This window comes from Lytechinus variegatus, chromosome 16 (assembly GCF_018143015.1).
Source record: "Lytechinus variegatus isolate NC3 chromosome 16, Lvar_3.0, whole genome shotgun sequence".
Taxonomy (NCBI): Eukaryota; Metazoa; Echinodermata; class Echinoidea; order Temnopleuroida; family Toxopneustidae; genus Lytechinus; species Lytechinus variegatus.
Genome location: NC_054755.1, coordinates 30,816,282 through 30,888,370, shown reverse-complemented (window position 1 = coordinate 30,888,370; position 72,089 = coordinate 30,816,282). Strand labels below are relative to the sequence as shown.

Here is a 72,089-nt window from a genome sequence, read left to right as displayed (position 1 = left end):
TAGAAGTCTGTTTTTATTATGCATATTCCACAGAGCGGTGGTGCATGGGGGAGGGGGGCGGGGGCAGGGGGATCAAACTGCCCATATGAGAGAGAGAAAAAAAAAACTAGCAAGAAGGAATGCATGGTACGTCTTTACCTCCCTTACACCTTTTTTACTCCATAAAAAAATTATTCTAGCACCGCCTTGTCCACACAATCCCTATACGAATTTTACAAAATGAATAAAAAAACAAATCTTTGGAATTAAAGAGAAATTCTAGTAGTTGCAGTAAACACTGATTTCATGAGAAAGTCTGTAAAACCAGGCTTAATTGTCAGTATATCATCGAGGATCTAGATCTGGTACCGTTACATAAACTGAACTTTGTGAAATCTTGAAATCTACGCTGAAAAATGTTCACGCTGAAGATCACCAACACAGATAGGCATACGTGGGACAGTGTATTATTATTGCTGGAATAAAGACCCGACGGAAGTGACCGAATCCGCGCTCATTTTGCTTATTTCTCAGCAATTACACAATTTCTTCCAGAATCCTTTGGCACATATTTTTTATTCATACAAACAGACACTTGGGTGGTCATTATATTAGATTCTGTAAAAATTCATTTTGAGATCATAACCAATACTGGAATTTATCCTTAAACCTAAAAATTCCGTTAAGTGAGTTTGTCAAATGCCCTACCGACGTTCCTTTTTGAAGAGCAATTATGAATTTGAGGAAACGTGAGAGCGAACATACGAATGTTGTTATGGAAGAGCAAATTATAGTTTATCACCCACACGTTAAGGCTCGGGGAACAATTTTGGAAGAGCGGATGCTGGTTAAAATTTTTTGGCAAGAAAAGTAAAAAAAAAAGGAAAAGGTTTGTCTCTATAAGGAAATTAAAAAACATTCCCGCTCCAAAATGATTTTGGTCAGAAAAAAATACAAGCAAATAAACAAACAAAAAGGTTCTCGCTCCTTCGAAATCGGTATATCATGTATATAGGGCCACTGTAAGTAGGATTATTGCTTTATTCTTAAGGTCACAGAAAATATAGTGAAATGAGTTCAAATGGTCACTCTTTTGACGGCTCATCCATGAAGTCTGTCTGTGCAAGTCATCAGTATGGTTCATAAGTGTGATGACGCACTCACACCGGCGCAATCGAGCCTTGACCGATCAAACATATTACGTTATTTTCAATGGCATAATATTGGTAGCTTTTGACGTCGGCTTCTTCGGTGTGACTGCGACAGTACTTAGCATGGTTAATGAAGATACGAAACTGATGATGCATGCATGATGTTGTCGCAAATAAGATGGAAACTGCAGTGAAAGTAGAGATGCAAAGAGATCAGTTAAATTCTGTAAGAATAGAAAAATAGAAGTAGTTGAACTTTAACCCACCTTTGAAGGGACAATGCGTTATATAGCCTACATTGTTTTGTTTTTCTTATTTTGAAATATAATTGGGGTGTATTTGTGTGTGTGAGGGTGTGTATGTGTGTGAGAGAAAGAAAGGGGGGGTGAGTATGTCGCAGTGGAGTATCCCCCCTCTCCCTTTCTTTCTCGTTATCTTTATTTGCATTTTTTTCTATGGGTGTGTACCCTCCCTCTTCCCCGTCCCGCCCCACCCTATCTCTCACCCCCTCTCTTTCTCTTACATAGTATAATTGTCTACGTCTTGATTAATGTTACTGCATCGTCATAAATATGCAGCCGAACAGGGCCCGATTTACCAACATTTATGATGTCTATATCACAAGACTACGATTCGCATAAGTTGGTATCCGATGTATAATTTAGTACAGTCTCATTCAGTACGATCGCTTATTCGTTGCATGGAGTTAGCAGATGCGACTAATCAAGCGGGAAAATCAAATCACGTGACTCGCCTAGCAATGCTGGTGTCGGCATGAATACCGATTTATTAGGATCATGATACTTAGCGCCTTTAAATCCAGGTTAAATACTTCTTTTGTTTTGAAAAGAAACACACAAACCCCCGAATTTCCACATGGACTAACGAATGGCAAACATCATACGTCATTAAAATGTATTCATGTTTTATTGATTTTCACCATTGATTTTTAAATCCAAACAGTTTTCTCCTATTTTACAAGCTGCAAAATAGTCTCCCCTCCGCCTCCTACCGTTCTAATTCTTTTCTCTCATTAATCGAGGCTGAGCTCGTTTCTTCAAGCAAACTAGGTCAACTTTTCCTTCTTGATCTTATTCAGCGGATTTTCAAGCTTTGATTCGATTTTGTGACTCAAACAACCATGCAGAGAAATCAATGAACCTTCGGGGAAAATGATTTAAAAAATAATATGGACATTGATATGTACACCCCCCCCCCCTCTCTCGCTCTTTCCCTCTCTCCACTCTACTCTATCTCTAATTCGCCATGAAAGTGACAATATGCCATTCGATTTCACAGGTCCCTCTAAACGTTGACGAATTGTCACTAATGTTCAATAAGGTGCTGACAATGGGAACTGTACTCGTAAAGGGGGGAACTGATTAATTTCTTTCTTTGTCCCGTATTTGGAACATTTTAAGGAAACATAAAGGGGTTCCAAATAGTCATTTAGCATGTTTAGCATGTCAATATCGCTGTTTGTTTGTGTACTCTTTAACTTTATCATTGCCAATCATCGACAGTGAGCTACATGTATGCAACCTTGTTTTTTATGTTTAATAATTGATATGAATGTATTGATCGGAGCAATAAACATTGACAAAATTAATAGCGTTAGTATTTATTCATAAGGCACATGTTGGGAATGTATGCTTTATAATTGACAAACTTATCTCTCTTTTTTTAGATTTTAGCAAATAAAGATGACAAGCACATCATCCATAGCATCTCAGTTGGTGGAGGTTGGTGTGCATTTGCCACAGGTTTCTTGTACACATACTGTCACATCAAACTTAGAGTAATTGGGGGAAGAAGTGTGAACTAGTAGAGTCAACTAATCTTCAAGCGAAGAGGTGAACATGATATGATGAAAGCCGAATCCAAGATAACAAAGCTACTGCTTATAATCTTATAGGCATGATAATTGTGTGAAATTGTTTTTCGTGTAGGTGTATGGGTGGGTGTGTGTGCGTGTGTGTGTTGCGTGTGGTAGCGCACCTGTGATATTAATTGTGAGAGTGATAAAGAAAGAGAGAGAGAGAGCCCTGGCATACGTGGGTATGAGGGTGTGTGTGTGTGTGTGAGGGTGAGTGGGTGTGAGTTATTTGTGCTTGAGCGTGAGTGAAAATAGATTAGTCAATTATGAGATCAAGTGTTAGTAGAGAGAAAGAGAGATGTGTGTGTGTCTAGGGATGTGTGTGTGGGAGAGAGAGGGTATTTCTGTGTGTATTTGAATAGACCCATTAGGATTATGGTGTGTATGGAGGGAGAAAAGAAGAGGGAGAGAGAGAGAGAAATCGCCAGCAAGATGGAGAAATATGACAGAAGAGACTGGTAAAAGTGTTTTTACGTCAGACCTTATATATCGTTCGTGGCGTCTTCTTTCCCGGTCATTAGGTGCCAGGTTGGTCGAGAGGATGAGAAAGCTTGGTTGGTTTTATCAATCTCTAAATCTTTTTAAGGTTGCCGGCGGGAATTTGTGTTCGCGCTAATGAATCGTAAACAAACAGGTGTCACCAATATCGGCCTACCGGAGACCCCCGGGACCGCAGCAAGGGGTCAAAGCGTGTAGACTGGTCAAGTTGAAGGTACTTTTGATAGGTACGTTTCAGATGGAGTAGAAACCCACGGAAACGTAAACACACATACACAAATTCACACTCCCACAATTGCACTGACTCCCACACCCTCACACCCACGCACTGTGACGCACACACACACACACAAACTAACCCACACAAATGTTGCAGCGAGGACGATTGAATCTGTATAAACATGCTGAACATGCGTATGGTGATGTGCGATAACATCACAAAGTTAAAAGAATACTTTGTTCATCTTGGTGTTTATTGACTTAGGAATGTAAGGTCGGGTGTGCGTGTGTGTGCGCGCAATGGTGGTGTGTGCTTTTAATATGTGTGTGCCCGGGTAGTAAACTAGCCAGGCTACCTGACAAGACACGTGGATGCCTGGGGATCGATTCCCGACCCCCTTGAACATTTTGTAAATTATTATCATTTAAAAATTTTAGGTCCATATTTTCAATCAATATCTGCATGAAAATTTGGGTTGGCATGAAACGTAATGGCCATGATGATGTGTAGAAGTAACGACTCATATCTTAAAGTTTGAAGAATTTGACTTTCAATTTAATCGTGCACGATGTAAATCCCTTTACATAGAATTCCCAGCACGGATTCGATCAATGCCCATCCCCATCAAGGCTAAGCGACGGATAGTGATACATAATTGATCGGTACAATCACGTATTCTCATTATGAATTCGTTACAAAAGAAATCAAATGGCGACGAAAGATAAGCATATAAGCCCTTAATCTATCCATCCCGTAGACTGGGCCATGTAATACCAAAGATTTGAAATTACCTGATCAAATATTCATAACCAGTGACGAGCGTTCTAATTTTGCAAGGATAAAAACACAAGGGATAGTTTATTGGAGACAATTTGGCTGAGTTGCGTTCAACTCGAAGCCGAAAGGCAACAGGTTCAAAACTTTTCCTCATCGATATGGCATTGATCATGGAACTGATTCAAATTTTTGTGTCCTTGCTCAATACAATTAACCTGGTATCTTGGCGACTAAATACACTGTTGGTCATAAAGGTGGAATATTTTTTTTCACCAAATTTTCACAGCGTAATTATTACAACATGATTTGAATATGGCATTTATGGTGCATGATAACCACTTTACTTTATTATTCTGCCTTTTACACACGTTTGACAGTGATATTTTACAAGTGTATGTCCTAAGCGATGGATGTCATGAGCATAGAACAACAATGACGACAATATACAGTAAATTAAAGGATCATGAATATTTATTTTCAATCTCTCTCAGTTTTCCAGATGACTTCTTTTTTGTGATTTCATGGACAAATTTGCATCAAACTTGAGTCATTGTTCTTACTCAGTCGCTAGTATCGGGTATGTCCACCCCTGGCACGAACAAGCGCATGCAGACGTCGTGGCATGCTGTCCACAAGCTTGTTGATGACGTCAACAGGCATAGCGTCCCATTCTTCCCTCAGAGCATCTGCCAACTCCTGCAGATTTTGAGGAATGACCTCTCTGTCATTGATGGCTCGGCCTAGGGCATCCCATGCATGCTCTATGGGGTTCATATCCGGCGAACAAGCTGGCCATGGCAACTGTACGACGCCCTCTGCCTCCAGGAATTCCCTTACTGCAGCGGCCCTGTGCGGTCTAGCGTTGTCATCCTGCAGTCGGAAATTGTGCCCATACGCTCGTCTTGCATATGGAAGACAGTGGAACTCCAAGATATCCCTGTAGGCGGCGGCGTTGACGTTTCCGTCCGGAACCACCAGTGGCGTTTTCCCTCCATAATGGATGCCGGCCCATATCATCACTGAGCCGCCTCTGCCTTGAGTCGTCTCGTGGATACATTCATCGCGAAGGTTTTCCCCGGCTAATCGACGAACTTGTTGTCTCCCATCCTTTCGGTCAAGGACGAACCGGCTCTCGTCCTTGAAGACCACATGTTGCCAATGTCTTGGATGAAGCCTTCTGTGCTCCCTAGCCCAAAGAAGACGAGCTACTCTGTGGCGAACAGACAGGCGTGGACATTTGGTCAACCGTCGTGCTCGGTAACCATGTTGGAGCAATCTGCGATTAACGGTTGACCGGGAAACGTTGATCCCATGATACCTCCTCCACAATCGACGAAGACGGCTCTTGGCCAATTTCCGGTGTCTGCGGCTGAAATTCAACAGTTGGCGATTATCTCTTCTTGTGGTCAATCTGGGACGTCCTGGAGATTTCCGTGGCCGCACATTTCCCTTCTCACGTTGACGTTTCAGGATCTTAGAGACTGCACTCTGTGATATCCCTAGGACTTCTGCGATATCAGTCTGCCTGTAGCCCTCCTGTCGCAGTGCTATCACTCTCTGGTGTGTTGCTGTTGCCGTTGGACCAGGCATAGTCCAGGGAACGTCTCTACCGACTTTTATTTCAAACGGTACAAGGAACTCGAAAAAAATGCAACCTTCTTTTACACAGTGCCAAATCAGGGAAAGGGATAGAATATCACATACATAGGCTTTTATAGTCTACAACAAAAGAATTTATTACGTAATCCAAATTTCTCATGTTATAATGTCACCTGGGTAATGGGGAAGCATTATGTAATCACTCAATTACCATTTTGTCTACGCGTAGCCTTTCAAATACCAACAAAACTGTCGACTTTTATTCAAAAATATTTTATTCCACCTTTATGACCAACAGTGTACATTATAGACAAGGGTGTTGAATAAAGTTTGGTCATATTTTTCACGACGGAAGTGGTGAACATCTTTATCTTGAATTTGTCGTCGATGCACTATTACTCAGTAATGTATTGAACGAACGTCTAAATCACACGAAACACTTAGGCCCGTATTCTGAAGTCGGGTTTAACTTAAACTCAGGTTTAAAGTTGTGGTTTAAGTATGGAAAGCCATAAGTATCAAAACTTGTATTAAGTTGTATGTTTCTTATGTTTACTGTGCTCTTTCCTGATTCATCAATGGTGAAGACAATCATCTATTGATACTTCTTACACAATTATGAATGATTTGAGAGCCGAATGAGCTGAAGTATAATATTTCTATACTGTTACTGATTATGTAACAATTGGCTGTCCATACTTAGACCACAACTTTAAACCTGAGTTTAAGTTAAACCCGACTTCAGAATACGGGCCTTACCGTCTTGGGAAGATGTGAAACAAGTGAAACAATCAAACAGAGCCGCCGTGTTTGAAATACGCCTGAAAATAATGGGTTTTTCTTAAAGGTATCTGTGAATCTTGTCCAAATATATAAATAAATCACAACAAAACAATAAATCTTAAAACATAATTACGAATATTGCACACATGATGATCAAAATGTGTAATATTTAGCAGGTGTTGTCAAGTATATAGCACTGAGGACTAGGGGCGTAATACCAATACCATAACCAAATACTTTGTCACCAGACATACCAGAAAAGGTTGCTTTTTGAATGATGGCGTCCATCAGTTCACTAAGTTTTGGTTTGAGAATGATGTATGCAATTGATATGCAGTCAATAATCGGATAAAGGAACACAGAAAAAAATGCGGTGTTAACCGGTGTACATAGAGGACCACACCAGTTATTTTACACCGGTGTTAAATTGGTGGTGTTATTTTTACACCTATAGGTGTTATTACAACACCTTTGGTTGTTACATTTACACTCTTTGGTGTTATGTTCAATCTTTAGGGTGTAATTCTAACACCTCAGGGTGTGGTCCTCTATTAACACCAATTGGTGTCAGTTTTAACACCACAGTTTTTACAGTGAATCTAACATGTCGCTAGATTTGCGTGATGGTTGGGTTAGTGTTAGAAGATGACGTCATGCTTACAGCTTGATGCCCGGCTTCAAACAGAAAACAAAATGACAGTCTATTCATGTCGAGCTTGAGAGACCATACCGTGATCTTGTTAACCGTGTTTAATGGCAGGAAGTAGAATAGATACACACTAAGATTTTTTGCACGCTAAAATGAAACGCTGACTAAGGTTGTAATAAAGACTAGCACCCTAAATATAGGGAAGGGTGCAAAATTGCACCCTTTAATTATTATTCGAACCAAAAATGCTTGTTTGTACCCCCAAACCTTCTAAGGTGCATAATACTTTAAGAGACATAAATTAAAGCAATATAATGTATTTTGCTATTGTCGTTGTTAAGGCTTTTTTTCTTTTTTTAATTTTTAGGAATATTACATGTATTCACTGAATACTACTCAGTCAATTACTTGACACAAAGGACACTCTAACCATGCAAGCGCTGCTTTTCGGAGGTTCTCCTTGTCCTCCGTTCAATACGTTCATTATTTGCTGTGCTTCCTTTTCTATCGTAACAATGGTCTATGATTATACTGATTTGTATTTGCAGAATGTGAAATCCCACTTGTAAAAGACGCATGTATGTGCAGAAAGGAAGAGGAATAAATATCTATTTTATTTACACCTTTATTTCATGTTTCATCTCTGCACCCTATTAGGGTGCACAATGTCGCTAACTGCACCCTTAAAGGTGCACAAATTGGCCTAATTACACTCATTACCACCCCTTTGAGAGTGCTGCTATGGTACCAAACCCTATAGGATTCAAGTTTGTACCCATTTTTCTTGGTGAGGTATTGTAACAGTTAAGAACAAAGTGGGTGGGAAGAATAGGCATTGCATGGGCTAGAGTTCAGAAGACAAAGGTCAGCTTACGAAAGAGAGGAGAATAGGGGAGATATCCCATGATAAGAACACTAAAGGACAAGTCCACCCAAACTTGAATTTTATTCCAATAAAAAGAGGAAAATCCAATACCATAACAACGAAAATTTCATCAAAATCGGATGTAAAATAAGAAAGTTATGACATTTAAAATTTCGCTCAATTTCACAAAACAGTTATATGCACATCCTGGTCGGTATGCAAATTAGAAGACTGATGACGGCATCTACTCACTATTTCTTGTATTTTATTATGTGAAATATTTATATGGCTCAGTCAAGTTGGTCCTTATTTTCAAATCTGTAAAAATGAAGTATTGTATAATTCAAACAATAAAAAACAAAAGAAATAGTGAGTGAGGACATCATCGACTAGAACATTTTGCATATCACTGTGCATAATATCACTATCATATGAACATTTAAAATGTCATTACTTTCTTATTTCACATCCGATTTTGATGGAATTTTCAGCGTTATGCCAACTTGATTTTCTCTATTTATTCAAATAAATCTTTTTTTCCTCGGGTGTACTTGACCTTTAAATTAAAAAGGGATATCAAATAAGAAAATGCAAGAAGTAGTTTACGGCAAACGTAATGCATTAAAATGGAAAATTAGTAAAGAAAAGCGAAGGGAGTCAGAAGACAACTTGGTACTGATGGAAGCGATAAGCAATATAATGAAGAGAAGAGAAATGGAGAAACACATTAAAGAGGGAATTTATCATTTATCTTCTGTCTCCCCTTGAAATCACATCTCGAAATGGGGCACATATCTTTCTCAACATCCTCGAACAATCGAATTAAAAGAGAAAATCATATTTTACGCCCACGTGGATAACAAAGATGTGGAGAAGATATCCGGAATATTATTCTCAAGCTCTTGCGGGTATCTGCATTCATCCATGGACACAACTATGTCGTTGCAAGAAGCTTAAAAGATAATGTTATAATCGTAGCTCGAGTAGGAATTAGCCATCTTTCTGATGCTGAGAAGGAAACAGAGGATACATTCTTGGTATGGCAGAATATATTTCTAGGATTAAAATTGAAATCTGAGTTTTTTTTTACTGGCACACAATTTTATCTTTATAATCTCGATTCTTCCCAAGGGAAATGGAAAGACGGGTAATTGTTCTATATTCATGTGTTCTATGTCGTATCAGTATTAAGCTAGGTAATCTAATCGAGTCTCATGCTCTTTCTTATATAGCTAAATCACATTATCCGTGTATGGACTTGCTTTAAGCTTTATCTTTATCATTCCAATGATTATCAAAAGCACAGCATCAAAGACATAGCTAATTACTTGATTAATTTCATTTTAATTATTTGGCTGTTTTACAGGTTTATATTTTTAGGGGACGATCATGAATTACATATATTTTGTTTTATTTGATTGTTTATTGAATTGCATTGAACTTATTCAAACCAGTCAAAAAGTATAGAAAAGTACAGTTGGCAAACAAAATAAATGGTTACATAATAAAGAACTGAAAAATGACAGGTTTGGGACCCCAAAGAACCACAGGGGCCCCTGCATTTGGTATTCTGTTCAAACATGGATAACTATGAGAAAATAATAATAATAATAAATAAATAAATAAAAATGAATAAATAAATGAAAATTACATTATATATCTACTTGTTAATTATTTCTAGGTTCATTCCAACTTCCAATAACCCAATTAAAATAAAAAACCAGTGGAGCATAAAGAACATTAACTTTAAAAAAGTGGAACTTGGGGGTTCTATGCTTGTCCCGTATTTGGAATATTTAGGCTTCCGTAAAAAGTTCTGAATTACCATGAACAGCCACATCGAAATATTGTATAGTTTCTTTACAAAACGATTAAAGGTTCTTGAGCACGTAAAGAACCTCTTTGCTTTGGGAAGCATATTTCTCGAGGGTTCCAAATACGGGACAAAAGGGTTCCCATTCGCTACCTTTTTTTAAAGATATATTATGAAATGAAATAAAAATATCTGTATTTTCCACTTATTTTAATCATCACAGAAGATGAACCATCAACCACGTATTCATCATGGTGTCTGATCCTACAGTCGAGAATTTGAACGATCTATGTTGATCAATGGCATGATGAAATCCATTTACTGTTCCGACGTGCATACACGTTCCGCCCATCGGCAACGTCTAACAAGATAAAGACGTCTTATTTAGGTTACTAGCCTCGGGTGTACCTGAAATTAAATTTCGATTCATGTGGATTATTGTTATTATTATTTGCCGATTGCCAATCTCGGGAATGAAGCCACTGATTGCTCTAGTTATGTTGGGCTGATAAATTTTCCCCACACCGTTTACAGTGCATTGCAGTATTAGCGACAGTGCTCGTAAGCATCTGGATTTACGTGGGCGTTTTTCAGAATAAAGGTACCCGTTTAACCTAATCTGTCGTACTTTGGCAAAAGGAAGCAAGTTACGAAAGTATCATTTGTTGTAAATGAGCAAAGTGTGTTCGTCATTTACACAGACGTCAATGCAATTTAAGAGCATTTTTTCTTCAATATCTTTCCATTGAACGATAATTTTTCCCTGAATATGCAACATACAAAGGATGTTTAAAAAACAACAATGACTCAAATTTGACTGATGTGTCACTTGCCTCGTTTTATCAAAGTTGGGCAGTAAAATTAATGTTGCTTTCAGACCTGTTAAAAATGCTAATTCTGTTCTAACAGAGCTGTCAATCAAAGGCCTTAACAAAAACATGTCACCAAATTCTGTCTTCTTATGGCTAATTGGTAATTAGGTACTCGTGGCAGTGCTGTCTTTGAGGTGAGATACACAATTCAGCTCAAAAACACATAATCTGAGTTATCAATTATAATTCATTCATCACGTAATCTATTATACTTACATTTGCCTCGGGGCATGTTTTTTTTTTTAGATTGCTGCTAATAAGCTGACTTAAAGTCGGCCCAACGGCAACTGTATCGACATCGCTTCAAAGTCAAACCCGATCGTCCAAATAGTGGTCCTACAACTCGACACATAATGAACTTCCAAACGAATTTTCGGTAAAGGTAATTTTGGTACAATGACAATGAAAGCTGTAGCTATAATTTAGAATTGTGAACTTTTACAGTAAAGCTGTCCATTTTACTGAAAGTTAATCATTCCTTTATTGGGATCCCTTTTTAGTCACCTATTTGATACTTTTGATTGATAATTTTATGACATCTTATCACGCTCTCATTTAGAAAGTTTAAGATAGGTATAAGTTCATTGTAACTATTATGATCACATTACTTTGTTCTTCTGTTGAAAATGAATATGATAAATTGAAATTGAAACTTAAAATATAGGTGCATATTTTATTTCAGTCATCGTAATGTAAAGAATGTTTCACTTCCTTCTCTCTCTCTCTCTCTCTCTCTTACATTTCTCCTTTTTACTGACCAACTATAATATGACTAAAAAATCCCATTCCAATTAAGTTCATTTTTATTTTTCTATATATTTTCTTCACAAATCTCACAATTTGAGACTCTGTGAAATTCGTAATTTATCCCACTCCTTTTGCAAATTTAGAAACATCTTTATCGTCATTGTATGCCAGTAGCATGGCTAGACTTCAACCTTTTAGCCCAACTTATCAAACAGCATTGGTCATAATGCCCTTTGAAATCGAATTCGCCTTTATTTATTCAAGGACGCGGCCACCACGTTTAATTGAGTTCCATACTATAGGAGAATAAAAAACGATAAAGCAAAAGGAAGAGAAGAAAAAGGAAAGAGAGAGGGATGAATAAAAAAGGGTACTGGTGGAGACAAAGAGGAGAGAGAGAAAAGGGAGATGAGAAGAAAAAGAGAGAAAAAAGGAGATAGAGAAAGAGAGAAGGGGAGTGACAGAAAAAATTTGACAGAGAGCACATTATGCAATGCGTGTAAAATGCCGTAAACAATATCCGATATCATCTCAAAAGCGAGATTTCGAGTTTTACCAGTTCATTAATATGCAAAAAAATACCTTGGCGGAGGAGAGGGAAAAAGATAGAGTAGTAGATTGAATGAGAGAGATAAATCGAGTGTGTACAGTATGAGAAAGGGGGAGAGTGGAATAAAAAAGAATAGAAAGAAGAGAAATAGAGGAGAGAATAGGGAAAGGGGAAGAGAGAGGGGAAGAGGGACTCAACATCCCGTGCACAAATTTGAGTTGACACATGAACTATTAATAGCAGAAAGTTCGTGCACTTCACCATACAGCCGCAGTATAGACAATCATGATGATGAGGTATGGTTACCACTGCTTTATTACCATCAAACCCTCCTCACCTTGTCAAAGATTCAAACTATGATTGACTACCTACAAAGTGCATTCTACAGTTCTGTATTTTGCGGATATTAAGCTGGCAGCGATTTCGTCAAATTTTTTCCATGTGGGGGGGGGGAGGCGGGCATGGGGGACGAAACCATCCTTTCGCATATGCTATGGTACAAAATGTGCCCCCCCCCCGATCGCGGCCGAAGGTGGATATGATGCTAAACCTGCAAGTTACCGCCTTCCCTATTGAGAGAAAACAATGCCCCACGATGTGTACCACAGGATGTTCACAGTGTGGACGACAATGCTTGAGCATTTCAACTGTGTGGAACCACACCGCCGACCATGTCACACTGTCGATGTGTCCACAGTGTGGAAATATGGTCACACTGTTGAATTTGAGTATTTTCACCGAGTGAATAACCTTTTCACATATAGTCCACCATCTGATCACACTGTATGTAAAGTATGCATGTATGTTTTATTTATTTAAATGCTGGATTAAAAACACCTGCTTTCAGCCGCAAAGCTGTTTTTCAGCAAGTCCGTACATAAAAGTTAAACAACAGTGATCACACTATGACACTGTTTTCTATAACAGCGGGGTATCTTCATACGTCAAGAAATTCATTTGTAGAACATGTAGACACCTTTTAGCGATTAAAAAGTTTAGATAATTCATCCCAAACTGTTGTGAAATCGGCATTATGTTGGGTAGATTGTAACATAATTCCTAATTTCGCTGGAGTTTGAAGCAGTCAAGTACAAAGGTAATATGCCTCGGTAATTTTGAACAACTTCATTTCTTGATTCGTTTGACACCTCTCAAAGTGTCCTCGAATCCCTACCCACAATGCATTATTTCAAATATTGAATCGCATAAGGAAATAGTATGTTCATATCTTCGATAGATCGGTGATATATATTAAATATCCAACAAAAAAATTGTTTTTCGTTTTTTTTTAAATCTTAGATCGTCTTTCACCATCGCAAATGTTTAAAAATCAATCAATTTTTCTACCATGATGTTGGTTCAATTTCCGCTTGATCAAAATGCCATTTGGTCTAATGCCCAGACGTCTAATGTCCACTTCATCTGATACATTAAGTGCACAATGTTACATGAATAGGCCCGTATTTCATAACATTACTCACGGGCATCGATATCGTGGCCCGGGATTCGAATTCTGGGCTTTCATGTGTCTTGTCACGAGCCTTAGACCACTCAACCACGGCACCTCCAAACATATTAGACGATGTAGGTAAAGTCTAACTGAAAAGTGGTAAATGGGCTGAGAAGCAATTGGACCCAATCGTTTTTTTTTTCTCTCACTCTCTCCCTCTCTTTTTCTCTATCCCTCCCTCTCTATACAGTGTGAAGATCTACCGTATAAAGACGAATAGAAGGATATCACATTACTATATATAATAAGCCCTACAAATTTTCATGAATACACAGATATATAGATTTCTTCATGTAACACGATATCTATTTTGTTTCTGTTTCAATTGTTGAAATTTATTGAAAACTCACTCTCTAAGTTCATGTGGGAAAATTTCTCTAACCAAACAATTGATCCCAGATACCTCCCTGATTTCAATGAAAAGACAAAGACACCATAGACGTATCGATAGCTTATTTGCATCCACGATGTTCACCGTTAGATCATTGTTACAATGATAGGCTTTATCGGTAACTGCAAAACAAGCAGGGTACTCGTTATCTAAGCTTATTTTTTTAATGATATATGAATATTGAATATAAAATATAACACGATTCAAGTATGTCCAACAGAAGATTTCCAAACAAGCAATTGCTTTTATTATTATCATTATTTTGTATTTCTCAACTTGAGTAGACTGTTTTCTTAACCTTATTTGTAATTTGTAATATGATAATACTTTACACTGTACATTCCTTTTTCGTTTGTTAAATGTTCAATTATATCAATGTATGCTACACTGTAAAAACGCTGTTCAAAATTTTAAGGACGTTGTTTAAGCCTGTCACTCTAATAACTACTATTCAAACTTTTTAAACAACTGTTTAAACTTTTTAAACAAGTTGTTTAAAAAGTTTAAGCAATTACAAAAAAATCTAAACAACCTGTTGTTAAAGTGACAGGCTTAAACAACTTGCTATTTTTTTTACTGTGTATACTTAATCGTTTTGTAAAGTGCTGTGAAACGCCATGTATTAAGTGCTATATGAATACAATGTATTATTATTAAGCAATGCCATGAATCCGTTGAACCTGCCGTGTCCTCTCAGCGTGCTTAACGAAAAGATAAACACTCCGAAGAAGAAAGCTCTACCATGCACCACTCATCAGCGAATGCAACATAAGACTAAAGATATGACCAATCTCTCACTTGCTTTTCATTAACCTTGGGAAAGATAATGTCATTCCCCTCCGGTCTCCAACATCATGACATCATTATATGTCTCTTGATGAAAGGGCGCTCATGTCTGGGTAATACGGGAAATGAATGCGGTCGCCATTTGATGTCCTATGATCAATGATGTATACATTATGTATTTCCTGACGTCTGCGAAACAAGACAGAAGTTACGCCGACTTTTTAATGCGTCCTACTTTCTCTCGGCAAATGTACCTTGCTCGATCTCTCTCGTCACAGTTCTCCAACTTCTCCTTCTCTTCGATTTCGTGATATACACTTTCTTTCCCTTGCTCTTTGTCCCCTTTTTATTCCCTTATAGTGTATAATAAAATATATCAAGCAAATATTCTACTCAACGAAAGCAAATATTTTTATGAATATGTCTTTGCGTTTTTTGTGCTGTCGCTTTAGATTTTGTTTCTTCAATCTCAATGGCCATTCTTTAGTGGCTACCAATGAGGAAACAATATTTAAAACATGTGTATTAGCAGATAACAGTTTGTTTAAGGTTGCTAATTATTCGTGTTGCCAAGCAAAATGACAAATAATGATTTCCCAATATATTATGCACATACGCGGTTTACCATTAGTTTTAACTACAATTTCCAACAATTTTCACAGGCTCTTCAGGTCGAGGACAATGGCTTATTTTCATATTTGTAACAACTGAAAAGGCGATACCTTACAGAAGTAAGGGGTTAAAAGGACTGAGTTTGGGATGAACGAAAGGCATTTCATCTTTAGTAACGACCCATGGATGCATGTTTAATTGCCAGTATATACGCGAAAGAAAGAAAGTTAAGAAATCATCTGTCCTTATCTTATTCCTCCCTCCCCTCATAATATTCCCCTTCGACCTTCAAGGTTCTATCAAGATTAATCGAATCAATTCGGTTTCATTGAAACATATCATCTTTGTCCTTCTCATGCCCGTGTCCTTGAGAGATAAAGCCTTCTCTCCAAACGTGATCAAGATGTTGATGCTATAGCCATACTATACCAAGATGATAATTATTGAAGTATAAAGAGATTATATACATAATTATTTACATCTCCCATTTTTCCTGCCTCAAACATAATCCCAACTACGATCGTTCCTCTCATTATCCCACTATTTCTTTTCTTTTCATGTTTTGTCATTTTCTTTTTTATTTATTTCTGTTTGTATTAGTCTTTTTTCTTCTTTTGTGTTCCTTTACTTTCTCCGTTATTCTGTTTCGTTCTTTCAATAATTAATTAATGAATTCATTCATTCATCATTTCGTTCTTTCTTCCTTTGTCTTTATTTATTTCTTTCTTTCCTTTCCTTTCCTTTTTCTTTCTTTCTTTCTTTCCTTTCCTTTTTTTCTTTCTTTGTTTCTTTTTATTTTCTTTCTATCTTTCTTTCTTTCCTTTCCTGTTTTTTTCTTTCTTTTTTTTCTTTCTTTCTTTCTTTCTTTCTTCTTTCTTTCTTTCTTTCTTTCTTATTTTCCCTTTTTTTCTTTCTTTCAATCTCACGTCCCTTCTTTCCTTCTTTCTTTCTTACTTGCTATTTCTCCTTGATCCCTTTTATCTCTATATTGTTTACTGTCTTCTCTATATAACACATATTGGCACCCGTTTTCTCCTTCTATATCATTTTGTTTAATTTATTTAGCTTTAGGGCTTGAATTTTTACACGGTTAGTGATGATAGTCTGCAGTCCGCGGTGCATATGTAATTCACGCAATGAAAAACCCAAAATGGTATCTTTCGTAGGTGTAATAATGAACTAGTTTTACTTTTACTGATAATGGCAGAGCCCTGATGGGAACGATTTTTAATAGGGGTGTTGGTTTATATAGTACAAACAAAAAAAGTTGCCAAACAAAATGAAGGTAATTTTGGTCCAGGAAAAATTTGACAACCTACCCAAGGCCACTGAATCCTAAACTTGCAAACTTATAGTCATGATGCCCCAAAATAGTCATTTTTTTACCAAATAGCATCACACATCTGAATACGACTTGAATTCCTCATCCCCAAAATGGGCTGAAATATTGAAATTCAAATTAGTTTTGAATGACTCTTACGTCCCATAATCTAAATTTGGGGTCAATTGGGGCTTTATATACATCTTACCCGTTAAAAGGAGTTCACTCGGGATGAACTGCAGATTAAGCTTTCATCCCATTGAAAGCTCATCTCGTTTTGGGTGATCATTTCCTAACCAATCAAATCGCCCTTTTCATAATCGTATCATTTTCTTTCGACCTCTTTGATTGATCAAGGTATAGTTATTGAAGAGGTGATGTATATAGGTCTGATGACCTTGATTGTAAGATGAACTCTGAGTCAACATGGCCATCGATAGTCAATACATTGAAACAATTTCTTTCTATCCACGCCGTCGTAATAAGAAAGCCTAAAATGCTTAAAGGGGCTGCCATACCAAAATGTGCCATGAGCCTAATTACAACAGGAAAGCAAAAAATATTCGTTCGACCCAACCGATTCGATTTTTTTTTTCAATTTGATATTTCTGATTGATAAAAGTGTATAAATATGATTGAAAATCTAACACTGATTCTAGAAACGGTAACTACTTAATATTCTTTGCCCAAATTGGGAAGATATATCAATGACTTTGGAACTATTTTTAACTGGCGGAAGAATTAGGGCTATTTTACTGTTTCGGTTGATGAATTTGATCCCGTCATACTTATCTTCATAATAATTATTGGCGGTTTGTTTTTAAAGTGAGCTGGCTACGATACCCTTTTCTGGTCAGATTTGGAGTGTCAGATATATATCCTATCCAATAGTAGTAATCATTCGACCCCCTAATTTCACATTTATTTTTTATGAATTTGCTAATAGTGCCATTTTAACACACAAGTCTTGGGGAATGTTTTACGCGCGTGACACCGCCAGTGTATGCAGTGGTAGGTATGGCAAGCCATCTTGTAACTTAATCATATTTTCATATATTATCAAGCATTTAATTCTTGGTCTCAATTAATTGCCATTTGTTAACAATAGTAATATGTTCATTTATATAGAACTCTTACAATATATCATCGTTTCACAGCGCTTTACATATTGATGGAAGATAACTTTATAAGATATATAAGATTATTGATTAAAAGCAAGGTTTTGAGATGTTTCTTAAATACTTCCAAAGAAGGAGAAAGTCGCATATATCTTGGAAGGTCATTCCAGATTCTTGGGGCCCCCATGTCTGATAAGCATTGTCACCATCTTTGGTATTTGTCCGTGGAACATAGAGTAGAGTAATGGCTGTACTGGAGCGAAGCCCGTGACGTTCTGACTGATGTAGGCGGATGAGAGACTGAGAGTCCATGTAGTGTGGAGCTTCATTATGGATAATCTTGAAAACAATGGTCATAATCCTGAAGACGATACGTTGCTTCACTGTAAGCCAATGCAACTCTAACAGAGGAGTAACATGCTCGGGCTTACGAGCTTTGAAAATCAGCTCAAAGGCCTATCCGTGACTGTGACATTCTGATAGTAATTTTGTCCTGTTTGCTTTTCCTTAAACTCAACACTGTAGTTAAATCAAGTGATTAAAAAAAAAGTTTTTCCTGATATTGTAATATGAAAGAAATGGAAAATTAAAAAGAAAAAAGAAGATGATTGAAGGCCTATCTGTCACTGTGACATTCTGATGACAATTTGTCTTCTCATTTTTCTTAAACTCTATAATTTTGTTAAAAGAAGTGATTAAAAAAAGATAAGCTGTATTATGAAAGAAATGGGGAAAAAAGATGATTGTCATTAAGTGGCTCACTGATTCCATTCCAATTAACAGACAGGCTGAAGAAGGAAATAGGCCTACAAGTGTTTATTATGAAGATTGATATTTCATCACTGGAAAATAATGTCAAAAAATACTTCTAGTAACCCATCCATTTATCTTAAAATTGACAAACCCATCGAGATGTTTTTCACAGTGTCCAAGCTGTTCCTGTAAATGATAAGACACAAAAGTTATATCATGATGACGGTCGCAAGTTGACTCGAGTGGATTTCTCTTGTAAAAGCAGACACAGAAGTAGCAGTTGACAAGTGTTAATTAAAATGCATTGTAATAAGTTTTCTTAATCTGTTCTTGTCTTTATAAGTGCGAAGGATGTCTGCCTGAGAACTCCTCAATCATAATCATGTACACGCCAAGGTCTACTCACAGACAATTGAATTGTGTTCCGAATGTAGGCTTTGAGGCCCCATTGGTTTTAATTTCATAAATTGGTTTTCCATATTATAAGACCGCCCATTCGATTTACCCAAGTACAGTCATCCAAGTCAACATGTACTCAAAAATGTATACAATAAGAGAATCAAAGTGGAGATTATTTAACAAATGTCATACGACCGTACTGTAATTATATACCCCCCCCCCCCTCTCTCTCCCCCCTTCTCCCCCTCTCCCTCATTCTCATTCCTTGTTATCACGATTATACAATTTCCAAGGTAACCATGTTAACTACCCAATTCTATAACTCCCCATCGCCCAAAATGAATGAGACTATTAGGCGTTTGGGTCATTATCATCAGAAAAAAAATTCGTTTCTAAATTTCAGTAAAAAAAAAACAACTAAACACAGTAAAAAGTAGTGCAGTTATATCACATAAACAAAACAAAACTTGTCAACAGCCAAAGAAATCTGATGAGCCAAAGTCCCAGATAACACCTAATTTATAAATACTGGTCGGTAAATAATCGCAATATCAGTGAAAGTTAGATTTGTTTGATCCCTCGAGAATCGAAGAAACACACTAATCTGGGAACTCTAGATATTTTAAACGGCCGTTGTTTATGATTGGTTTTATTCACCGACCCTCGAGTATATAACTTCATCAGTTCTCTCATGTTACAAGAAATCACCGATGAAACGATACACTTTGTGAAATACAGGTGAATAATTGAAAAAAAAAATCCAATTGGCTACTACTTCCACCCAACTAAGATAACGTTATCGCTTCTCCTTGTAATAAAAGTAAATGGATGAATATAACAAACTCATTTAAAAGGGCAAATGTTACAAGTTGGAATAGCCTATACAGCATAAGACATGAGACTGAAGGGAATTCGACTTGTTCTTTTACGACTACAACGAGATATACCCCGGCAGACCCAATAAAATCCGCTATCATTATGATGTATATACAAAAATAACGTTTCAATTATAAGTTAAATTGCATCACGTGTTACTGAAATTATAGAAAAATATTATTTATACAGTAATAACCTGATCCCTCTCACGATGAAATTAGCATTACTCTCTTAAAATGAAGGAAGAGAGAGAATATTATAATTCGTAAAAAAGCAAACTGTAAAATCAACGCAAAAGTAAAATATAAAAAGTATTATTTATATGACGTATAAAAAGGGTGTCACAAATAAAAATCCATGTGTTTTTCGTTTTGCAGTGCATAATGAAATGAAAATTCAGTACTTCAATCGCATAATGATAAATGAAAGTGGGCCAATTAAAATATGAAAAGGGTATTTATCAGAAGGAAAAAGAGAGTAAATGAATATAGAAGGGGCTTATGCCTATTATGATAGAAAACGTGGTTTTATTTGAAACGAAATACATGTATGGCACTCAACAAAAAGGAAAAGGGGGCGTATGAGAATTGAAACGCACTCAGGAGAACAGGACATTTCTGATCAGATTTACAAAAAGGACAACTATTATTGATTTTTTTTACCACATGCGTTGTTTTTGCAAAACATGGTTCTACAGAGGGATGGGTATTTATATCTTTTAAAACCTCGTGATTTTAAACAAGTTCCATTTCTCCAACCAATGCAGAGAAAGAAGTTCAACCGTCAACCTCAATTAACCCATATACGACTGCTGTACCGCAATCAGAGCTTAACAATAATTACGAAGTAGTGATGTAGGTCATCGACCAAAAAGCACTAATGCCCAGCCATTAGACTTAGAATAGTCATGTATGCATGTTTATTTATTCAAATAAAGTTTTGGAAAATTGTGGGGAAATCATATTTCTGCGGAGCTATGCTTATGATATTCATGATTGATTTTTTTAAAGTAGCAAAATGCATGCAGAAGGTATATAGCCGCCTCTGTGAGATCGTTTCGACGCGTCGGAACGAAGTTTTTAATATCGTATTGAACATAAGAATTTTCGAAAAGTCTGCGTTAAATCCTAAATGAGAGGTGGCAGCCCTCCTCCCCCCTCGCCTGCTTCCTCTGTCGCCCTCCTTGTCTCTCTCTCTCTTCTTTTCCATCATTCCTTCTGTGGTCTCTCTCTGTCTGCCCCCCCCCCCTCCCTCGGTTACACACACATACGACCACGCACCTCACTTTCTCTATCTCTCCCTCTCTCTTCTTTCCCCGACCATTTTTTTCTTTGTCCCCCTCCTTGCTCCCTCTCGGGTTTTCTTAAAAGCTTTACACCCCCAACACAAAGGACAAATTAGGAATATTATCTTCCCGGAAGTCAATTACACTCTCTCTTTTCTGCGCGTTTGTGCTTATACGGAAGAGAAATTGTGACAACTGATTTTTACTATGTTAGCTAGCTTTTAAGCTGACGCTTTGGGCGTTTGGTTTTGACAAGTTTCTAAGCCGGGAATAACCTTTTAGCTGGCATTCTCACAAGAATTTATTATTCCTCGTTTGCACTTTCATTAACAAAAATAGAAATCTGTCGAGACGTTCTGTTAATCTGTCGTGTATGTCGTCTATAATGGTACACATCACATGTCTGAAAACTGATGTCCATGATTTTTATGAAACAAAATAGTTCGTCTGAGGTTTTCAGAAATAAAAAACCTTAATATTTGCATCTTTTGACATGATAATGACGCTTGGCTTGTATTGCTATAATGGGGGACGTTACCACATCGTGAAATCACTAATTATATTTTCATGGGGCTTTTATCATCTCCACATATCTTATCAGAATAACGGTTTTCAAATTACAGTCAGTCCACTCCGTGTGAAACACCGTTATTGTATATGGTAGCGAGTCTAATAATTTGTAAAGGTATTTAGTCATAATCGCATAATATTCAGGAACAGATAAAAGATGAGATATAAAACGCACCTCTTTATGCTACAATCTTTGATTGATTTACTTATTTATCTATTTTTTATCTTATTGTTTATTTATTTATTCATGTATTTATTTGTTTATTTATTTATCAATTTATTTATTCAATTACATATTCATTTATTTATGAAATTACATATTAATGTATCTATTTATATATTCATTCACCCATTCATTTAATCATTTATTTATTCACTCGTTCATTTATTTATCTATTTAACATTTTATCTTTTTTATTTATTCATGTTCGCTTTAGACAGGGTGGCCTCTTCATTACATAACAACTATCTATCAGAGGACTTTGGGAACAAAACTAATACTCTCGCAAACCCCAAGAGTGCATATTGTTCTACTAACATCTGAGATGCTGAGTGGCGTATCACAAATTTGTGCGTAAGTTATGCACGATAATTATGAATGGAACATGATCAGTCTAGAGGTCTGCAGTCATGCCTAAAATCATGCCCAACTTACGAACACCCCCCCCCCCCCATCCACCATGGGGGCCGTTTCATAAAGCTGTTCGTAAGTTAGGAGCGACTTTAAGAATGACTGGTGATCCTTTCTTACGCGCTAAACCATCGCCTATGCATTTATATACCATTTACCAAAAGAATCACCAGTCGTTCTTATCTTACGAACAGCTTTATGAAACACCCACCAGGGCTCCGTAACACAAAGGTTTGCGATGAATAGCAAACATGAAAGAACACTTCTGATTGGTTCCTAGTCAGTATTTTGCTCTAAACGCGCGTGTTTCATTGATCTTGATTGGTCAGTTCATTTAGCGATTGATCGCTAATCTTTGTGTTACGGAGCCCTGGTGGGTGTTTCATAAAGCTGTTCATAAAGTTACGAAATACTTTACGCACGACTGGGACCTGTTCTTAGGTCATAACTCAATTACGTAGGAATGTTGCATAGCACAAGAAATGATCACCAGTCGTGCGTAAAGTCATTCGTATCTTGCGAACAGCTTTATGAAACACCCACCGGGTATCTCTGTGCTAAGGCTATGACAGAGTACAATTCTCTTCAATAATTCTATATCCTATCTCCCATTCCCCCATGGAATCATAATCAGGAATGTTTGAGATGAAAGGTTCGGGATTAACCTCTTGATTTGAACAAAATTGGCCAAGCCATTTTCTCATTTGCACAATCACGTTCCTATCAACCATGTTCAATTCGACATTTCAATATTTCCATATGAGCTGTCCTGTGGAAACTTTCGTACATACATGTATATATTTTTTCTTTGTACATGGCTAAAACACGACTGTGCATTGTGTATTGGCTGGCCTCGAAGCATTTATTTTGTATCAACTCATGAACTGAACTATTGTGGATTTAGAAAGCTCCTGATCGCCCCCCCCCAGAAAAATGTAAAATTTTGTGAAAAGGGCAACAGAAAAGTGTGGAAAGGGGTGGGTGATGACCACTTTGGGTTGAATTTGGGATTACAAAATTCTATCATTTTGTGGCAATAAAGTTTTTCCTATTTCTTTTACATTTTTCCCCTGTGAACCCCCCCCCCACACACACCCTATGAAATCCTATAACAATCCGGATTCGCACTTGGTCACCAGTATTGCAACAGTTTGAATTCATAACTTTTTGACCTTGCATTTTGTAACTTGATATTTCTCATTGGCAGATTTCTTCTTTATATTTGAAGCCCCTAGACCTTTATTGACGGTATTTAAATAGAATAATTCATTTCATTTTATACAGTTTAGAAGGGGAGGAGCATTCGCTGCTGCTGCTGCTGCATCAGTTTTAGGGGGAGAACGAAGCGTCCGTGTTTGCAAATATTTGAAGTGAGATGCGAACGCGTTGCCCTTTGTGGCTCGGTTTACGGTGTAATATAATCCACTTAATTCGAATCAAGGTTTGAATGTTTGCCAATGATAAGGTGGATACACTTTCCATCTTTTTTTTTCTTTTTTTTGCTACACCGATCCTTTTCCAACGTTGCTTCAATCACCAAAATGCTTATATCATTTTTATTAAGATGATAAAACTTATTACACAGTATATACCGTTGCAAAAACTTGCACTCGTAACAAAAACAAGACGTTCGCTCTCCTTCCCTCTCGATTCTACCCCAACCCCCCCCCCCCCTCTCTCTCTTCCTTTCTATCTAACTATCTGACCTTCTCTCATAATTCATCATCATCTGTCTCTTGTACAGTTGTGTTTTGGGTATTTTTTTTTTAAATCTATAATATGTCTGTCTGCTTTTTACTTGTTTGTTTGTTGTTCCGTTGTTTGGGGGATGGCACACAATTACAATTTTTGTTATATATTCAATACATCCTCAACATAATTATTTCCAATCATGGGGCTACCGCCGTCTTTCCCTCTTCATGACTTGTATACCTGAGAAGCGGATCATGTGCAACTCATTCGTCATGAGCAGATGTTTCATCTAACGAAATGACGTGTGACATTGGCAGTATCGTTGTCACTATTGTATTCTACAGCGGTAAATAGTATCAACTAGGTCCCCGGAATAAGGGCGCTAATTGTACATCGTTATACCTTAACTCCAAGGTTGGAGATGACATGCGCTTGCCCGTAGCGAATGAAACTAAGTCCTGTTAAAATAAACCGAAAGAAACTTGAGATGGACGTGAGCGAATGCTTATCACGCCGTACAGTTAGGTTTAGTCCACGTCCGTATACAATGACAACTATTGATCAATAAATATAGTTGTCTGCTGAATTCGAGCGTTTCTATCCTTGTTATCAGATTATAGCAAGTGTTTACAGGCCCGCCTTCATAAGCGTCGCGAATTATCAAGTTCTGGTAGCGTGTGTGTGTATTTGAGTTTTGTCAGACGTGTATCAATCAGGGGGGCGTTTCATGAAAGGACTTGTCGGACGTTTTATCCGACAGTTACCATAGGAACAGCCAATCAAAATCATAAAAAGATGTCAGATCTGACAACTTGTCGGATGAAAATATTGATGAAACGCTCCCCAGGTATGATTATTTAGGTCTGGAACCGACCTTTATCGTCACCATCCGAAAGACGTGACCAGGGCTCGAACCTCGAACTTCTCGAACATCAATTTGTAACTTCCCCACATAGCTTGGATTACAGGCGCACGCCACAACGCCCAGTTCTTGTAGCGAATTGGACTTAAAGCCCTTATACTCTCTCCCCTCACACCCAGCCCCCCCACACACACACCCTCTCCTGCGTGTGTGCAACAATAAGGGCAACAATGCAAAGGGTGTGAGATTCTTTCTCCCTCTTTTGGCTCTCTCTATATAGTTATGCTTGTCCATTTCATCATGTATAATACACCACTGTAAGCACGCGAGGCCACCAATTACCTTCGCAGCATATCCGCTTGACAATAATCTTGCTACCGACTTGATATAGGTGTTAGTTTCTTACCATAACTAGACTTTGGCTTTCAAATTAGACAATATACCTAATACCAACAAATATTATCTTGGTACATTTAAACAATGTATTAATGCGATGTCATTACGGGGTTACCTTCATGGAAATCCCGGTATGGCATCGTCATGAGGCAAAGACGTGATAGACAAAATACATAATCATATAGGTATTGTCTACTTTGAAAGCAAAGTCCCCCTTGAAAAGGTGCTAAATATAGATGTTTAGATAGTTAATCTCTTTTCTTTGAATTTGTATAACAGCAACGCAGTTGTATTATTATTTCTATTTTATAAAACATCGTGGACATTCACTATATTATAAAGACTGCGGTGTATATCGTCTCACAAATAAGGGAAAAGTACAATAGAGGTTGCTACTAATTTCACATCTTATCTAGATCGTATAGAGTTTAAGAAACCTTAATCCAAGCATAATAATAATCATCATCATCATCACCACCACCACCACCACCATTTCGATCATCGTCACCATTGTCTTCATCATTAGTATCATCATCATCTTCCTCAACACAATAAAAGTTGTCATTGTCATTGCCACCATCATCATCATTCATCATCATCATCATTCATCTTCATCATCATTCATCATCATCATCATCATCATCATCACCACCACCACCACTACCACGACCACCGTCATGATCATCATTATAACAATCATCACTTTCATCACCATAATCATCATCACCATCATCCTCACCATCATCATCAACATCATCATCATCATCAACATCATCATCAACATCATCATAATCTTATCATCAATATCATCATCACCTACACCATCAGCAGCAGCTGCAGCATCAGCACCAGCTACAGCGACATCATAACCACCATAATAATCATCATAATCATCGTCATCATCATTGTCGTCGTCGTCATCATCATCATCAGCCTCATTATCATCCCGACAGCCGGCAGACTAACCACAACACCTGAATATTCCTCATGATAGGGTAATCTGTCTTGTCGAATGGAGGTCATTTTATTGATTCAGTCACTGTAACCGAGTTACCTCGGGCGATGCTGTGGCTATATAAGAGACGCCCTGTAGGACTGGAATGGGGTCTTTGATGAACCTGGATATGCAGTAATTGCACCCGACATACTACATGTATTTGTTCGCGTTAGTTGCCTTGTTACATTTCAACCAGCGGGAGATCGGTCCAACAGTTCAGCCATATCCGTAGATACATACCACATATATACTTCCTATATGCTGATGTAGGACCGCTGTCGAACATGACTTGTTAGCATACTGGGACTGTGTGATGATGGAGGATTAAACACTCTCTAGCTCTAAAATGATTCGCTGACATAATGGTGTTGAAAGATCATCGACAGTTGAAGAGGTTCATCAAGCATAATAATGTGTTGGCGATCCCGTTTTTCATCTGTGTTAATTGTTGAATTACTATTCCATATAATGTCAATGACCTTTATGTGGGGGTCTAGCCAGGGGTCTCTGGGAATGATTTTGAACGAGGTAGTGCTGGTTGGTTTAAAAAAAAGGATCGCTCTGAACTGCTAAAATGAATGTGATTGGGTCAAATATCTACATAGCATACCAACCTAATTTCCCACCACGCATCCCCGCCTCCCAGAGTCATGGGTTTGTTTGGGCCTGAACAACGCCTCATGCAGTCATGGTAGGCGGCCTGTTCCGTTGTAACACTTGGTTTCAAAGCAATACTAAATCCAGGCTCCAACATCTAGGTGGCGCTATGGCGATGAAATATCCAAGCGCTATTATTATATCCATGGACCTATGATCTTATTGTATGAGTTCTGAAATCTATACCTCTAGAACACCACAAGTCAGCAAGGGCGCAAATCTCTCCCCAAAGGTAGGGGGACCAGGGGCCGGAAAATTTGACAAGCAAAAAAAAAAAATAAGAAAGTTAGCACCCAAAAAGTATAGGTCATCTCGTCCAAAATACATGTTTAATTTCGTTTTGAATGATTCTTTTCATCATAAAAGACCAAAAATAGGAGGGGGCATTTTATATTGCGTCCCCTACTATTTTGGGTAGGGAGGACGCGTCCCCTGTCCCCCCCCCCCTGGGATTTCCGCCCATGCAAGTCAGGCATTCATGATTTGTGATTGAATGGCGGAGGTACAAAAATTGTTATGTGTTTGTTTCGTGATAATTACATAGCATGGCAAAGTATTTAGAAGCAGAATTAGAATTCTTCAGTCGATGAGGATCGTCTATGAAACGGGCGGTCAGTTCCATCCAAGACAGGAACGATATTTTTGTTTCCAGTGGGGGCGTCGCGACGCGCCGTGATCTATTGATTATACGACTCTCGTGTTTGAATCAGAGGGACGTGGAATCGAATCCCGGCCATGGCGTAGTTCCTTCGGCAAGAAATTTATCCATATTGTGCTGCACTCAACCCAGGTGAGGTGAATGGGTACCCGGTAAGGTTCCTTGAATGTACCATGCGTCTTTTGCTGCTGGAGTTATAGCCGGAGTAATGGTGCACCATTGACTAGAGGCAATTAGGTAATCGGCTCCTCATAAATGCTATATTTTTGTATTAAGAAGTTTTTATTTGTCAACAACTTCAATTCATATACAAAATAAAATACATGCATTAATAAAATAAATTATTACCTCTTTAAAAAGTGATATATAGAAACATTGAGCACTCATACATTCGACACTTTACATAATGATCTTTTCTTCTTGAGTGCTATGAAATAAAACCTAAAAAATCAACGTACTCATTTTTGTTCTAGTGCCAAATATTAACATTATAAAAAGAGATTTTCCAAATACTTAAAACTAAATCAATATATTACAAAACCTAGTCGAATTGAATCAATTAACAACATTTCCATAAAATCCCCACCACCTCGGCCTCATTAATCAAATAATTTTTTTTTAATCCTAACAACAGAGTCTTCTCCCTGGACCCTACTTACGACCCCCTCCCGACCCCTTTCTTTTGTTGTTATATTAATACATAGACACACATAATATATACATTTATAAAATAATACACACACTTATGAAAATCTATACGTACCTTTGTATACATACATATTTTTTAAGGGCACAGGATATCGATCTGAATATTTTGAAGAAGAAAGAAAAATCGTCAGACAGAGAGGAATCGTTTATTCCCCTAGCCCCCACCCCCTCCGTCGTTTCTTATAACGTCAGAGGAAACGTTATTGATGCCGTGAGGTAATCGCTCAACGAAGCAGACGACACCAGTTTCCCGCCTATAAGGAAAAAGGCGGTAAAAGAAGGCGTATATTTAGTATGACCACAAATTGGAAACTGATAAAGCTCGAAGCAACAACGAAGGCGGACTAATAAAATGAACTTATAGGTGGAGAAACGGGCCATGAACCTTAAGAGGTGAAAACAGAAAAATATCGGTTGATTATGTAGATCTTCAATGTTACATAGGACAAGTAGGACAAGATATTGTTCCTGGGGTCGATAGTAATTTAAAATATTACCAAATACGGTCATGTAAGCCCATTCAAAGTCATTGCGTGTGATACCACCATCACAGTGGCGCAGGAACTACATAGGAAGAAGAGGAAGTAGGACTGAAAATCAACACAACAACCACAACATCATCAACAACAACAACGACATGACGAAAACAACAACAGCAGTTTGTTTTCACTGCTAAAAACGACCTGATATCATAAAGTTTTCGTTCTTGAATGATGGGGTTTCACGGCCCATATAGCATTCCTGTTTATACTTTACTTCATTCTTCTTCTTCTTCTTTAATTTTCTCCCTCTCCCCTTTTCCTTTTTCAATAATTGAAGAAATCTTAGTGAGGAAGGGTGGCCATCTGCCGCTATCAGGGGTCTTGGAAACGGGTAGGCTTCAGCCCGACCCCCTCCAAAACCGTACACAAAAAAACGGACAAACAACCATCTGATTGTGATTGTTTTCTTGTTTAGCCCCCCCCCCCCCCCCCTCCCTCCCTCCCTCCCCTCTCCCCACACACTTTCACAACCGTTCCGCGACCACTTCCTATGTGGCGCCATGTACCCCTGATTCGTAGCGCCAGAATATACCCAGGTATCTCACTGTCTGGAGTAGGCTACCTTATCACACCAGCACCAGTACATATATACGTGTCAACGAATCGTTCCTCATATTCGACCAGACAGCTTGATTACATGTTGCATTAAAGGTCCCCACATTAATGAATGAAACACTAATCATGTTGACGATAAATGACGATTCTGAAACTCGACGAGACTCCGGATCTGCACTCGCAAATCGGAAATAAATAGATTATCAAACAACGCGATGAGCAAATTGAAAACTTTAATAAATAGTAATGGCAATATTATTGGTAGATTAATCAGTATAAGTTTTGAATAACAGAGAATGGTGGAATTCGGATTTGAAATGAAAAAGCAGAAAATCCGCTATATAGAAATTACGTGCATTTTGTATATTTTTTGGCTAATATTCTCTTTGACAATCTAAGAGATTCTTACACCATCTAATTATAAATTGAAAGCTTTTTATAACCCCACATGTGTTTTACCAAGTTAAAAATAGCATATGGATTTTCAGATTTATTTGGTTCTCTAAATATACACTTGCCTCCCCCCCCCCTGACTAAAAGTTTTGAGATCCCGTCCGCCAAAAATTAATAGGCTAATGAATGAATAAAAAGTTAACAGACGTCTAACGAAACTAAAAATATGAATGTGTAAATAAATACCAGTACGTAAATCAAATGAATAAACGAAAACATAAATGAATGGTAATGAAAATGAATTATAAATTAAGAGAAAAATGTTCAATAACAATTTTTTTTTTCATCATTTGTTTAATAATCTATTTATTTCCAATTTGCAAATGCAGATCCGAAGGCCTAAAAATGAATAAATAGATATATGTAATGAATGAATGAATAAATAAACAAATAAACAAATAAATACATAAAAATAAATAAATACACAAATAAGTAAACAAATAGATAAATAAACGAATGAATGAATAAATAAACAAACAAATAAATAAATGAATAAATAAATGAAAAAATAAGTAGAGGCAGTTGATTTAACATTTACAGTCATCCCTCTATCATCACATCGTTGGAGTCCTGGGGACGCCCTTACACTGTTCGTAGGGCAATCGATGGTTTAAGGTTGGATTGACACGACGACAAAGCGGAAATGAGAACCCAACCTTTACTCCACTTTCCCCGTCACCTATCTTGAAAATGTAATATTGTAGCGAAAATCTCGGGCCTTGCATGGAGGCAGGTTTTACCATGTTTTTATTTGAGAATGAAGCCCCTCTTGGCTCCACAGTGGTCGTTCTACAAGCATGACAAGAAATGAATGTTGTCATCGCTAACTCACTGATATTCGACTTTTGATTATCGTCAGCGAGAAAGAGAGAGATGGGGAGCAATGAGGTCTCTTTTCAAGACAACATCGTCTAGAGGTAGAGGTAGGTGAGCAACAGGGGCGGGCCTAGGATTTTAAAAATGTGAGGGCATTTTTGTATAGAAAAAGATTGGCCTTCACTTGCGTATGCTCAACGTTTTCTACTAACAAATTATTGTTTATGGCTCTTAAGCAGGGCCCTGATCAGAACTATTTTTTTTTTATTATTGTGGGTCCTGATGTAAATTTGATAAGCTCACTTATATTTGACTTCTGATTATTGTCAGCGAGGTGAGGGGGTAGGCAGTGAGGTCCTTTTCAAGGCAGCATCGTCTAGAGGTAGAGGTGAGCAACAGGGGCGGACCCAGAATTTTAAAAAATGGAAGGGCATTTTTGCTTAGGAAAAAAATGGTCTTCACTTGCGTATATATGCACATCATTTTCTAGTTACAAATTATTGTTTGTGGCTCTTCAGAAGGGCACTGATAAGAACGATTTTTTTTACTGTGGGTCCTGATAAAAAATCATTTGGATCCTTGGAAATTAGACAAGGAAAAATGTTGAAAAAATGTTTCTGTAAAAATGTAGGTCATTTTGGTAATTTGTTTCCCCCCATTTGTCACACCTTCAAAAATTCCAGAAATGCTGCCTATGGAGAATAATACACGCAACACCCCCAGGGAATTTATTAGGGGAGCTTTGACACCCCAAGCACCCCCGCTTCTGAGGGTCGTGCTCTCAGGAGAGGGGGAAGGGGCACGGGCTGGATGAGCTCCTACCTACCTGGATCCGTCACGGTGGTGAACAACCTTTTTCAGCTCGAAGGCCGCATAGTAGATCATGAGGCCCGTAACACAAAGGTTAGCGATTAATCGTTAATCTGAAAGAACAATTGTGATTGGTTTCATCGTCAGTCTTCTGAGCAAAATGCGCATGTAACACTTATCGTGATATGCCGTTTCATTTAGCAATTGATCGGTAACGTTTGTGTTATACGAGGCACATGGGGCAGGGGGCGTTCCATTAACATTATTGTCGGATAATCTGACAAGTTTCGTTGATTTTTATTGAATGAGAAGCACGTAATAGTGGGAGTAAAACGTACTTGTGGGATAAAACTAAAATAATGTTCCAACAAGTCCGTTTGGTTTGTTAACATCATGATCATATTTATTGAAATATGGCGGAAAACGATAGTCATAAATGAATATTTCTGTTATTTGAAATATAGATTGTAAAATAGCTAGTTTACACACTGATTTTGATTTTTTAAAGGATCTGTTGGACATTGCATTCGTTATACTATTCTAAAGTATGATTCTGTATTTTAAAGACGGGAGATATTAAACCACGGTGATCCGCATCATCAGAATTTTACCGGTCCAGTTAAAAATCAACTGGCCAAGTAAAAATCTACAGTAACAATTAAGCCTGCTGATCATGACTCATGGCTTTCAGTAAACACCAGTTTGATTTAAAACAATTGACTGTCACCTTGGGCGGAAGTCCCAGGGGGACAGGGGAGAAGCTTCCCCTAATCAAAATAGTAGTGGGGGGACACAATATCAAATGTCCCCCCCCCCCCCTACTTTTTTGGGTCGTGTCTAATGGACAGAAATACATCATTCACATCGAAATAAAACAGGTATTTTGGATGAGATGCCCTTACTTTTTGGGTGATAACCCTTTTTTTTCTTGCTTGCTTGTCAAGGTCGAAATGACCTTACATTAGTGGCCTGACAACTTTTTTTTTGCTTGTCAAAATTTTCAGCCAATGGTCCCCCTTCATTTTTGGGGAATGTCCTTAAACATGGGTCCATAATCTCTTCCAATTTTGGGTGATAACTTTTTTTTTTTGCTTGTTAAATTTCAATAAATCCTTAATAATGGGTACCTTTTTAGCCAAAATGACCCGTAAATATGTCCTGACAAAATCGAAGTACCCCCCCCCCCCTGGAACAAAGAAAGAAAGAAAAATAAGAAGGAAACGTGAAAGAATAATTACAAACATACAAAACTTTAAACAAATAAAAACCAGTGCTAATATCGGAGAAAGGGACACATTTTTCAGGCATATTTTCTTTTTAGGACGCCTTTTGAAAATCCAGGGACGATGATTAGACGAGCGTGATATCGTCGGAAGAGAGAAACAGCTGTCAATCGTGCATAGCATGTACAGAACACAATATCGAATTAAAAACAACAACAAAGAAAAGTCGTTGTCTTGTTCAATGCGAGAAAATTACCTATTTTAATTCTAAATAGAGACGAGTCACGTGATATCTTTCGCGCAAAGTTCGTCTGTGCGATAAGTTATGACCATTTGATTATTTCGAATAATTCTAAAATTTATTTCACTTCATAAATTGTCTACTTTTAGCGCAGAATACCTAGCTGTAATTGATTAATTGGCATTTAATTACGAAATTCTCACAGCGTGAGACTAGTCGACTCGCGCTGGTGTGTCACGTGATATATTTCGCGCCAGGTTCGTCTGTGTGATTTTGTACACAAAAGGGTCTGCTAGCTGTTCAAGAAATATTGTTTTCGTTGTCGAATTTGATTGAAATACAGTAAATTACAAGTTCACACCATGGCAGCCAGGGATTACATTGCAGAAAAGGGTGAGTGTAATTTACGACATTTTTTCTCTTGTTTTTGGTGAGATGTTGAGACGAAGAAGTGAGTGTGTTGATCGGATTAAACTGAAAAATCAGCCGCACGGGGCGGCCGCGGCGAAGCCATTTAAAGTTTAAATGGACGCAGTGCTCTTGCTTGCATGCCTGCATTTGTGCATATGCACAGCTTAGCCAGCGCCGAGGCTCGGGCTCCGACGCGACTCCGCTCTGTCTCTGAGACTCCGAGCCCAATGCTGACCTAGCCAGGCGGCTTCTAGAGAGTAAAAATCATGATTTAATAACGTAGGCTCACTCGACTCAATCAGTCAATGAAGCCAGGTCTTCTTTCACATTCACCTACACAAAGGACGCCAAAAGTAAACCTGAAACGTTTCACCCCCAACTATTTCTACTTCAAAGTTCAAGATCTAGCCTAACCCAGAATGAACTCCCGCCTGCTATGCGGGCGGGAGCCCAGGACCTTACCGTGTAATTGACCATACTCACCTGACTAGCGTGAACTTTAGTATGGTCAAAATAATTCTCCGAATAAATAGTCAAAACAGAAATCAAGCACTTACCACGATTAGGCCTAGGACTATATGGATGAAGGTCTAACGAGTGGCAGTTTCCTGACATCTGGGCCGGGCACAAACTGGAACCTCAAAAAAACGAAAAGTTCTCTCCTACCCCCATCTCGATTGGCCATTTTTGTTATGAATCGTAACAAAATGGCCGATCGAGACGGGGGTACGGGTAGAAGGAGAGAACATTTTGTTTGTTTGAGGTTCCAGTTTGTGCCCAGATGCCAGGAACTGCCACTCGTTAGACCTTCATCCATGTAATCGTGGTAAGTGCTTGATTTCTGTTTTAACTATTTATTCGGAGAATTATTTTGACCATACTTCACGCTAGTCGGGTGAGTATGGTCAATTACACGGTAAGGTCCTGGGCTCCCCCCTGCGTAGCTGTTCACTGTATTGTTTCAATGCTGTTCACTGTATTGTTTGTGAACAGCATTGTTCACAAACAATACAGTGCCCCTCCAATTATCACGGTGCGTCACTGTCTTCAACCATGATTTCAAGTGTACAGTCATGCGTTCTAATTGTTCTATTCAAAACCATATTACAGAAGATAAACCAATTGACAAGTCCAATAGTCAATTCATTTACGTTCGAGAATTAGATGTACAACATGTACATGTATGCACATCTGAATGCAATGTTTTTATTGCAAATTTAAAGCTCGTCATTAAGGTCAAATTACATGTACAATGTACAATGCCAATAAATGTCAAACATACTTTCAGTTCACATACTGAATGACTATGATTCCATGACAATTCTCTGGTCTGGAACATGAAGCGATCACATTCTGAATATGCCTGCATTTCATGTTTAAACTTGTCAATAAAACTAGCTCAACAATAAAAACATATCAGTTGGTGCCTACTGAGGCCTGTGCCAACCATTGTACCCTGCATCAATTCCTGAGTCGACCTTCTTCCCGCTCTTTTTGTGAGGGTAATTAGTCTGTATGGTGGATTGTACAGGATGGTATAAAAAAATTGAAAGTCATTTCATCACAGGATTCAAGTTCTTGCTGAAGGCGAAGGTGGCTAAGTTCAGGAGCCTGACCATGTCTGTGCAGGGTCAAGTACCGCAGGTAGAAAAGGGAAAAATCCTAGAAGGAAAGCAAATATAAGTTTCCAGGAACATTGAGCTCAATCAATCATCAAGCGATTGACTATCTGCCTTTCAATTGGTTTAAGATATGAATATATTAAAAATAACTTCTCCCCATTTCACAAGTTTTCTTTCTCACTTCAAATTTTTACAGACAAATGCAAAGGCTTCTTGACTGATTTCTATGTCGATGGAGGAAGGAAAGGAAAGAAGAACTTCAAATATGCACAACAGTTGGTAAGAAATTACTTTTACCCATCTTCACAAATATTAGTTACATGTACCATACTGTTTTCACTAGAGAATGAAATGAATAATGTTTTTGTCTCACCTGCGAAGCAGAGTGAGACTATAGGCGCCGCTTTTCCGACGGCGGCGGCAGCGTCAACATCAAATCTTAACCTGAGGTTAAGTTTTTGAAATGACATCATAACTTAGAAAGTATATGGACCTAGTTCATGAAACTTGGCCATAAGGTTAATCAAGTATTACTGAACATCCTATTAAAGTTTCATGTCACATGACCAAGGTCAAAGGTCATTTAGGGTCAATGAACTTAGACCATGTTGGAGGAATCAACATTGAAATCTTAACCTGTGGTTAAGTTTTTGAAATGTCATCATAACTTAGAAAATATATGGACCTAGTTCATGAAACTTGGACATAAGGTTAATCAAGTATCACTGAACATCCTGCATGAGTTTCACATCACATGACCAAGGTCAAAGGTCATTTAGGGTCAATGAACTTTGGCCGAATTGGGGATATCTGTTGAATTCCCATCATAACTTTGAAAGTTTATGGATCTGATTCATGAAACTTGGACATAATAGTAATCAAGCATCACTGAATATTTTGTGCAAGTTTCAGGTCTCATGATTAAGGTCAAAGGTCATTTAGGGTCAATGAACTTTGGCCGAATCGGGGGTATCTGTTGAATTACCATCATAACTTTGAAAGTTTATTAGTCTCAGGGCGCGACAAACCCGCTTGCCCGATTGCCCGGGGCAAGTGAAAATGACGTGCGGGCAAGCACCTCTCAAAGTCAATTGCCCGATCGGGCAAGTGGTTGTTGCGTCTTTTTTTTCTGTACCGTACCTCGTTTTTCCACAAATCATCCAAAATCCACACTCAAAATCATGAATAAGCCTTAAAAAATAGGAGTAGCGCCGTTTCAAATTCCGAAATTGCGTTATTTTTTCTGTACCACATATTTCCATACATGGTACGGTGTGGTACCAGGTATGAAAAAAATCAACGCAATGGCCGGGAAACAGTTGAATGTAGTATAGGGGTCCATTATGACTACCACCATGTGCAATTTCTAATGCACATTTTCCACCTTCCGATATCACAATTCTGTGATAAAATAATTAGAACTACACAGGAAATAAATCACAGAGTCTAGTAACTTCGCATTGGTGAGTTGTCATGTCATTCGGCTTTGCTTTTCAAAACGGCCTATTAACATCCAAAATGACTTGCCGTATTTGTTAATTATAACTTAAAATTAATTTGTTTCCCTTTTTGAGGGGATGAGGTAAATATCAGACAATAAATCATCAAACAAAGCTCCATCTATTTTACAAGGCCGGCGGGAGGCTCACACACGTGCGCATACTAGCTAGCCAGTCTGAGCTCTGTCTCTCTGCCAGAGCTCTGGGGGACAATTCGCTCAGTAAAGGCCACAATGATGTTGATTTTCTGTTTCAGACAGAGTTTACATTTCGGGTATATTATTCAAAACTTCCAATAAAGTTTGATGATTTCTTCATTGTCATGTATATTTAAGTTATTAATGAATACATTCTCACCAAATTTAGACTCCCCCATAGAGAAATGCAATTTTCGTAGAAGTCTGCGTTTTCAAAGAACTTCAGGAAAAGTTAGGGTATGTGGGCCTTTATTACACGGCCGAGTACAGGTTATTGTACTGGAATAGGCGAAGTAGAAATTAGATATTGAATTCATTTATATCAAAGTTCAACTCACAGTCACACCCACACAAACACACGCGCACACACACACACCCAAGATTCTAAGCATAGTGAAAAAAATACTTAAAAATCATACAATATTAAACAATGTTACTAATAATTCATTAATAAGTGAACAGGTATTATTTAAAAAATTGGGCAAGCAGTTTTTTCTATCGGGCAAGCAAATTTTTTCATCACTTGCCCAACAGGGCAAGTGACGAAAAAAATTTTTGTAGAGGTCTGTAGTCTAGTTCATTAAACTTGGACATATGAGTAATCAAATATCACTGAACATCCTGTGCGCATTTCAGGTCACATGACCAAGGTCAAAGGTCAATGAACTTTGGCCGAATTGGGTGTATCTGTAGAATTACCATCAAAACTTTGAAAGTTTATGGATCTGATTCATGAAACTTGTACATAAGAGTAGTCAAGTATCACTGAACATCCTGTTTGAGTTTCAGGTCACATGATCAAGGTCAAAGGTCATGTAAGGTCAATGAACTTTGGCCATGTTGGGGTTTTTGTTGAATAACCATCATATCTCTGTAAGTTTATTGGTCTAGTTCATAAAAAGTGGACATAAGAGTAACCATGTATCACTGAACATCTTGTGCGAGTTAGAGTAGTATTCAAAGTCAGCACTGCTGCTATATTGAACCGCGTGATGCAGGTGAGACGGCCAGAGGCATTCCACTTGTTAGTCTTATTTAATAGCTTTTGTCTCAACTGAATTTATAGCATCGTCCGTTAATCATCATTGGAAGAAGCAGTTACAGGGTGTACATTTATGTTTCTAATTATTCTGTGTTTGAGTGTCAAAGTACCATTTTTAGTACTTGGTCTTGGATACAAATTACTCTTGGATATTTTTTTTCTGTCGTGTAACCTTTAGAGCATTCTCTCTTCAAGGCAGCTAATGTACAAAACAAAACCTAAAATCATTTAATCCAATATTACTGTAAAGGAAGTGGGTGATTCCTGGACATTGTTTGTTAGCAGGATCAGGTTTCCTATACACAGTCACAAATATGTGTCTTTTGGAGGGTTTATAAATATAATTACTTCAGGTATCAATTCAATCATATCCACAAAATTTTTTTTCAGTTAAAGATAAATTCCAGTATTGGTAATGATCTCAAAATGAATTTTTACAGAATCTAATATAATGACCACCCAAGTGTCAGTTTGTATGAATAAAAAATATGTGCCAAAGGATTCTGGAAGAAATTGTGTAATTGCTGAGAAATAAGCAAAATGAGCACGGATTCGGTCATTTCCGTCGGGTCTTTATTCCAGCAATAATAATACACTGTCCCACGTGTGCCTATCTGTGTTGGTGATCTTCAGTGTGAACATTTTTCTGGTAGATTTCAAGATTTCACTAAGTTCAGTTTATGTAACGGTACCAGATCTAGATCCTCGATGATATACTGACAATTAAGCCTGGTTTTACAGACTTTCTCATGAAATCAGTGTTTACTGCAACTACTAGAATTTCTCTTTAAAATCATTTTGTTTTAATTTGTTTAGGTGAGCATTGCACACAGAGAGCAGGTTGCCCTCACCATCGACCTCGACGACGTCTCTGAACACGATCCAGAACTTGCTGAGGCCATCGTTGAGAACACCCGCCGTTACATCCAGCTCTTTGCTGATGCGATCCATGATCTGCTTCCAGATTACAGACAGAAAGAGGTGAGGATGCGTTTTGTGTTCTTGAGTGTTTGACTGATTGTTCAGTTGTTCATCTTACTGATATCTGTTTTGTTGCTACAAGTGTAGGAAGTTTCACTGAAATTCTACATGTTGTTTGCTCATGATCATCTGATTCATTGCTAAGATGCTCGAATGAACCCCAATATCAAACCTTGTTTTTTTATACTTGTATTTGGGTCATTCCACGGGGTTGGGGCAACAGCACTTTTTTGTGTTCCTTATGAATTGTTAGCTTTATCCTGAAAATGTGTTTGGTGTTTTGATGTTGCAATGTGGTTTTGTTGGAAGGCAGTTATGTAAGCAATTACTTGATGCAGAAAGAAAAATGTTGAACTGCAAGTATTATTGATGGTGAGACTTTAAATGATGATGTCCAGACTCTTTTTTGGGGTACCAAGTGTGACATCCAAAATGGTCATTTTCAGTTGAAGATATCTAATCAAGAGATAAACTTAGTCAAATTCAAATGGCCATAATTGATAAAGCAACATTTGTTTAATAACACAACAGTAATGGGATAGCAAATGAAAAGAGACTTCATATCATAAATCATTCCTACAACTCGGCATACCACCGTTACATGCGATGTCCACGTTTGTTTTTTTCTGTAACGGCGGTAATGTGGTAAATATCTAAAAATCAGAAATCATTCTTTCCAAAGTTATGTGTCAGAAATAAAGGCCAGGCAGTAAGCAAATTTTCATCAAAAGATTAGCTTTGAAAACCTACGGTAATGTCATGTAAATTAATCGAGGGTCGCCGATGTTTTGGGCGATGTCCGGGTCAAATTTGTAACGGTGGATCACATTTCATCGCGTATGTAAGAAGGAGACTCCGGAGAAGAGACCGTCGTTGTATCAGACGGACGGGATGTTAGCCGCGATCCACATGCACATGAACAGCCACGATATCGGGCGTTTTGAAGCATCGCAGTTGGGAATCTTCCTGCAATGTCCGTGAAACGGTGGATTGGATCTCCACGATGTTTTCCCTTTCAAAGCGACGTAAGTACGGAGATTTATCCCGATACTCGTATTTTGAAATGAGTTAAACCTTATCTTTAAAATGTGGAACTATATTACCATGCAGAAAGTGTTTTTAAGTTTGAAAAATCTCGCTAATTTTCCATTATCTTTCACTTCGGTCCCACATGTAGCTTCTTGTGTAAGTAAAATATGTAAATTAAGACATCGCCGTGTTTGTTTCCAGATTTGCTGAATGGTTCCAAAGAAAATGTTTTTATTACTGTGATTCCGTGCAAACATGTTTTGAATGGTAGCTGACATGATTCAATCGTAATTTAGTTGATTTTTTACACCGAAATATGTTGATTCAATAGGCCAGTGGATACTCAGAAACAGCTCTTTCACTGATGATCATGACGATCACGATGACATCTCAATTTGGTACAAAATTTCTCCTTGTTTAAATTGGCTCCTACTGATTCTAGGAAATATGGGTATCAAAGACCTGAGGATCAAATTTGAATTTGCAAAAAAATGAGAATTTAGAACCAGTGGCAGCGCCACGGGGGAGGCAGACCCCCCCCCCAAAAAAAAAAAAATGATTTTTTTTTTTCTGCTCGTCAGCTTATCCCAGCCCGAAAGGAGGGGGGGGGGGGGGCAAAATAATTGTTCTGTTACTACCCCCCTACACATAGTAGATGTGCTTTGTGTATGATGAAGCATGGGAATAATTCAATTACTAGTAATTCGTAGCTGTAGGCCTAACCTTTCCAAAACTTTTCATCTTGTTGAATGTTGGTATACTTTTCAGCACTTATTCTTTTTCCCTCATTTCTTTCTCCGTTTTTTCAATTGTATTTTTTTTATTTCTATATATTCAATTGTTAGGGACTTTTTCAATCATATTTTAATTTCTATTTATTCAATTGTTAGGAGAGGGGGTGGGTATTTGTTTTATCAGAAAGCAAAAGCCTGTGTGATTGTTTTCAATGTGATTTTTTTTATTGCAATATAACGACATTTTAAAAACATGTACAAGTGAACAAAAGAAAATGTGACACAATCAAGTTTGTTTCACAAGAGTTTATTTGCTGTATCAAAAGGTAAATTGCAGATTTGAATTCCATTAATTCATTTAATTCCAATAAAACATGAATATATTATGTAATTGCTTGAACAATTAAACTTCAGAGATGAAAATTAAATAGGATGGTCATACAGAACTAAATGGAATTGTCAAGAACCACCCTTGATTATAATGCAGAATAAAATTAGATTAAATTCATCCATTGAGAAACGAAATTGTAGTAAAGATAATTTATGAAAAGGTACAGGTAATGGGCAAGTAATTGTATTGTCAAAACAAAGTAGAACACAAAAACAAATACAAAAATCCTTGTATAAACATAACTTTATATTTAATTTATGAACTATGAAATGATGAATTCTATTTGCTATGAAAAATACAAAGTGAGGGTTCTTGTGTATTTTGCAAGAACAGATCAGATTCCTTGTCATTGCCCTAGTAATCCACCCCCCTTACTTTAATGAGAAAATGTCAAGACATGTACATGAGTAAATGATTTCATATAATATAAAATATCGTGGAAACAATCCAGCAAGTTTCGTTGATTAAAATGTAATAATTTGAATTGTGTAAAAAAAATAGTCAAACTTCCAAATACTATTTTTCTCAAATAACTACAGGTAGCCTCTGTTGAAGGTTGAAATGTATATCTTCAGTACATGAAGTGTCAATCTGGTGACCTGTACTCCTGGCCTGATGGCGAGGCACAATTCTACCTCTTTCCATTTTGTGACATTGACAGAATCCTCTTCCAAACTGACACAGTTGTCATTGGGTCACCAATCTTCTTGAAGTTCATAAACTTGTAACCTGAATGCAGAGAGAAATATTGCATGTTATTTCTAATAGTCAGGTTTAGTGTACAGTGTAATACATTTTTTACATTTGCCAGTAAGAAGTTTACCATATAGTTTTTAACTAAAGGAAAAGATTGTACTTTGCAGTTTTATACTTGAACATTTATTAGAATAGCTTTGTAGAAATAGTACATTTTACTTTCTCATTCACAATTCTATGTTAAAACAACAGGTGTAATTTTTTTATTCAATTTGTCCACTAAGTACTTTACAATTGTCCTTTTGGCATGCTGGAACTTAATGTTTTATCCAATGCATCTATTCCAGTGATGACATGATTATATTTTAATTAAAGTCACTTAGAACTACATTTACCATGTAACTGAGGTAAAACAAATTAGAGTAAACAAATTGAACAAGTTATATGTGTAAGGTATTAATGCAGTGTCCATGAATTGCATGCCAACTTTGTCTTGTTTTCTCTTGAAAAACCATAGCTTAGAAGAACTAAACTAGTACCTTTCCCCTACATCTTTTATACCCGAGTATTGTATCAAAGGTATCAAAATTATAATCGTGTACATGTATGAATAAAAAAAAAATTTACCTGTTCATTGATATGCATTTCAGAAGCTTGCTTGTAGATGTTGTTTTTCTACACTTGAGTAAGATGAGTTAACTCGCATTTAGTGTGTTGATAAGTAGACTGTTAAGTCATACTATTCAATATGACCATTACAAGGACATGATGTCCATGTAACGGTGGTATGTACATTTGAAAGTGATATCTTGAAGGAGATATTTTAAAGTAATAAGAGATTTGGAGATCATAAGCTAGCACTCTTGTTTTTTTTCCCTTTAGACAGAAACATAATGTTTCCAGAGATAGACAGAAGTGGAACCATGAGGATTGCCGTAGTATTATTTTAAATATAATTTATCAATAATTTTGTACATTTTTCCTTGTTTAAACTCTAATTTAAATTGCTTTTATTTGCAAAGAATTTGACATGAAAAATGTTTTTCTTTAGTATAATCAATTGATCTTGTGCAAATATTCTAAGGCATAAAGTGGAATTTGGTGTGTATTGGCCATTAATGGACCTTAACTTAACAATGCTTCAAAGTATACCTCTGTTACTGAGACATGATGTCCATGTAACGGTGGTATGTACATTTGAAAGTGATATCTTGAAGGAGATATTTTAAAGTAATAAAAGATTTGGAGATCATAAGCTAGCACTCTTGTTTTTTTTCCCTTTAGACAGAAACATAATGTTTCCAGAGATAGACAGAAGTGGAACCTTGAGGATTGCCGTAGTATTATTTTAAATATAATTTATCAATAATTTTGTACATTTTTCCTTGTTTAAACTCTAATTTAAATTGCTTTTATTTGCAAAGAATTTGACATGAAAAATGTTTTTCTTTAGTATAATCAATTGATCTTGTGCAAATATTCTAAGGCATAAAGTGGAATTTGGTGTGTATTGGCCATTAATGGACCTTAACTTAACAATGCTTCAAAGTATACCTCTGTTACTGAGACATGATGTCCATGTAACAGTGGTATGTACATTTGAAAGTAATATCTTGAAGGAGTTTTTTTAAAGTAAAAAGATTTGGAGATCATAAGATAGCACTGTTTCGTTTTTTCCCCTTTAGACAGAAACATAAATGTTTCCACAGATAGACGGAAGTGGAAACTTGAGGATTACCGTAGTATGATTTTAAATATAATTTGTTAATAATTTTGTACATTTTTCCTTTTTTTAACTCTAATTTAATTTGCTTTTATTTGCAAAGAATTTGACATGAAAAATGTTTTTCTTTAGTATAATCAATTGATCTTGTGCAAATATTCTAAGGCACAAAGTGGAATTTGGTGTGTAATGGCCATTAATGGACCTTAACTTAACAATGCTTCAAAGTATACCTCTGTTACTGAGACATGATGTCCATGTAACGGTGGTAACACCAAAAATAGAAGGTTAGGCCAGAAAGAGTAATTGAGTTTTTCCAAAGAGAATATTCCATTCTGTTGAGGCATGACTTCTCTCAACTATTTAGTTCTACATACCATCATAAATTCAATTTTCTAGACTGGTGAGAAAAAAGAATGACACAGAACATGGCACTGGTATACACACAGAGCATCAAGTTCCATTTATTGATGCTAAATCTATCAAAATATATATGCCATGTTGGAAAGTGTGGAATAAAGTGACTAACAATGTAGTTAGCAACATATTTATCAAGAGAAATGGAGATCAACCCCTTTATTTTGACAGTGGGAGAGCATAGTCTTAGCAAGGATGATAAATGATGTCCATGTAACGGTGGTATTTTGTCAAATCTTGTTTCTCAGTTTACTCCAATATGCAGGGTGGTATCAAATGCCTGTAAGTGGATTTAGTTGAAGGATTGTCCCATCAAACATATGAGAAATAAAACATTTCATTTATTACATTTCTATTTTTTGACCCTGATGTCACAATTTTTGCCCCAACCCCATGGAATGACCCATATATTAAAGCTGTCACTGAACGCTCCTTCAAAATTTAATCAAGTACCGTACTTGTTTTGGTTATCGTTGATCAATTGCAGCGATTCTATCATTTTAAGGCTTAAGATGTGCTTTTCCATGCCCAATAAAAAAATTCAAAATTTATTTTGGGTGAATTATTGTGGCTTTGAGGGTGACAGGTCACATAATTTATAATTGTAACTTTTTTGTACCTTTTCTTTTCTAGCTTTGTTGTCTACTTTTGTCTTTTTCATTACCTTCTTATTGTAATTTCATGTGTTTAGTTGTTTGCTCTAACAAAGTATTTTACATTCTTCACATGAAATGTAGGTGATCCACAAAGATGCGTTGGACGTGTACATCGAGCATCGTCTTCTTATGGAGCAGAGGGTGAGAGGTCCTAACGCTGGTGAGCAGCCTCGTGATGCAAGGAACCAGTTTCCCGCTGAACTCATGAGGAGATAGTAAGTCATACTGGTGGATTGCCACTTGGTCTAACCCTTCTTGGACAATTCCCATTTGGTCTAATTTCACTTGGATTATTCTCATTTGGTGTAATCCTACTTTGGCTATTCCCGTTTGCTCTAAGTCCACCTTTAATATATATATATCCAATCATATTTAATCTGGTGGTGATAGACAATGCAGATATATGTTGGAAACTTGGAAGTTAAAAAACAAAGAATCATTTTATCGGGGGGGGGGGGGGGGGGGGGGGGGGCTACAGTGAATTCAAACTAATGTATGACCTGCTGATGTGTCCAAAGTGTGCAGTGCTTAGATTTACAATGTCGAATAAATGGCAGTAACATGTTGTGCATGATTTTGATGTTAGACAAAATGAGGAAAATACCAAGCATGTATTCAAATGAGGTAGGGAGCAAATGACAGAAAGACAAAATCAAGAGTGTATCAAATCAAGTGACAGAATTGCAACATATTCCTGTTATCATCAGCCTTTACTCAGAGATGGTTACACAAATGGGACAAAATTGAAATTCATTGTCTGGCATTCATGAAATGAAACCAACGTAACTACTGCTTGTACACATTTCAATGCAAAAGACAATGGCATCTCCACAGGACACATTTATGGAACCATTCCAATGTATTTTGTTATTTTGGAGGAAAAATGAAAAGTTTGTTTTTATTAAGATCAGATATTTAGTTGTCTCACTTTCTGAACATACCTATTGTTACAAAGGTGTTTTTCAAACTCAGGCAATATAAATCTTCAATATAATCACAAACCATCATGACAGTAATAAAAAAAAAACTTAACAAGAACCACATTAATGTTATTTCTTACAGTGAGCTGTACTTCAAGACATCCTCCCAGCAGAAAGCCCTCTCTGTCCGTGACATCAAGGCCGACCGCATCGGCAAGCTGGTCCAGGTCCGGGGTATCGTGACCAGGTCAACAGAGGTCAAGCCCATGATGACCGTTGCTACCTACACCTGTGACCAGTGCGGTGCTGAGACTTATCAACCGGTAGGTGGATAGGTTTCATACAAGTACTAGTAGTTATATCTGCTAATGTTCAGGTCAGAAGTAGAAGATATGCATTTTGGATAGTTTTGAATGAATACATCCGTAACACTGGTTTTGATTATATGCATTTAAAGATAAATACCAGTTGTAACAATCTCAAAATGAGTTTGAACAGAATCAAATAAAACAATTACCCAAGTGTTTGTAAATATAAATATGTGCCAATTGGCTCTGAAAGAAAGTACGTATTTGCTGAGAATTGAGCAAAGTAAGCACAGAATTCCATCAAATCTCGGGTATTTTGTCATGCAGTATTAATTCACTGTCCCACTTTTTTTTTTATGTGTTTTTTAGTAATCATCAGAAATATCTGTTGAGCCAGGATTTCATGATTTCACAAATACAAGTTTACAGCGACAACCTTGATTTAGAAGATTTTCTCATGAAATTTTTTACTGCAACTACTTTCTTTTACCTTTGATAAATATGTGATGTTAATGTTAGCAAAATGTCTTTTCTTTGAATGTTCCCTTATCGTTTTAGATCAATTCTCCAATGTTCATGCCTCTCCTGACGTGCCCTAGTCAAGAATGTACAACAAACAAGTAAGTGGATAATGCAGAGCCAATATTCTAGTATTTTACTATATTAAAAACTTCTTTTAGCAAAGAGGAACAATAAAAGTTCGAGATTTTCAAAGTGTTTTTCTCTGAAATTTGCACTCCGTAAAATTGTCTAATTTACATGTAGCCTCAAGGTGACTAAACCTTTGATATGAGAATACCACCCATAATAGTTCTACAGTAGCATTGAAGGAGATAATTTTGTAAATTCATTGAGGCCATTCTCATTACGCTTTCTAAAACTGCTTTACTGGAAACCGATTCAGGAAACCAGTTTGGAAGATCGCTTTGCTAGCGTTCCCACTTGATCACACGAAAGTGGTTTTCAAAAATCACTTCACTTGAAGTGATGTTGTTGCTATGGAAATGCTGTTGGTGGGGTGACACGTTTCACGCGAAAATCGAAACTGCAGCATATGCATTGCACACCTGTCGTGTGGAGTAGCGCACTCAAAATGTGTGCAGATCACTTCCTGAAGAACAGTTGTGTCCTCACTTTCGCTAAAACCAGTTTAACGAGGCAAAGTGATTTTTGAAGTTTCAGTTTTGAAGATCACTTCCAAGATTGCTTTGACCGTTCTCACTACAAGTTAAACTAGTTTCCACTAAACTAGTTTTAGGAAGGTAGTGAGAACGGTGTCATTGATAGAGGTACATTGTAGGTCCATGGCAGTTGGTATTTTGCATCCTCTAACCATTCACCACAAACACAATCTGTTTTTTTTTCTTTCTAGATCAGGTGGTCGTCTCTACCTCCAGACCCGAGGGTCAAAGTTCGTCAAGTTCCAGGAGGTCAAGATCCAGGAACAGAGCGACCAGGTTCCCATCGGTAACATCCCCCGCAGCATGACGGTCTACGCTCGGGGCGAGACGACGCGCCAGTGCCAGCCGGGTGATCATGTCAGCGTCACCGGCGTGTTCCTCCCGATGTTGAGGGCGGGCTTCAGGCAGATGACCCAGGGTTTGCTCTCAGAGACATTCATGGATGCACATGTGAGTCTTTGTTACAGTCTGGAGCAGGAAAAAAGATTCCATGGATTAAGAGCGATTTAGCCCCCAAAATGCTTATTAGAGTCCTGAAAAAGGAAAAAAAGAACCCCAGAAAGTCCTCATTTGTTGATGATTGCTTCATGAAATGTTTTCCTCTATTCTACTCAGAATTCAAATCTCATTCAGGGCCCTGTCTTACAAAGAGTTTTGATCCGATCAGCCACAACTATGGAAAGCCAGCAACGCCAACATTTAAACTGCATGTTTGCTAAAATTGTTTTCTAGATGATGATGTTTAGTTACACATTCATCATTGTCTTTAGTATTTGGTGTGTTCCCCTTATAAAGGACATTTTGCAAAATTTGCGTATAAATAATTACGACAGTGATGGACTTCCATAGAGTTGAGATTGATCGGGTCGATTGCAACTGTTTGTAAGACGGCACCCTGGTCTACTTGTAACCCTATTTACATGTGGTACAGAGCCTATTGAAATGAGAAAATTAAGTAGGATTACCTGAAGATGTTTCTTATCCAGTGAGTGTTTCATAAAGCTGTAAGTTCTGAGCGTCTTTCCAAACGACTGGTGATCCTTTCTTGTGGTAAGTGATATGCACAAAATTTTCATTGATGGCGTACCCTTTGATTAAGAGCCTAGGAAAGGCTCACCAGTCATCGGTAAAGTTGCTTGTAAATTACAGACAGCTTTATGAAACATCTGTTACCTGTTACCTATCCTCCACATGCCTAGTGGCACTCAGGGCCTCCACCGAACGTCTCCACCTTTGCCTATTAGAGGCCACAGCTCTGGCTTCTGTCCATATCCTCCATCCAGCCAGGGTCCTTTCTTTTTCTACTGTACGTCGCCAAGTTTTATGAAACATCTACCTGGTCTATTTGCATGATGCATTTGTATTGATTGTGGCATAATCTTTTTTCTTATTTCTTCCATCCAGAGTATCATCAAGATGAACAAAGCTGATGATGAAGAGATGTCAATGGAAGAGCTATCTGAGGAGGAGGTTCAGCAGATTGCAGGTGAGTAAGACTCCTTTGCCAGGTTTCACTAAACCTGCTAGCAATTGCATGGTACAGGTTACTGTTACAAGCTACTGTTTCAAGTTATCAAAATGATGCAGTTTGATTATGTGTGTTTGAATTCTAGGGAGGTGACATGACGAGTGTCATGTATGAAACAGGGTCTTTGATGAAAACGCTGAAACATATTTTTCTCTTCAATTATGCCTGTTCAAACCATTTAATCTGTCCAATTATGGATGAATAATGAAATGGTGGATGTTGGTCCCCATATGCACAAAAAGTTGATTAATGATAAAGCATTGCCCAACATATCACATCTCACTCTCGACTGTATAAAACAATGCAAGTGAATTAAATTATTGAGACTTTTTTTACCCGGCAGAGGAAGACTTCTATGAGAAGCTTGCCTGTTCCATTGCACCCGAGATCTACGGAATGGAGGATGTCAAGAAAGCTCTCCTCTTACTCCTGGTCGGTGGGGTCGATAGGTCGCCCAAGGGAATGAAAATCAGAGGTGAGAACCAGTCTCTCTTTGGGGAGGGATTACTTGCAGAATTAACAAAAACTCTATTTGGCGCTGATTTTAAGAAAATGTGGAATCTGTGTATCCCTGAAGTGTTATTAGTGATTTTTTGCAATTGCAAAGGGACAGATTCTACAACATATTCAAAATGCCCATCAAATCACAATAGAGAGCTTTTGTAGCGGTCTTTGTCAAAAACTGGTGAACAAGGAGAGCAGAGCGTCTTAAGATTTGGAGCTGATGAAAAATTGCAAATATGTCATTTGTCCAGAGTCCAGGACAACACTACACGGCAAAACAAGCCAGTGTTAATTAAACACCAGCCCGGAATCTATATATGTCCACACCAGAGAAGTGTTAAACAACACCAGTTCGGTTTTGGTCTAACACCAGAAAGGTGATTTTACAACACCAATTAGTATTAAAATAGCATTCGTTGGATTCCAAACCAGTGTTGTTTCAATACTTCTCTGGTGTGGACATATATAGATTCCGGGATGGTGTTAGATTAAAACACCGGCGATTTTGCAGTGTTCTGTTTTGATTCACTGATTTTCGAGAAAGGTTGCTTTATCATGAATGGCTTTTGACATTAGATTCTCTACATTTCCAGAAAACCCCCTATCGTCATCACATAATACTAAAGTAAGTCAATTGGCCCGTATTCTGAAGTCGGGTTTAACTTAAACTCCGGTGTAAAAAGGTGGTTTAAGTATGGAAAGCCAATTGTTACATGAATCACTAACAGTAGAAATATCATACTTCAGCTCATTTGGCTCTCAAATCATTCATAATTGTCTAGAAAGTATAAATAGATGATTGTTTTCACCATCGATGAATCAGGAAAGAGGACCGTTAAACATAAGAAACATACAACTTAATAATAATGTTGAGACTTAGCTTCCCATACTTAAACTACGACTTTAAACCCGAGTTAAAATTAAACCCGACTTCAGAATACCGGCCAATGTGTCTTTATTTTTAAAATCAGAAATAATAATAAAATTATCATTGAACTGCATTTTATATTGATTTGTTATTTAGGTAACATTAACATCTGTTTGATGGGTGATCCTGGTGTAGCCAAGTCTCAGTTGCTGGGATACATTGACCGCCTTGCGCCAAGGAGTAAGTACATGTCCACATTTTATTCTGGTTTTAAGTTAATTCGTTTTGATTTGAATTTAACTTCATTTTTATGTGATTAGGGCCCGGGTGGGGTGGGGTACGCGGTATAAATGTATGATACACATGTGCTGCGGTTGAGACCATTTTCAGCCAAAATTTCTGTGTCAGAGCATCAGTAATTCAGAAATCCATAGAAATTCAAATTTTTCCCGTTCCGGAGACCCTCAAATTCGTGATTTTTCTCCAGAGAGCGCCCGTCGTGGCCTACTCAGCTGGTCAGAGCAGCGAGCTCGATCGGCGCCGAGCCATTATGCCGGCCCACAGCTAACTTGCGCTGGCCCGATGTGAATTTAGCAAGACGCTTGCGCCTACAATCTAATGAGTTCCACAGACCCCTGTGTTTTATGTAGTCCATTCCAGAGCATTACGTTTTTGATCCAAAAGCCGTTCTGGAGACCACGTTTTAAGACCAAGATTTAGTTCCAGAGCCCCCTATTTTAAGTTGGCGCGGCAAGTAGGTGTCATGTTATTATTTCAGTACCCCTCCCCCTTCCTGGGATTAATCTCAATAACATTTACTGTTTTTCTGTTGAAAGTCCTCTCCCAAAATAATTGTAAGTAGGAAAAAAATCTTAGAAAAATATAAGTTTACATTACATAGACGCACTGCAATGTATGCAGATAAAGCTTCAGGAAGATTTGTTTGGCCGACCCTCCACTGATGTATGGGGCTGTCGTTTCAGATTTTGCTTTGATCTTCACTATTTTTTCATCTTTATTCAAGTTTTGGACTGCCTGAAAAATGGTGCTTTCTGTAAAATTCTGTGCAGTCCCCGTAAATTCCCCCAAATCCTGTGAAATTTTTCTGTTTTCTGCATCATGGAAAACTGGGAGGTTTAATGCGGAGCATCCTTGTCTCTCTTTTTTTTCCAGGTCAGTACACGACAGGTCGAGGGTCATCTGGCGTTGGTTTGACCGCTGCGGTCATGAAGGATCCCATCACGGGTGAGATGATTTTGGAAGGGGGTGCCCTTGTGCTGGCTGATGAGGGCGTATGCTGCATCGACGAGTTTGACAAGATGAACGAGACGGACAGGACGGCTATCCATGAAGTGATGGAACAACAGACTATCTCTATTGCAAAGGTGAGTTTAATCAGTATTCAACAGGTATTCATTGCAGGAAAAACATACACCGAGGCTCGGGGCGATGTTGCCCCGCGCTGGTCATCTAATAAGAACAGACAGAAAAGACTCCACTAAACATTGTTTATTAAATTTGACTGCCATTACTTTTTTTTACGGTTTCATGGATACACAATGTAATCATGTTGAGCTATTTTTCATATTGTGACTAAAAAGTGATTACAAAAAACAGCAGAGTCTCACAGGCCGGATAGAAAAGCCCCGTGGGCCGTAGTTTGAGAACCCCTGGTCTCTGGTTTAACTCCCACCATGGCCTAAATGTATCTTAATAGTATACCCAACAGCTCTGAGATAAAAGAGATAAAAGGGTACTCTGGAGAAGAAAGTTCCTCAGATACTTGTGTGGTTTTAGAGTCCGTATACTACCCCACTGATCCATACCACTCTGTCCAAAAAGGATCGCCTGTGTATAAAGACAGTAGTTTAGTTTCTATTTGAATATGATTCTGTCTTTATGTATCAGTATTTGGCTCCAATCTCGGTATGAATCCACTCTGACAAAAAGAAAACAAAAAACCTGATACCTTCCCACTCCCTTTTATTATGAACTATGATACATGTGTGTCTCATGTTCTCACTCTTCAAATGGATGCCACATATCAGTCTGAATTCCGACTGTTTAAATTTATTTTCAGCCATTGGTCACTATAGGCAGATGGCTGCTACAGACTGTGTCTGCTAACACAGATTTGAGTGTACATGTACATTTATCAATCTTTATCTATTTATGATTTTCTTCGACCCTCACCAGGCTGGTATCATGACCTCGTTGAATGCCCGTGTCTCCATCCTGGCTGCTGCCAATCCCGCCTATGGTCGTTATAACCCCAAGAAATCCCTCGAGCACAACATCCAGCTTCCGGCTGCTCTCCTCTCTCGATTTGATCTACTGTGGCTCATCCAAGACAAGGCGGACAGGGAGAATGATTTGAGGTAAGGAATTTCAGTTGATTGTTGAAATGCTCCCCAGGGAGTGGAGAACATTGGAAAAGGGTTTCAGTGCAGTACATAGATGTATTGACCGTTTGAATGCACCACAGGGAGTGGAGAAAACTATACATTATTGTGTATGGTAGGTCAGATATGGAGCCCTAAAGATGATTTGAGGTTAGGAAGTTCAGTTGATTGCTGAAATGTGCCCCAGAGAGTGGAGAAAGTTTATACATTTTTGTTCAGGACAGAGTTTACAGGGACATTGATTTGAAGTAAAGAATTTCAGTTTGAAACACAGATTGATTGGTTGCTGGAAATGCTCCCCAGGGAGTTGAGAAATTGCTATGCATCTAAGCCTGACAGGGTAGATGGGTAGAATTATTTCAGGTAAGGGAGCTCATTTTGCTGACCTGCTCCTCAAGGAGTGGAGAAAGAGTATATGTTTGTATGGAGGACACGGCAGATAGGGGAAATGATTTGAGGTATGAAGTCAAGTACGAGACGGATCGATTGCTAGAATGCTTCCCAGGGAGGGGATAAAGCGTGTTCATTTGTGTGCAGGACAGGGAGAATGATCCGAGGGAGGGAGGTTCAGTAAAAGACAGAACGATTGCTGGAATGCTCCCCAGGGAGAGGTGAAAGTATATGCCCTGTGTGCAGGCAAGTCAGCACCTGATGATCAGGATAATAGAATATTTATAAAGTGTTGAGAGACATTGCTCCAATGTATTAAGTGATGTATCAAATTTTGATATGAAGTTGTCTGTACCCCGATTGGTTATATTCAGAATAAACGAGAGGAATTTTCTTGTTACTATGCAGTGTAGTTATTACTAATCTAATGGGTTTTTTTTCTTTCACAGACTTGCCCAGCATATCACCTATGTTCATCAGCATTGCAAGCAACCTCCCACCCAGACAAACCCACTTGACATGAACCTAATGAGGTATAAAGTAACTCTTTTATCATGATTCAGAATAACCTTGTTAGACAACTCTGACACAAACTATAGTTATAAGAGCAAAACTGAGTAGATCCATCAAAATGTATGATGTTTAATTTGAGCATTTTTTCAGGAGCCTATTTTGACAAATGGAGATATTTTGAGCTCATGTTGGAAGAACCACTTTTGTAATAAAATTTGCTACTTTGCTTTGATTTTAACTCCTCCACTTAAAATTGCACCATATTTTCACTATTCCATATTGGTTGACCCCTTGCATAGGGGACTTGCTTAAAATTGTTTTTTTTTTTCAAATGAGAGGGTGTGAAGATATTCATTTATCTTTGAAGTGAAATAAGAATGTAAAAACCAAACACAGAGGTGCCAAGTAGTACTGATTTTCAGTATTTAGTACTGAAAATTGAGAACTGATGGTTTCATGCAAAATACTGATTTCTTAAGTTTCAGTTTTATGTGTTGTCCTATGGTATTACTTCAGAAATACTGATTTCCTCACCAAAATACTGATTTTCTACTTTTAAAATACTGAAATGCTCTTGTTCAAGTTAGCAGCTCTGCAAACAGTGGACTTAAAAAAGGTTTATACTTTTATGGAATACCTTATGTAGAAACCTCTAACTTCTTGAATAGGTAGTTGTTTACTGTCAGATTGCCACACTTTTAAGTAACTATTACAAATTTCAATACTTGATAATTTCATTAATTTTCTCCAGACGTTATATCGCCCTCTGTAAGACCAAACAGCCAGTCATCCCAGAGGCCTTGACGGACTACATCACAGGGGCATATGTAGAGATGCGTAAAGAGGCTCGCGGGAGCAAGGATTCAACATTCACATCTGCCAGAACTCTGCTTAGTATTCTCCGACTTGCAACGGCTCTGGTGAGTTTTTTTTTTGCAATCTTGTCTCTTGGCTCTAATGCATGAGATACCATGAACCTTTAGTTGTGACTTTGTTCTCCTTCTTATGCTTTAACAGACTGTGGCCTATTTAGTGAAACCATGCAAGGTTGTCTTGTCTTTGACATGTCTTGATGCAAAAAATAATCTTCAACATTGCTTGTTCCAGAAATTTTCTTAAGTACTTTGCATCTAATGGATATAACAAAGATATTGTAGAATGACATGAAAATCCTCACTTAATATGCCCCCCAAAAAATTCATTTCTTAAAATGTGATGAGACAGATGTTTCGCCTGTGCATGGATTTCTAATTGAGGTCTGTCTGGTCTGCCAGTAATAATGAACTTTCAAATTCCTTCATCCATGTTCCTGAAATGCAAACTTAGGTTTCAAACAGAGAATGGAGAACTGGTGTACAAGTAATGAAGCTTTCATGCATTGTTCTTGTCCATTTCACTATGTAGATTTTAAAAAGAAAAAAGTGAAATTGCAAGTAACAATTTCTCAATCTTTTTGAATACCATAGGCCCGTCTGCGTTTGATTGAGGTAGTGGAGAAGGAGGATGTCAACGAAGCGATGCGTCTCATGGAGATGTCTAAGGAATCTTTGATTGGCCAGTCAGATACGGCTGCAAGGTATGATCATAGACTTGTCTTAATTTCCTGTGAAGCCCGCAAATGCCAGAATTTAGACTTCTGAATAGAAATCACACTTGATATTTTGTCCACGGATATGGTTCAGACAAGACTTGAAAATGTAGTTACTCCTATTTATGGTCAAAGCCTACTTCAAAAAATTTTGCAAAGTATTATTATAAACAAATTCTCAGAAGGTGACTTATCCATTGAAATGATTTTTACCGTATTCTTTATCATGGTTGTGTGTTTGATGATGAAATTTCAGCTTTCAACATGTTCTTTAAAATATCTTTGAAATAAAAGAAAAGGGAAGAATGAATTGTGTTTTTTTTTGTAAAATACCTTACAGTAAATACCTACTCATCAAATATTTTATGATAACTGTAGCTGGCTAGTCTGCCTCAGATCACTATGGATGTGTATTTCACAAGATCAATTGAGCACATTCTACTGATCAGGCAGGATGCCCTCTATTGGCTGTGTCTGTACATGCCCTCAGCCTTCAGGGATATGACACAGCCAGCAAGATTGGATATTGTGTAAGCTACGGTCTAGGGCATGTTTGGACGCTGCATTAATGGCTTTACGAAAAGGGTTCCATACGAAACAACAAATCAGTTGCATAGAGGAAGTTGTCTTCAGATGTTTTAGTCCCTCCCCTTCATTGATGACAAAACATCCCGAGGATGTTTTTTTTTTAATATTGTGTTATTGAAAGGATACATTTAAAATGTGATATTAAAAAAAAGATCTTTCAGTTCAGATGTTGGGTTTCATTGTGGGCATAACATGTAGAATTAAAATTTTAAGCATGCCCTTCCTGATTTTATCTTGTAAAAAAAAATCTCTCTTCCCTAGACCACAATTCACAGTTCACATCTGAATTAATGGCCTCCAATGCTGACATACATGTATATCAATCTGAGATTTCAACGATCTTCAATCATTAAATTCCCTCTCCCCCAGGCCCCAGCGTGCCGAAGATGTGATCTACCGAATCGTGTGCGATGCGATCTCCGAGATGTCTGGCCGTAGCATCAAGTACACCGAGGCGCGGCAGGCGTGCCTCGCCAAGGGCTACACCAACGACCAGTACGAGGAAGCCATCGAAGCGTACGAGGAGCTGAACGTTTGGCAGGTCAACACGGCGAAAACGAAGATCACGCTGGTCTAGAACGATGATGACGATAATATGGACAATTCAGTCTGCAAACACAGACTCAAATTTGATATTTTTAAAATTAATACCATGTCTAGAATGAAGACTAAGACTCCAAGCTCTCTCTCTCTCTGTATCATGCAGCCTTAGTGCATAAGTGAATTTAGTCTCACTATTTCAGACCCTACATTATTATGCATGACAAGAAATCTAAGGTCTGTGCCTGCAGACTATCGAAGAGTGAGTGCAGACATTGCCGTTGAGTACATAGGAATATCAAGCATTGGCAGATGCGCTTTAATGAGAGGATCCTGTGGGCTTTAGATTTTAACGTTGGCAAAGCGACCTTAGAGGAAAGTGTGAACTCATGAGGTGTAATCAAAGAACGCAGAAGATGAGCAGCAGGACGAATCGGGAAATATGTATGTCTGAATCTATGTGTATGTGGGGCCACTGTGAAATAATTTTCCTCTGCTGTCCAGTGCATATGAACACGTGTTAGTTTTTTAGGATAAAGAAAAAATAAAATAAATTATAGAAAAATATTAGTCATATATTAGTCTGGTAAAAGTCCATTGATGAATGATAGATCTGTAATTAAAAAAAAAAATTCTGTGATGTCACATGCGAGCAGCTCCTTTTGTCATGGATGTTTTCCTCTTGAGTACCTGCTTTTCCTAAAACCATTTTCCCTTCAATGCGTCAAAATCCTGTAGTCTTTGAATAATAACACATTATTTGGTTCATTAGGAGACCTCTGGATATGAGGTAAACTATCAAGATGTTGTGATGAGATATTGGGCAAGAATTCTGTGAAAACAATTCCTCAATTTGAAATCATATGTTATGTAAGGGAAAAGGGAAGAGAAAGAAAATTTTGTATCCTTGATCAAAGATGCAATTCATTTCCTCCGATTTGAAGAGATAGAAAAAATACTTTCATTTTGTGACATCGAGGCCTTAACCCTAAAAAGACTGGGGGGGGGCTGATTCAGCCCCCCCCTCGACATTTTTCGCGATAAATCTGCTGCGCGAAATTTTTTGACCGCGTCGCTCGCTGACTTTTTACTTTCAAGTCTCGCGCAACTTTTGAGACCAAAATTGTGACCCCCGGGTACACGGTTCCAAAATTACGTAACATTTCGTAAGTGCATGCAGACCCAAAATTACTCAAAAACGTGAATTTGTGTACAAATCCAATGCAAATAGTTTTCTTAGCCAAAATTCATAAATGTTTCATTATTTTTCCTTTTACTGCTTAAAATCAATGAATTTTATCTTGTTTATGGTCAAAATAAAGTCCCCGACAATTTCCATTGAAAAAACAATAAAAAACAAAAAGTCGAAAAACAATGAAATACATAAGAAATTTAGAAAACAATAGAATACATAAGAAAATAAATTTGATTTTGAAATTTTTTAAAAATCAATTTGATCAGATGCCTATCTAGAGTATGTGAAACAAAAATTAGCATTTCAGGGGCATTATTTTATTAATTAGAGCAAACTTATGATTTTACGCATAAATTAGCATAATTAATGAGACATGAGATTTTTTGCCGAATTTGATGTTATAGATTTGTAGATAATGCCATGGGTAACGCGTGTGCCAATTTTCGTCGTGATCGCGCAATCAACGGCCGAGATCATAAGGGGGGGCTGAATCAGCCCCCCCCCAGTCTTTTTAGGCGTCGAAATAGCCCAGTCTATTTAGGATTAAGGTTCATATCAGGAAAAATGAATGAATCCCCTATTAAGAACAAAGAATACAAGAGATATGTTGAAATATATTTAATTTAAGACAAGGGGTTCTTTTGAAAAAAAAAAAAAAATTGTGTGAGGTGTATTAGGGGCTTTAAAGGCCCAATCACATGCTCACATTGTTCTGTGCAAGCCTTATGGGTGGGTTGCATGCAGGTGATTGCCTGCAACTCACTGGCAAAATTTTTTTGAGCGTGTTCAAAAAATTTCTGCGTGCAAATCAGAATCGTGCGCTTCTGCATGTGAGCTGCATGCAAGATACCATCAATGCAGGTGGCAAAAATAGTTGCCCACAAGGCTTGCATGGAGTGACACAACAGGGCCTTAAGAAAGAAAAAGATAAATTTTTATTGAAATAATTATCTTTATGAAAATTTTCTGGAATTGCAATATTCTTGTATTTGATTTCACTGTACAAGCACTAATTTCATACAGAAATTCAACTTACTTTGGAATAACATGTAAGCCTTCAAGGTGTATTGTTTAATCTTTCCAAACGTGTTTTTTTTCTTTATTGCATGCAAGAGATGACTACTTTATCTTGGCAGAATCCTGGTTCAAAACAAATGAAGCAAAAATATTTATAAACAAAGGAAATCCTCCTTTTTCCATTTAGAAAGGAAAGCACAAAGAGAGGAAATGATAGTGATAGCAATGACAATCATTTTCCTGTTTCCTGGTTAATTATGACTTTTTAAAATAAGAGCAACTTGAAAGGGAAAGTAAATATGGGGAGGTGAAACTTTTTTTACTCCTTTCTGTGATACTTATGAAGAATGTTAGTGCAAAAGGTCATTGGGGATAATTGCCTTTCAAATGCCCTCATATTCAGTTCCTCTCGAGTCTAGTCCAGATTTAAAACAAAAACTTGGAATCGCATATTTTTTATGGGGATGTTTTGAAGCTCACCAGCATAAATTTTGTTAGATTGCAGTATAGTTTATATTAGATTCAATGGGATTTTCTTGGGTTCTTTCGTTTTAGTTTTCCAAGGTTCTTGGTTGAATTTTGGAGGTGATTTGGCACAAGCCCCCATTTAACTTTGTTTCGTGCTTTTGATCCATTGGGCCTTATGCTTGAGGTAAGTTGGACCAAAATCAATGGAAAATGTGAATTATAATTAAGTGAAATTGTATTGAATGGGTTTTTAGAGAATTTTGTTCCAGGTTATTCCACTAAAGTGTTATTGGAGGTATCTTTGCTTCAGCCTTCGTATGTCATGTGAGACAAGAGAATTCATTCCAACAACAGCAGGAAAGAGCAGTAAAGCAACAAATTGAGAGATTTTACAACGAACTGTAAGAACAGCAAGAGGGTAAACTGTCAAAAATATATATTTGTGTAAAATATACAGTGAAGTAAAGGTATTTGTGGTATTCCCATTTTTAAAAATTCTGTTTCATTAATTCGAGACAGCAAAATTTTATCACAAAATACTTTCATGTTCAATATTTATAGTTAATGCTTGACATGTGATTGTGATTTGATAGTATTCCTCTCACGCATGTTAGCTTAAAATACTACCACTGATAAAAGATGAATTAATATTTTGGTGTAAATAGTTGTAGAAATTACATTTCACATGTATCTGTAATCTATGTAAAGAAACCGAGGAATATTGATGAATGAAGTAATTTCTCTTCCATTTTTTGTCTCTTGAGACTGTATGTAAAGGGGTATCACATTCTATATTTTAGCAAAGAAACCCCGCCAGTGAAAGAATCATCTGAATTAGTACATATGAAAAATGACGAATGTGTATTTTGTATATTTCAATAAAATTTTGTGTGTTGAACATGTATTATCGTTCCTCAGCATTGCAGTTTGTTAACAGCTTTGAAAGGAGGGTTCCACGACATTTGCTCTGGCGACAATCGCTCAGATGGAAAATCCGCCCTTTAAGCAAAATCGAAAAGTAACCTCAAACCAAATAAACCCTAATCCTTTACATTATTCTCATAAAAATACTGTATTACAATCCTACATGTAATTCTAACCCTATGCCCTCTGAGGTATTAAGAGAGCAATTGTCGCAGGAGCATATGTCATGTAACTATTAAAGGGGAATCCAACCCATATAGAAACTTGTTTTTGTCAGGAAAAGAAATACCAGACAAGGTGATAGGTGAAAGTTTGTACAATATTGGACAGACAAAAAGAAAGTTATGAATTTTTAAAAGTTGTAAATATTGGTAATCACTATGCCCGTGGAGACTTCAAATTGGCCGCATGTGTGATGTCATAGTGATGTAAGGCAAGGACTACTCTTCTATGTAATCCAAAACATATGGCTAAAATGTCATTTTTCCAAAAAGTTTTATTTCAAATTATATTTTTCTTTCATGAGGACATAAAACAATATACTACCTGGGTTATATTTAGATTACTGCCCCAGGGGAATTGGTACTTTAGGAGAAAACCGCAAATCCCTGATAATAAAGTACATGGCCTATGGGAAAGTTGTCCTTGCCCCTTGTCATAATTTACTCACCCATTTGCCAATTTGAAATCTACATGGTATTAGTGATCTCAATTTTCGATTTTAACTTGTCCGATTTCTTTCAAACTTTCACCATTCTGTTTAATTTATTTTTCTCCTTCCCAACACAACATTTTATGGCCAAGGCTGTATTCCCCTTTAAGGGTTAGAAGTGGGTGTATAGATAATTCAAAGTACAATTCACTCAAACATACAACCTGTTATAATGGTGAGTTTGCACAATAAGCAGTATTTATTACAAAACTGTTTTTACAGTACTTGCATTTGCATGATTGTAGTACAGTTGGTTCTCTTAAAAGAATTCAAACAATCCCAAATTATGTAGCATTTAAATGATGAAAAGGAGTGATGTCTTTTACTCAAAAGCTAGTTTGGTTTTCCTTGATAATAATAGCACAACAGTCGCATGATAACGTCTGAAGAAAACATGTTAAAGTGGAAGTTCATCCTGAATAAAAGTTTAATTGTAAAAATATCATGGAAAAAAATACGTGAAAGGTTAACAAAAAGATTAAGAAAGTTATTAGAATTTTGAATATTTGATTCGTGACGTCATATACGAGCAGTTACCCAATATGTTAGGCAATATAAAACAATTTAAATGGTTCATGATTGACTGAAAAAAATGTTCTTTCAGGAGCGGGTGAGAAATATTTTGTCTGTTCAAAAAAATGACATTTCATTCATTTTTTACTACGCAATATATGGGGAAGCTGCTCGCGTATGACGTCACAAATCAAATTAAAATGATGAAGATGATGGAAGTTGTGATAGCGATGGTGATGATGGTGGTGATGAGTATGATTATGATGACATTAATGATGACGGTGGTAGATGAACTTTCATACATTCTTTGAAACTGTAATCAGTTCCTTTTTTTCCAACATTTCAGCTCCTAAATCATTACCCTCGTCTAAGTAAAAAAAAAGAAATCCAAGCTCATATTAAATCACATTCAATCTTAGGACTGCCCATGTCCACCATACGCCTACGTGTTACTGCCATGTACACTATATTTACTCCTGATATTCAGTACTGTTATCTAGCCCGTCAAGTGTAAACATATAGGCCCGTATTCGGAAGTCGAGTTTAACCTGAGTTTAACTCAGGTTTAAAGTTGTGGTTTAAGTATGGATAGACATTTGTAACATAAATCACTAACGGCAGAGATATCATATATCAGCTCACTGGCTCTCAAATCATTCATAATTGTCTTGGAAGTATATAAATTATACCGAGGGTTTTTTTTACCTGACTGCTAAGAAAGCACGAATGCCTGTGAGCAAGCAACCAGGTGACCAACGGCTTAAGGTCCTCTCCGAGGGACCTGGTAATGAGGATAAATGCCTTACCAAAGGGCACTTGCGCACCACTTGGGAATCGAACCCGCGTCACCGGAATCCGAAACCCCCGCTCAACCGACTGAGCTATCGCGCCTCAATAGATGATTGTCTTAACCATCGATGAATCAGGAAAGGGCAAAGTAAACATAAGAAACATACAACTTAATGAAAATTTTGACACTCATGGCTTCCCATAACTTTAGCACAGACTTAGACCATGGTCTAAATTAAATCTGACATACGGGCCATAGAGAATATATAGTGTGTTCATCAAATAAATTTCATGCATAGAAAAAAAAGACAACAATAACAAATAATGATGATAATACAATAATTGAGCACCTCATGATTCATGGACCATCTTCTGATAAAGATTTGAAATAATATTAGACATTTTGAAATATATACGGATATTATATAGACCTAAGACAATAGCCCATACATGTTTTTAAAACAAAATGCATGATTTAGCCTTTTGCATTCCACTCATACTGTTTACTATATATATTTATCACTGTATTCACTAATTACTATATTTTTCACTATACATGTATTTCACCAGTCTACTGTGTGTTATTTTTTTTATCACTTATTTACTGTATTTTAATACAATCTTTTTATGTTTAGCTTTGCCTTATGCACTATAATTCTGAATAGAATATTAATTAAAAAACCAGAAAAATCAAAATGTATATTACTTGAACTTGTTCAATACGACATACGATAGTAATGCTGTGAAATAAAAAAAAATAATAATAAAACAGCCATTATTTCCTCTAGATACTGCTACATAACTATAAAATGCATGGTATCCGTGTGCTAGTAACGTAATGTTCCATTGTAGACATAGTAGACAAAGCTGTTGGAAATCCTTGACAAAGTTACCAGACATATTTTATCTTTCTTTCTTCCATTCTCCTCCAAAATGTTGCGGCACAGTCACACCTATTGATGGAATCAAGACCGATCAAATTTTTTACGTTATTCCGTATCGATCGGTTTGAGGGCGGTTTCCTTGGCATGACCGCGGCGTAAGAAGTCGGGTCACGAGATGAAGAGATGATTGATTACACCACCTGTGCTGTTTGATCTAGAGGTTTTTTTTTGGGGGGGGGGTCGCAGAAATAATTCGTGGAGGAGGTAATAGGTGGTTTAAGAACATCTTATAAAAAAATCAGGGAGTTTTGCAACTGTAGCGGGGACAGATTCAAGAACGCAGTAAATGTATTGAAAAATATCCGTCAAATGACAGCTGGGAGGTCTTGGTCAAAAATTGGTAATCCGAAACATCACTTCTGTCCTTCCGGAGCTGACGAAAAATTGTAAAATAAAATCGTTTATCAAGAGTACAGGAAGAAACTGCTGCTTTGATTCACAAATTTTTGACAAAGACTTCTTGATTGTTTATTGTCATGACGGGTATTTGGCAATATATTGTCTATGTTCTTAAATCCGTCGTACATCGTGGAAGCAAAAACAAATCCATTTTGTAAAAAGGTTACTATAAGAATGATAGATATAACATATAAACATAGTACTTTGAAATCTGCACACCGATGTTTTTTTTTTTAATTGCGTACCCTGTACTTTTATTTACTGTATTGTGTATACCAAAACACTTAGACCCGGATTCTGAAGTCAGGTTTAAATTAAACTCTGGTTTAAAGTCGTGGTTTAACTATGGATAGAAGATTGTGGCATATATATAGATCTTTAATGTTAAATGCTCAATGTGTCGGCTCATTTTGGCTCTCAAATCATTCTTAACTGCCTGCGAAGGTGTGTGTATTTGTGTTTTGTCAGACGTGTATCAATCAGATATGATTATTTACGTCTGGGACCGAACTTTATCGTCACCATCCGAAAGACGTGACAAGGGCTCGAACCTCTGCATTAATTTGTAAGGATTACAGACGCACGCCACAACGCCCAGAAGGATGAATAAGATAGTGTCTTCTCTATTCATGAATTAGAAGGAAAAAACAGTGAACATAAGAAAGATACGATGTAAAGAAACTTCTGACATTTTTGGCTTCCCGTAATTTTAGCACAGAATTAGACCACGGTCTAAGTTAAAACCGATTTCAGAATACGAGTCTTATAGGGTCTACACAAAGTCAAATGTCAAAAGTTTATATATGAATATGAACAGTTTCATTGACACAGCCCCTTAATAATTAGACGACATGACAATAGTAGATAGTTCAAGTACTGTAGTAATATTACATAATAGTAGATAGTACGCCGCTTTGAATTATTTACACGATACAGCAATTAACGACCTTGGACAAACTAATTGCTCTTCAGAAACTCCAAGCACAAACAGCGTGAACAGCTATGATATATGAGGTGGAGTGAATACAAACTAGAATCAAACATTTTCAAATTCTTGACTTCAGCAAAAAACTTCATTAGAGAGCTACTTGGTTTTGTATTCATCGATTTCCATTTCTCAATGACTTAAATACCCCTTTCATATACATATCGCTAAATGGGATACATATCGTCTCCAAATGAAATCTCTTTGACGAAAGTGAAACATTTCACGAAAATCCATTTTTATAACAATATGATGCTGTTTAAAACAATATTAAGCTGTCCTAACTCATTGTTTAAAGTTTGGTTTGTCGGTGTACGTTCATGGAATACCAAATATGGCGATTGTGGTTACCTAAACAAATAGCTATGCATGCATGCGTTAACTTAACTTTGGTTTAATTTTCCACACGACACTTAAGTTAAGTATTTTTGCTATAAGCATTTTGACTATTTGAGAAGTTTTTTCATGATTCCGGGTTTTGGGTTCGATTTCATTGAAGTGACTGTTGCATATCAAATAAAAATGGAAGAGCGCATTATGGAAGTCGTTTGGACTGAAGAATAAATTTTGAAAACAAATCACGAAATGATACTCCATTTTGAGAACGATCTTGGACCAAACCGTCGTATATATATTGTGTTCTTGGAAGCAGAAGAATATCACAGTTCGTTCGAACGCCATCGAATAACTTATTATGTTAATGGTTAATATAACTTGTCCGACCGATAAAAAATTGCTCAAATCAACCAATAACTTAGATAGAGTCTACATAATAGAATGTTTGCTGATAAATCTTTTGGAGAGTGAAGGTAATCATCAGATCATCCTCCATCCCTTCGACCAGGCGGGAACCTCGTCCTACTCCTTTCCCACGTCCCTGTCGACGGCAGACCGGCATCCGGGGTAGAGCTGACTGACACATTAAGAAATGGTTCAGAGGTCACATTTGCCACTGGAGGATCAGCTGCAGCCGTTGAGTCATGGGATCGAATCATCTTGGGGATCCAGACGGCGAGGCCGACAAGTATGGCAATTAATATAAGAATGCCGAAAATTACGAAGCAGCGGTTGTTTCTCCACCAGTATCTCACCATTACAACTTTTCCAGTTTTCTTGAACTCCAAAGCCTGCAGGGATATTAGGAAAGTGGAAAAGAAGGACCGGTTTTTTTTTACACTGCTAACCGTGGACGACATTATATCAGATTCTAAACAACTGTGTTCAAACGCTTACATATAAAGGTATGATTACGTAGCCAGTGAGATAGGATGATTGGACTGACAAATTGAATTAAATCTGACAAGCAACATAATTTTGTTTTTTCTAAAGGGCAGAATATTGAAAGGGCGAGGAGACAACGAACCCCAGGCCTGTGCCCATGAAAACGGTGTTATACTCTGTCACGTCTGTACTTTAACTCGTGATAAAGGGGGGGGGGGCATATAGCCCATTGCTATGTGTTTTTTTTTTTCGATTATATTTGAAATTCTAATGCATCCACCTACCGCACCGTGAAGCCGGTCGGCCGCGATCTCCAAGTCTTCGACTTTCGCATCCCTCTCTAAGATTCCATCGACATTGGTGCGCACAAGGTCGATCACCTCGTCAACGTCCTTTTGAAGCTTTTCGATTCTGACCTCCTTCGATTGGTAAACCACCACTCTCTCGGTGTGGGGGCTTTTCAGTTTCTTTTTGGCGCTTTCGTCGGGCTTCCGTCCCCATTTTCGTTTAGAGGACTGTTTTTCGTCCGATGGTGATGTGGTTGGAAAAGGAACGAGAGGTTGTTTTTGTGAAACCGTCTGTGGTGGAAGTCTTTCATATTCCTTCTTGGTCTTTTCTTGGTCTCTGACACTACCTCTTGATTTCTGAAACGCATGTTTGATTTAAAGAAAATCAGAATTGTGGTATTAAAGAAGCATTAGCGGATTTTAGCAACTTCGCAGACGTTTTCGCAACGTTCAGAATCTATTGAAAATGCCCGTCTATAATCACAATGGACAGATTAGTGGTCATTGTCGAAAAATGGTGGACCGGGACAAGATCAATTATGTTGTTTGTTCAGAGTCCAGGACGACAATGCTGTTTATTCACCGATTTTCGACAAAGACTACTTAGCTATGAATGTCTTTTGACAAAAGATTATCTGCGTTATGGAATTTACTGTGAAGTGATTGCTAAAATTCCCTAGATACCTGGGGGCCGTTTAGATAAGAGCGACTTTATAAGAACGACTGGTAAACCTTTCTTTCGCGCTAAACCATCGCCAATGAATATACCATTTACCACAAGAAAGGATCACCAGTCGTTCTTAAAGTCGCTCTTAACTTACGAACAGCTTTATGAAACACTCCCAGGAAAGTGAAGAAACTTCACTGAAATGAGGAGATGACATCAATGCTCTTAAACTTCGATATTTCTAGGACTTAGGCCAGTCATCGGGCATATTTCTTTACTACAGCACAAATGTTGTTTGTGCATGGATCATGTGAAATGATATAAAATATAGGTCTTTCTTTAACTGATCGTGTAGGTAATTTAAGTGTTACGTTTGTACGATTTTCGGTATAGTATTCACATAAACCCGATTTGAATTCCGATGAACATGACCTTTATATGTAAGCATCATTGACATATACAATAAAGACGGATTATTTTATCAATAAAGGAAAATAGCTTTATAACCATTATGTTAACGGGACACTAAAAATAAACAAATAGGGAAAAACGAAAGAAGATGAATGGAAAGATATAGGTCGCGTAACTCTATACTAACCTATCAGTTGCGAAAATAAAAATTATCTAAATGTCCTAACCTTCAAGCAGTCTTACCCCCCCCCCCGGCCCCTTCTATCGAAATACTCCGCCCCCCCCCCCCTTGACTTATCAGCAATTGATGGGCATTCGATGTCAATGTTTGAATGGAAGAGTTATCTCAAATATTTTCTAAAGGGGACATTTGGATTATTACAAAAAAAATAACTCATCAGAGCTAATATTTTGTTGACCATAGGGTAGAATGGAAAGCTTAAACCTGAAAATTGCCCTGTTGCAGAATGAGTAATAAGAAGTAAACCAAAATGACGGTTTTTTATTTTTCATCTCATGAGCATTCAACCAAGGCTTTTATTTCAGCTAAAATTGAACTAATTGTTATTTGAAGAGAAAATGCCTATTAAAGGAAATGTGTTATAAGCCTACAGAAATATATTAATATCGTCTTTTGAATGGGGACTTTGCAATGGGAATATCAGGAGATAAAAAACTTTCTTCTTAAATTTGCTCATTATCCCAGTATTAAGATAATTTTGTTTGTGCTGAGGAAATGTTTTTGTTTCAGTCATCTGCCATTTGTAAATTACGAGAAACATTATAGCAATCATCAAGCAACTGAACAATCTTTTTTTTATCAGATCATTCATCCTCTGTATCCTTCTCCGCCGCCCCCCCCCCCCTCCAAAAAAAAATGTCACAATGAAACTACAAAAGGCATATTATTTTATTTCTGTTTACAATACTGTGTAAACATTCCAAAAATAACTAAAAATCGCCCATAATGTGTAATTTTTAGCATTTTTAATAGTTGTCCCATTCACCCTCACGGACCGGCATTTTTGTTAACAAGATCGAACCCCGGACTTTCACATGTCTAGTCACGCGGCGCCTTAAACCACTCGGCCACGGCACCTTTATTGCGTCGGTTAGCCCGCAATGATGGGAAACGAACGCCCCCCCCAAAAAAAAAAGAAAAAAAAAATCATAATAATAATGATGATAATGATAATAATAATAATAAATGAATAAATAAAATAAATTAATAATAATAAGAAAAATAATAAAATAAAATAAAACAAAACATTTTTCAATAAATGAATAAACAAGAAAAATAAACAATTAGATGAAAAAACAGAATACTTATTGGATCTTCATAAAATAAAAACAGCATCAGCAAAGCCCTGGCTTTATCTTAAAATTGTTTTTAAATACTTACATCTAATTAAAAAAGCGATAGAAATTATGATTAAGTAAAATTGTCCCTACACTCCATACCCTAAAAAGCGAACTATATTTTCAGAGTTAAAGAGGGGCAGCCTATAAAAAAATATTATATGCCTACAACAAGGAATCCAAAATTCAAATAGATCACACAGGGACTTCTTTGTATTCAAAGGGGGCAATAGATGCTAAAAATAGAAAAACAGGCGCGCCGAAAATGTTAGCATTTGTTTAATTTGTGCCCCCCCCCCCCCACCGAAACATGAACCGATGCCACTATTACAACGTATCCGAATCAAACAGACTAATGAGATAATTATATGAATGAAGAGATAAGATAATTGTTTGCCTACCTGTTTCGGCATAACTTGTCCTCAAGTTAAAAACTTGCTTCAGTCCTCCCTTCGCTTGTATCATCTAAACCCGGATCAGCAAAAGCCTCGCATATATCCACAAATCACAACATGATATAATCACCGCCCATTATCCTATGGCTATGTAGTAATCATTCTCGTAGTGTTTGCTGTATACGAATGTAAAATGTTCTCATGATGGTAAAGCCGCACACATGAACCACAAATATGCCGTTTGCTCTGATTTCTTTCTCACCTTCTATGGACTTTTATGTTTACATTGCGTCGCTCAATCCCTCAACATTTCTAAAGCGAGGTTGTCCTTGTAAAAAGCATATGCTATTCAACATGTACCAAGTTCAAATGAGCTGCGAATGTTAGCTAGCTAGCTCTGTCTGCCTTGCTCACGCAGGTCGGGAAATACCAACTCCATGGGCTCCATGCACGGGGAATACCCGTGTATGATCGATGAGTCAGATTCGTCGAATCGCTGTTGTTTATTATAATGAATGATGATGATAATAATTGCCAGGGGCCGTACCGATGGGGGCGCTTTGGGGCTCTTGTACCCACCCCCCCCCCAAAAAAAAGGGAGAAAAATAAAAGAAAATAGAGGGAGAGTGTGAATGTGATATCATTTTCTGTATATCATGTCAAAATATTTTACAAAATTTGATATTTCTACAATCTCGAAATTTTTGCTTGCTCGCTTCGCTCGCTCAGAAGTTGTTGGTAGATTTTGAGCGATATGCCATATCTATAGCCCCCATAAAAGTGTTGGCTCACTACGTCACTGGTAATGATTTTATATGGTGATGATGATGATAATTATGATGATTGAAGGTGATGATGATGATTTCCATTGTTTAATCCATTTTTGCCTGTAAAATTGTCAGGCCGCCCCCACCCTCCCTTATCAAAATACACTGTCGCCAGCCCTCAAGTCCGTTCCACACTCTAGGAATTGAAAGGCACAACCCCAAGATTTATACTCTTGTTTCGCCGTAGAAGGATGCCTTGCATTCCATTTCCTACACTAGTAGGGACAAGCGTTAAAGGCGCACTCGACATTATTATAGCCACATTTCAAACTAATATAAGCGTTTGGCTCAGCTCATTACTTAATACTTTACAGCCTGATACAGTAAAGAGGAACTGGGAGATCTGACCCTCCCCCATCCATTTTTGTTTGTATTAATTTATTTGATAGTTATTTTCTTTTATTATGGGGATTTTTTTAAATGATTATCATATTCTACTTTCATATTTATTTATTCATTTATTAGAACCTAAATTCATTTCACTTTATAATTTTTATTAACGTATTTATATATTTATTCATTCATTCATTCAATTATTTTCTTATTTATTTTTTATTTTAATTTTTTTATTCATTCATTTTCTTATTTAATCATTTGTTCAAGTGGGGGCTAATTGACCTATGCTAGTGAAATATGGGCGTGTTTTGAATTGGCAAAACACTTCGATATGTATAATTATCCTGGAAGGTGTTTCATAAAGCTGTTCGTAAGTTAAAAGTGACATTAAGAACGACTGGTGAACCTTTCTTACGCGCTAAACCATCGCCAATGAACATTTGGTGTATACCATTTACCTCAAGAAAGGATCACCAGTCGTTCCTTAAACAGGTTAAAGTTTTCTCTTAACTTACGAACATCTTTATGAGATACCCATCATCAAACCCTGCAGTATTGTATCAAAGCAATACCCCCCAACAACAACGAATAACATAAATTTCTTAAATTTTGTAAGATTTCAAGAATTTAATTCATTAACAACAAAATACAACAAATAACGCAGGAAAAAATGTCATTATACAAGTATCAATAGCCCATGTAACACCTTATTTAATTTCCACATTTCGCATAACATACATTCTTATTTAACAACTACCATAAACCAAGCCTATCCTGTTCTAGATCCCTTTTCCCAATTATTTTATCCTACATGTTAATATACCCTGTATCGTCCTTTCCTATATCCGACCCATACACATGAGAATGATATACTGTAATTTGATAATTGCGAGGCAAGTCTTTAGAACTGAATGAAAAGTAATGAGCTTTATTTCTTTGGCACAATTTTTAAAGAGAAAAACACAAATATTTTGATAATTTCATTGGTTTAAACGAATGTTATTTTTTGGTTCCGAATTAATGGAATCGAATTGAATTGAATCCTAGGCTTCATTTGATTTTTTTTTATAAATCTAAATATTTTGTGTGGTTTATTCATTTTCATATCTACTCTATTCATAAAAAAAATGTAAGGAATCATTATACCATATGACATCCATACAAATTAATAAAAATGTATATACAGTGGTGCTCAAAAGTTAGTGAACCCCACTCAAAAATGAACACATTTTAGAGTCTTCAAGTTCTGCTATGTTTTAGATATTTGATTGTGATTTCAGGTGATAAAATATTACATTTACTCAAGTTTGTTTCTATACGGGCTCACAGAACAGTGTTGTTTACATTTAACACTGAGCATAAGAAGTACATTTTGGTGAAGGGGTTCACTAAGTTTTGAACACAACTTTATAATACATACAATCTGGCAGCATAAATGAAATAAATATTTACGACAACTGTGGGATAGGAATCATGGCCGTGTGCAGAAATTTTTGCTGGGGGGGGGGGCAAGACGCCTAAATTTTTTAAATAAAACTCGAAAGCGAGGGAGTGAAGCGACCGAGCTTGTCATTGGGGCGCTTTTGCATTTTGTAAAGTGAAACTAAAAGGATTTTGTTCATACTTCTGGTTAATTTTGTGAAAATGCCCCCCTCCCCACCTCTGCGTATACGGGCATGATAGGTATCCCCATATATAATGATACAATAATAATCATATCTAGTAATGTTGATAAGACATTCATGACATAAGCTTAATGATTTACAAAAATCAATTGCTAATATACTCATATGATCTGATTCTTTTAACTTCATAAAAAAAATATTCAATTGTAAATGTAAATATGTGGTGGCTACAATTTAAATAGTATACATAATAATTATTCACATCATAATTATGACAAATGCTTTGTTACGATTTAAATGTCGGGTGGCTTATGTGTTTTTGTAGTAATAATAAAGAAACTATTATGTTTATTTTTGTGTACATAATACTCCTTGCAGTGGTAGCTGCATTTACCTAATTCAATTCGCCATTTCATGCCTACTTAATTCATTTGCATTTGTTTCAAAGTTGCAGTCCCTCTCTTATGAATATTATCTCTCTTTATTTCTGTTCCTTTTTTGTTTTTATATCCCTCGTGTGGGTCTCCCTTTTTTGTTCAATTCTCTCTTCTGTTTCTTGTGTCCATCTTCGTATGGTATACATGTAATTCTATTCTAAATTAATTACTAAGAGGGGTCCCCACACTACAAGCATGTGCTTTCTAGTAGATCCCTCCAATTTTTCAGATCTTTATAATGTTTATGATACTTTACTTTTATGTAATACTTCGTTTTTACTTAGGAAAAATATCGTACTACCTGAATTTGTATTGGTTGTAATGCTACAATTGATATTTGCAAATGCTATTGTCATTATATACGACCATTTTACTTTGTTCCGTGGAAATCAGATAAAAACAAAATTCTTGATCTTTCAACTACTGATTGCTTACGAAAATTTGATATTTTACATTTATAACTATATAGTGTCTACTTCGGAAATGTATTGTCCTTTAACAATAAAAAAGGAACCTTTATTTCAGTCGAGCACTTGTCTTACATTTTGTTTTAGTGATTGCATATATTCAAAGAATGTATCCTGAATTTTCAGCCCTCTTCACACCAAG

The 72,089-nt window shown here is 37.2% G+C and overlaps 2 protein-coding genes across 2 annotated transcripts; one reads left to right on the top strand and one right to left on the bottom strand.

Annotated features, from left to right (window-relative positions):
• Positions 1 to 33,460: 33,460 nt before the first annotated feature.
• LOC121429541 (DNA replication licensing factor mcm7-like) lies at positions 33,461 to 56,432 on the top strand. The gene is made up of 16 exons (XM_041626601.1): positions 33,461 to 33,634; positions 35,471 to 35,553; positions 38,829 to 38,993; positions 44,721 to 44,854; positions 45,702 to 45,882; positions 46,426 to 46,487; positions 47,240 to 47,498; positions 48,453 to 48,534; positions 48,920 to 49,051; positions 50,105 to 50,188; positions 51,122 to 51,333; positions 52,145 to 52,326; positions 53,190 to 53,273; positions 54,005 to 54,173; positions 54,720 to 54,829; positions 55,799 to 56,432. Exons 1-16 carry the CDS (start codon positions 33,604 to 33,606, stop codon positions 56,004 to 56,006), a joined length of 2,178 nt encoding a protein of 725 aa, XP_041482535.1. The 5' UTR covers positions 33,461 to 33,603; the 3' UTR covers positions 56,007 to 56,432.
• A 7,311-nt stretch (positions 56,433 to 63,743) lies between these two features.
• On the bottom strand, positions 63,744 to 68,699 carry LOC121430400. The gene is made up of 3 exons (XM_041627686.1): positions 68,262 to 68,699; positions 65,421 to 65,780; positions 63,744 to 65,042 (listed from the first exon to the last, which is right to left on the bottom strand). The coding sequence occupies exons 1-3, from the start codon at positions 68,271 to 68,273 to the stop codon at positions 64,737 to 64,739; spliced, it is 678 nt and encodes a 225-aa protein (XP_041483620.1). The 5' UTR covers positions 68,274 to 68,699; the 3' UTR covers positions 63,744 to 64,736.
• Positions 68,700 to 72,089: the final 3,390 nt, after the last annotated feature.

What these genes read in the sequence shown, in the direction of transcription:
- LOC121429541 (XM_041626601.1), top strand. Translation starts at nt 33,604, where the DNA reads ATGGCAGCCAGGGATTACATTGCAGAAAAGG. An exon ending in GCTGAACTCATGAGGAGATA is followed by an intron (nt 44,855 to 45,701) that starts GTAAGTCATACT and finishes TATTTCTTACAG; the next exon opens with TGAGCTGTACTTCAAGACAT. An exon ending in TGACCGCCTTGCGCCAAGGA is followed by an intron (nt 50,189 to 51,121) that starts GTAAGTACATGT and finishes TTTTTTTTCCAG; the next exon opens with GTCAGTACACGACAGGTCGA.
- LOC121430400 (XM_041627686.1), bottom strand. An exon ending in CCGACCGGCTTCACGGTGCG is followed by an intron (nt 65,043 to 65,420) that starts GTAGGTGGATGC and finishes ATATCCCTGCAG; the next exon opens with GCTTTGGAGTTCAAGAAAAC.